The sequence below is a fragment of the Dendronephthya gigantea genome, unplaced genomic scaffold (genome assembly GCF_004324835.1).
Source record: "Dendronephthya gigantea isolate DGI-Jeju-01 unplaced genomic scaffold, DenGig_1.0 000376F, whole genome shotgun sequence".
Taxonomy (NCBI): Eukaryota; Metazoa; Cnidaria; class Anthozoa; order Malacalcyonacea; family Nephtheidae; genus Dendronephthya; species Dendronephthya gigantea.
The window spans coordinates 1-71,003 of record NW_021163386.1 but is presented as its reverse complement, the minus strand read 5'-3'; the positions used below and the strand labels follow the sequence as shown (position 1 = coordinate 71,003).

Here is a 71,003-nt window from a genome sequence, read left to right as displayed (position 1 = left end):
TAGATAAAAATATTGATCCCAATGTATACTAGAAATATTTGGAGGTTTTTAGGCGAGATTTTTGGAAGGCTTTGCGTATTTTCGCTTCTCTAAAATTCAACTTTAAAAAGTACAAGTTCGGCAATAAATATCTTGGCTTATAGGAAAGCTTTTGAAATGAACTAAATTTATACAAATAGGTAAATGTTTTTTCTTTGAGATAACACAATTTCTGGTTGATTTGATAAAATACTTCCAGATAAAATCGAAATTATCTGTGTGCGCCGTTTACGAGCAGACAGCAATGAGTTTAGTGGTCTCATATTTATTAAAATGGGTGAAGTATTCGCACAGTAATCACAAGTTTAAATCAGCTTACCACTTTGAAATATCCTCTGATCGGACGTCTAACTGAGAGGATCCCTCAGAGTCCGTGCCGCATCCTGTCCTGTTTGAGAAGTTACGAGAACTTCGTCTTGGGTATTGGTTACTCCTTACTCTGTTGGAAGTTCCATTCTGTTGTATGAGGACAACACTTGTAGTTGGTGTGGTGAAAGGATGCAGATTGTCCGTTGGATGTTGTGCTTTTGTATTAGAGACGGACCACATTAGATATCAGCGCAAAATTGACACATTCATGGGAATCGAACCCAATCTCCTAAAAAGGAGTATCCAAAATGTGTTCTTTGTGTGGCCAGGAAAAAGCGAGAGCTACAGGGCAACTCGCAAACCGACTGGCAGACAATACGAACGTACAACACAAAACACACAACCGACGACACAACATCCAACAACCCACAACCCACTAACTCTGTAGCTGAAACGACAAAAAATATGGTGAGTTGTTCCTAGAAAAGCAAGCATTCACAATTAGCTTGAAGGCAATTGTGGCTAGGGTTTAACTGACGGCATGGGTTTGGGGTGGCTTCTTAGGGTTGGATACTGAAACTAAACTACGATCGTCTTTGTCTGAAAAACACAAAAAAAAGTATTAGTAGCTCCCTAGAAAACGAAGAGCAAAACACAGTTAGACAAGCAGTGAGCCGTGTTTCCAGATACGGGGACAGAGATTCTTAGCTAACAGAGTGGCCACGGGGATCTACTTCTATTAAAAAAATAATTACACATACCTTGATCCTACCTAAAAGAAAGAACTCACTCACCTGAAGAAAACGGTTGCAGACGGCTCTGTTTTATAGCCTGTAGGCTCTTGCATAATTCAGCAAAATTAAGACAACTTGATTGGTTATTTCTGTGCACAGGTCAATTTGTCATTGGTCAATTTTTGTACTCCACGATTGGTTCAATAAAAACCAATCAGATTGGTTAATCTATATTCAAATTTTTATCCCGTTTCTGTGATATTTGCAAGGTGATTGCACAACAAATGTTCGATTTCACACGTTTTGGAGCATATTCCAAGCCAATGTATCACAGTATGTGTGTATTTGTTCGATTATTTCTCTGATGAAGTTCACAAAAAATTACAGTTCAATCATTATTAAAAGGCTTTATTTTCCCACTAGCTTCAGAACCCCATCGAGCAGGAAAGTCGGAATTTAAAAGGCAAGTAAATCTTTCAAACTGTTGTAGCATTTGAATTATGTGGTACATTAAACTACTGAACCTTTCAGAATATTGTCGAATTGGGCATGGCATGGAATAATAGACTAGTAAATATAAAAACTGACAAAATCGCAAATGTAGTAAATTTCAAGGCTAAATATCGCAAATTCCAGTGGAAATATGGCGTTTTACCGCCATGCATACATAGCTATTCACAGGTATGTTATTCACGCGTTTTATATATTCAATATTACACATCAAAGCGGCCTAATCCTTAGGATATTGCCCAAAATGCAAACGAAAACCGGTTGCAGTGGTTAATATCAAATATTCAGTACTATTTTGATATATTTAGCGTCAAAATCGAGCCTTTAGAAGATTTTTGCCGATTTTTTATATACATACCTGATGATATGAATTATCGCATCACCGGCAATAATATTTCATTATAATAAAAATATGGAAAACAAATTCGGGCAAAAAGCCGAAATTCTGACCTAGTTCCTATTCGAGTTTGTCTTAAGCACGTGCTTACCAACGATTATCGCTTAGCACTTTCATAAGTGTTGTTTAAATGCTATTTCTTCGATTCTTTTGCACATCCTAGCCCAAGAATAACTCAGAATTACAACAGATTGATAACATGTAAAATTTGGACATTTTGAAGACAACAGAGTACCAAAAAAGCGAAAAGATATGGAATTTCTAAAATATATCTTGCTATGGGTGAGTAATTTGAGATAACAAAGCAACCTATTATTTTTTACTTATAATACAAATGCAGGTTATAACTATATGCTGGTTGGAATATACTATTCAAATAATCGTTTCAACCGCTATCATTTAGTGGTATTCCGGGGTCTTTAGCCCAAATATTTCTGAGATATTTAATGTCTTGCTTCTGTGCAACATTATTGTAAGGAGTAATAGCCTATTTTGCTGTACAGTTCCATTTATCAATCATTTTACACTGGTGTTATATAAAATATAATTTTTTTATTCTTCTTTTCCTATTATGTAATTGCAGAACGAATATTCAATATATTAATGTACCACATAAAAACTCATTATGACAATCGCTATCGGACGTCTATTGCATCGGAGTTACGACTTGTGGTAAGCCAAATTCAATGTTATTTCTCGCGATTTTTCTATGATGTCTTACATTGTGGTTTTTTGAAGATTCTACAATGTTTCCTCAGTCTGCGAGCTGAGAACATCTAGGCCTTGTGCAAGAAAAAATTGGAAAAGTTAAATTCACTTCGTATGTTATTTGTTCTGAAAGAAAAAGGTTGGTTAATGATGATAGTGCAACGCATGTCAGGTATTCTGCTTTCAAAATTCCTTTTTAGCTCGCCTGCACTTTAGTGCAAGAGAGCTATTGCTATAGGCTTGGCGTTCACGTCCCCGTCCCTGTCCCCGTCCGCGTCCACACTACATGATAAGTAGAATGTTAAGATGCCACTTTTTTTTCCCATTATTTTCAAATTATCTACTTAAGGAGTCTATTTGTTGCGAAAGAACCATTTACCAGGGGGGAGTGAACATTATACAACAAAATATAATGATAAGGTCAATGTTAAAATGCTATATTTTTTGTATACTTTGGCTTTACATCAGAGGAATCATTATCAATATAAGTCATCAATATGCATTGTGACTATTTAGTGCCATTTGGTACACATTTATACAATAATAAAGAGAGTTTTGCTCAAAATTATCAAATGATAAGGTGAATGTTAAGCTAATTAACATAATGATAAGGTCAATGTTAAGATGTTATATTTTTTAAATATTATGGCTTTACATCAGAAGATTCATCATAAATAGAGCTCATCGATATGTCTTGTGACTATATGGTGACATTTAGTACACATTTACACAAAAATAATGGGAATTTTTTTCAAAATTATCAAATGATAAGGTGAATGTTAAGCTATTTAGCATAATGATAAGGTCAATGTTAAGATGTTATATTTTTTAAATATTATGGCTTTACATCAGAGGAATCATCATAAATATAAGTCATCGATATGCATTGTGACTATTCAGTGCCATTTGGTACACATTTATACAATAATAAAGAGAGCTTTGCTCAAAATTATCAAATGATAAGGCAAATGTTAAGCTTATTAGCATCATGATAAGGTCAATGTTAGAGTTATCCAGAGTTATCACGCTCATTACGATTTTCAGGGCTATTGTGTAGCCCTGTTTTTTTTAGTTCAAATTTGTAGCTGAAACATATTTAACGAAAGTATTTGTACAACCCTAAGCCATATGAGAAACTTTCAAATATTTTCACCTGTATGCTACCATTTGTTTGTATTGTACATGTACAATTATAAATTATGAGATTGTGTTTATAAATGATTATGTATATAAAACATAGTCCAATGTTAAAGTTTAAAGAATATTGTCAGATAATTCGCAATTACAAGCTTTAGCACATAAGTATTTATAAGTAGAAAGCCGATATGCTTGGAATACAAAGGCAAATGGCAACGCATGTGACATATATTTGCATATTTTTGTAGATACACATGCAAATATATTATTAAAGCCAGTTAAATTGTAGACAGGGCCCTTTGAACTACCTATAAGATTTATGTACATACCTTTTCGTTGTTTGATGCATAATCCTTTTTTGTGATAGATTTTCATAAAGCTAGGCGCACACACGACGATTTTAGTCGGCTGATTCCTGTCTAGATTGTCTAGATGGATGTTTTCATCAAAATGTGGCGACTGGCACTCTATACTTGGTCATAATCACTGAGCTATAATTTTATAGGTCAGTGGTCATAATATTAGACCAAGTAGACTCGCGTGCACGCGCGAGGCGCGAGCGCCGCGAGAAGGAAAAAATGTCTGGGCAAGGGCTTCCTATATGTCTAAACCTGAATAGACCAACTACCGTAAAATCGTTGTGTGTGCGCCCGGCTTAAAGCAGGGACTTTTGCCTGGTCCGTTAACATACCTGTTGATATCACGTGCGCGGATTGCGAGAAACGGAAGAAATATTGGTCACAAATAAAACTAATGTAATTCCGAGGCCAGTTTTGGCCAGTAATTCTGAGGTCACAACTAATATCTGAAGTTTGTGCTTAATATTACCTTCCAACGCGGATTTTAGCCTTGTAATTTGTAATAAAAAGATCGGTAATTTGTGCTTCATACAGATACCTTTCATACAGAGTTTAGCCTTATTCTAGACAAACAGTGCCGGCGAGCGTTAGGTGATTTCAGCACCTCTCTGGTTGCTTTACCGGTAGCTAATGTCAATTGGGGCCATGCTCTGTTCAGCCACCTGTTACCTCTACTTTTTGGTAATAATGTGATTAAATTCAAAAAATTCAAATTCAATACATCCTCATTTTTGTTTTAGTTCTGCAGAAGATAAGACAACCGGGATTGTCTCACTGCTTTAAAACGAGGCAATGAATGTTATTCTTGTGTGCTTACAACAGGTAAACTTTTCCATCATAATATATCATCTGGTATTAAGTTTCGATTGAAGTACAACTTTCTTGATTTTCTAGAAATTGGAATGGGAGGTGTTGTATGTTGTTCTGAGAAACTTTCCAGAGGCACTGCAAGATAAAAACTTGATACATTCTTGAAAGCACTACTTACGTTTAATATGTACAGTGTTATCTAAAATGGTAAGGGAAGTAAAGTTGTGCACTTTTCACACCAAAATCATGAACTAAAAATTTTACTTTGCATTCAGGTTTGAAATTATGATTTTCTTCCTGGATTATTTCGTGTTCCTCATGATATGCGCCGACCTCATTTGTACGCTAGAATTTTTCCAGTACGGTTCTTATCCTTCAGTTTTTTGCATCTATCATAATATCTTACCATAACTATACCAAAACCATACTATACCATAACCATACCACAACATATCATATAATCATATCGTATAATCATATCATACCATAACTAACCATAACCAAATCATACCATACGATAACCATATAATTCCAAAATTATATCACACCATACCATACCATGACCAAATCATACCATACGATAACCATATCATACCATAATTATATCACACCATACCATACCATAACGAATTTATACCATAAGTGTATCATACCATACTAATAATTTAATTGGATATTTTATTGTAACATGTGAAGGTATTAACAGAGCTGTGTACGTACCACATTTTCATTGGTCAAGATGAACAAGTAAGAACCTGCTTGACTTTATTTTCAGCCGTTGTCTGTTCTCGCTTAAACGTTGTTGTATATTTCGTCTAGTTTTGTCTGATGCGTACTTTGCAGATTAGTTTGGTTGCTCATTCCGCGACGTTATGCGTATCCTGTCTCACCATATGTATGTTAGAAATGCCTTGCCAGTTATGGCAAGGTAAGGCTACTTAAGATAGTCTGGAATTTGAGACTTTTTTATGTCCATTAGCACTTTGTAAAGAATGAAGTTGATTTAAGTAATTGCAGCGTTTTATAAGTTTATTGCTTTGGAGATATTTGAAATCGTGCCTTGATAATGCACTCAGTGAATTTACAGAAATGTATTTCAACAAACTCCAGCCTAAATGTAACGTCTCTTGTTATGCGAGATACTCCTTCACAAATACAAGGTTTTTTGAGCAATAATTTCTAAATTTTCGTTCCTTAGACTGCTCCCAACATATCTGGAAAAGTTTACTAAACTTTCGCCAACGCCTCAAGTTGTCATACCACTGTTAGAATTTCTCTCTGGTATGGTTCTTAAAGTTTCGTAAATTAAGAAATCTTTTGCGAAATATCAATGTACCCCCTAAAGAGAGGATTCTGATTGAGCAATTCTGCCGCTAACCATAGTTGATCGCCTTTTTGTACAATCAGCTGTGTTAAAAATCTCGTATTTCTGTTTACCAGATGATGGAGATTTGGATAAACAGGAAATCGCATACATAAAAGGTATATGTATAGCTTTCGGTTGCCAGTCATGATATCAGGATTGAAACCGCACATCAAAATGGGCCTCTTGTAAATATAATCAATAAAAATATACCTGGAACGTGTAGTAGGTGAAGCCACGAATGGAAATTGAGGAATACTAAAATGGTGGCTAGGAATATTTTTGTATACCTCTTCTCAGCTGTACGCAGTTCATTGAACAGCTAGTGATTTGCATCGGTTATCAAGCCAATCAGATTACGGCTAGTTCATTTATAATACCCAGCCTCCTCTTTTGACGTGATTTGCTAGCCTGATTTCGTATTATATATTGGGTCAATTTGTTTATTTTCCAGGCTTGGTCTTGAAGCTAGAGGAAGAATTGCATACTGTAACATCTTCATCCTCCAAATAATTACACATCCCGGCAGGTGCAGTATACAATTTATTTGAAAACATTGTTGAAACAAGCATTATATGACTGCAGCCTCGTTAGAAATGCCTTAACTTTTGCAGTCTTTTGTCTTTTTGTCACCCAGTTACATTTTCGAACTTCTGGTCAAAGTACGAAATCACTCGAGAAAGTGATTTCATTTTCCGTTGCAAGTGAGTTTATGAAGTGGTTTCCGAGCTTGTTTCAACATTTCATTTGTTAAATTTGGATGTGCAAAGAATTTTAGGCGATTATCGAGTTGGAGCAAGCTCTGCATGATTCAATATGCCAGTATTGCAGCAACCTATTGTTAAAACTGGGAAATGAAATGCATACATTATTTAAGCAAATCTTCTTCATGTAGATCAAATTGGTGGTGCAATACAAAGACAGTTCGCGGACGCCTTGAAAGTACGTATACAGTAGTCTTTGACATGATAGAAGACTTAGTGGTAGAAATTTGGGGAAAGGGCTCGTATGTTGATATTTTTTGACGTTTATTGCTGTAATAGCTTTCTTGTAGCTCCACTTATCTACATGTCTTCAAGCAGTCGTTAACCTGGTTTCCTTTGTGTCGTAATTGTTGTAAACAATCATTTTCGTAAACAATCATTTCACGGATAAAATCTAGTCCAATCTTTCCACATTATTGCATCCCAGGTAGTTTTTCAGAACAGCGATGCATTAGGGTCGAGCGAAAGGAAAGATGTGCAACAAGCTGGCACATTTACGGTGCAATCATCTCAACCTGTGTGTATTAAAGTAAACTCTGCATGGCAGGTAGTTAATGAAAAATGAGACAATTCATGTATTGCTGTAGCCAAATTAAGTTCTTGTGTTTTTAGGTTCATGTTCAACAGCAAGCGAATGACGGTTGGAAGAGGAAGCAACTGGATGTTTGGTCAACCAGCAAAGCAGCTGGTGGCGACAAAGGTGATCATTACGTCCACCATAACATTAAGCTACAAGATGATCTTTTGTATAGTCATTTTTTAATAACGGTGATTGATTTAGGAAACCTATAAGGGCTTACCAGTGGAACTTCAAAATCTACATGTCATTAAGAAACATCAGATGTTTGTTGGAATCCTCAAAAGTTCTAATCTTCGTACAAAAACAGGTAGAAATTTTTTTAGTATACATTTTGAAAGGAGAGTCTCTAACCCCTCATCGTTTCTGGATTACTACTACTTTGAAGCGGTGTACATGCAATAATACCACTACACTATCAGTGGCAATTCTAAGGGCGTCCCCTTTTCCACAGGAACAACGTGAACTACTTGACAAAAATGGGGATTGCAATAGGTAAGTTAAAAAAATTAAATCGTAGGAAAATGTCTGGTTTCATATTACCTTTTAATATAAAATTTGTGTAGGTTCGTCCCGATGAATTGTTCGTCTCTTGTATAAATACAGCTAATGTGATTTTTATACAGATTAATCTTACTGGACCTTTTGATGGTGCTTCCTTAGATCGAAATTCTAAATCGGTTAGGGTTTTGTGTGTTGTTAAAACTGATATAGGAACGATATTCATATCCTAGTCCGTTACGTTAATTCACAATGATTATCCTTTGTTTTGTAAGAGTTTTGGTCTATGGAACCGACTTGAGACACAAAAAATATTTTTTGTGAGCCACGACGAAAAAACGAATTTACAGAGGTTAGTTCTATTGCCATCCAGCGAAATCTTAAGACTAGACTTTTTAACAAATGAATATATAGTTAAACAGTTTCATCTGTACGTTTTTACGAGGACGAAAAACGGATCATTTTGATCAGGAGGTTATGTTCAACTAAATAACTCGCAATGAACAAGCTGATTGAGGTTTTCAAAGGATTTATGGTCTGTTTTAGGCAATGGAAGGATTTTATGAAAACGTTTGCAACCCAGAGAACAAGGGTGCTGTTTCTTGTTGTTTGCTAAAGAAAGGTATGGTGTCTACTGTATTTTTTCGACGTATTAATACCAAAGTCTTTAAACACATACATTTAAGACGGCTTGTCAAGTTTAAAACCTTGTATAGTAATAAGCTTGTTGGCGAATCTGCTAAAAACCTGTCAGATTTGGTGGAAATAAGTAATAATTTCATGTCCAGTGTCCGCGAATATAATCCTTGATTCAAATCTTTTAGTATAAGCAATTAGGTCAGGGTTAGGGTGAGGTTTAGAATTAAAAGTTAGGAATAATTTCGTGCATCCTGGACATGAAACAAGCTATGGACATGAAACTATGATCGAAACATACAAGTCAAACACATCCTGATAACAGACCGTCAAAAAAATTGATACGAGCCTCGGATGTTTTACAAGAAACTCCTGTGTTTTTCACGTTTAGGTAAGCAAAACCGGGAAACGAAGATTTAACTGTTGAAATTGACGTTTTCTATTGTTTTATGTTTGAGACCGAACGTATGTGTGCCAGGATCAGGTGACCAGCTGTGCATTCACCCCCAGGTTCTTGAACAAGAAACAAACACGGCCAAGGCAAGTGTAAATGACTTCATTGACCGTTGGTAAGTAGGTTTGTAGCTCAAACTCTACATACCATGTACCCATTTTCTTACACGGTCGATACACTGAACAATTTACTATCTACTGTATAGGTGCACAGGTTGTATAACCACCCTCGCAATATTTTGCCCTTAAAATAAGGTAGTAATCCCCACAGTTCATGAAAGTTCTCTTGACTATTTTCAGAGGCATTTGTGCTGTACAAAGGTGTTATCATGCAAAGACGTGTCATTACTATAATTTGCTGCAACAAGGTACTACGACTAAGAGATGTTTATATTGGGCTATTCGGCCATTGCCATTGGCGTATACAGTATCGTCAGATATTGTTTGGTATTCACTATATTAAATATACACACTAAATTTAGGCTCAACTCAACATATATATGCATGAGCGATATACTTATGCTGATCGGATTCATATCTCTACAATTACGTGTAACTGCAGGAAATTTAATCGGAACTTATTTCATCCTACAGCGATATACCAGTGGAACTTCAAAATCCACATGTCATCAAGAAACATCAGATGTTTGTTTGAATCCTCAAAACAGTACCCGACTCCGCAGTTTTAAATTCTTCGTACGAAAACAAGTAGAAATTTTGTAATATATTTTGAAAGGAGAGTCTCTAACCCCTCTTCTTTTCTGGATTACCACTATTTTAAGCGTGTACATGCTATAATACCACTACACTATCAGTGGCAATTCTAAGGGCGTCCCCTTTTCCACAGGAACAACGTGAACTACTTGACAAGCCTGGGTATTGCAATGGGTAAGTTACAGAAAAATAAAATCGGAGAAAAATGTCTGGTTTCATATTATCTTTTATTATAAAATTTTTAATATCTTGAAGTTAATTCTTAAAGAAAATTGTACTACGAGGATGGTTGCTTTCGGATTTTGCGGGAGAATTTAGATAGTTCGATCCTGTGATTTCATGAGTCAAATTTCGCCAGTGTAATATAGTACAAATCAACATAGAAATTCGTATCGTCAATATCGTCAATTAAAGAAACAATAGGGTGAAATGTCAGTATTTTCAAACAGCTTTTGGAAATCAACAGGCAAGAAAACACGTGCTTTATATGTAATAATATAGTGCCTTTATCTATTTCACTTTTTAAGGGTCATAAGTAGCTTTCTTGTTTTTCAAAGCTTTTTTACGACAGTTGAAAAATTAGGTCACTATCCAGTGGATAACTTTATCCATGCACCTTTTGAACAACTGGCCCCAAGGCTGTAAACAGGATTTTTGCCAGGGGGGCACTGTGTGTGTTGAGGAACAGGTGCCCCCCATATAAGGCTTATGTCATCACTGATATAGTGCAAAATTACATGGTTTCTTCCAAAAATATATATAATACAGGTGCTCTATAATAGTGCTATTAGTTTTTATAAAGCTTTTGTAGATTTCAATGAATGTAGGTGACAAATGAAGAAATCCTATATTAGATGTCAACCATATTATAGTCCAAAAGGGTTGCTGGGGCAAACAAACCTCATGATCTGCTGCCAGCATTGTTTTATTTTTTTATTTGCGCTGATGCAAACGCCGTTCAGCAGCCTTCAAGAGTTTTACTAAACAGATTATTGCAATGGACATTTCTATAGGCATATCGTCGATGCCATTCTCTAAATTTTAAAATTCACAATGAAACATGTTGATATCCACATATTAACTCTAAGGGCCTAACTCTAAGGGCCTAACTCCACGGGCGCCTTTTCTCGGCGAAATGCGAAATATTTCGTCTGTTTCTTTTGAATTTTGACCGCTTGAATCAATTAATTATGCATCATTGCTCACAATTCAAAAGAAGCAGGAGAAATATTTCGCATTTCGCTTGAAAATTTAGCCCGTGGAATTAAGGCCGAAGAGAAAAGGGGTGGGTAAAGAAAAATTTGAAGGTACCCAAGGGTGGGTTAAGAAAAAATGGAATAGTGGTTGGGGTGGGTAAAATTTTTTTAGCATAGATAAAATTTATATTATTCTTAAAATACTGAGACTACATGAAATACTGTACAATAATACAATGTACTGTTTTAGGATACTGTCTGTCAGTCATTCAACATCAATGTTATAAACAAGAGCATCCTCAACTGAGGAAAAACTTGCACATTCCACTTGCTCAGCCACTTGTGCTTCATGCCTTTCTTGCACAATCCTTTTTTTCTTTTTTAGTTTTGTTCTGGTTTCTTTATCTCTCCTGGCCCGTCTTCTCTTTTCAGTCTTTCGAACATCAGCTGCATCAAACCTCTTCTCAAGTTGATGCATTACATGCTGAACATCATGCATGATCTTTTCAATTCCATTCATCATTTCCTCAATTTGGAAAATTGATTCACAAATAAATTTAATTTCATCACCAGCCCATGAATTTTCCTCCATATGTTCATTATAGAGTTCCTTTTTCCTTGACAACAGTTGATCTTTCAAGGACTTTAATGAACTTATAGTTCCATTAAAATGCTCAACCGCACGTTGGCTTTTGGAGACATCATCTACCTTAACATCTGAAGGGAAGTCATTGTATCTTTTCCAAAAATGGGAATTAACAATTGGGAATCAACAATTGGGAATTAACCCTTCCTGAAATCCACTTACTACATTGAGCCTTTCCTCGTTTAACACAAGTCGGCTTGGTCGTCGTTGGTGTTGTATTCATATTTATATCATTCGTGCCTCCAACGATGTCAATCGATGGCTTTTCAAGACTAGAAAGAGCTTTCTTGAATTTCAACAAATGACCAAGCCAACAATATCAAACATTTGTTGTTTCTCTTCAGCATCCATGGTCTTGATCAACTCCACATCGTCAAAGCCAGTGTCTTTAAAACGCTGCAGATATTCCTCAGTAAATTTCAATGAAGACATAAAATTTTCGAACGTTAAATTCTCAGCCATCTCGAATATTCACTAGATTCTCCTTCAAAACAACAACGTGCCATGTGATTTACAGGAATTCGAGGGACAACTGGGGATTAGACATGATATTCATTATAATTCCCATGAATTCCGATGATGTAAGATCGGGTCAATTTCAGTGCATGGTCAATTTCAGTGGTCAATAATATAATAAATCTCTTCTTGCCAACTTGCTATTATAATACTCAACATAAACGTGCTTCTCGACCAGTTAATACCAGTGTGTGTAATTTCCACGGCTTTCGATTTGGTGGAACATTGACAGGTATACTCGTCAATACCACTTTTTTGTGATATTGTATATAAGCAAACTCGGTGGGGTTGGTTAGGAAAAAACCTGAAAGATTGTTGGGTGGGTCAGGGAAAATTTATTGATGTTGAATGGGTGGGTAAAAATTTTTTTTGGACTTTGGGAGTTTCTCTTCGGTCCCACCCCCGGCCATTAATAATGACCGGTCCCTTAAGACAAACAATTTATGCATACAATTTCAAAAATTACTTACCCTTTCATGATATGAAGAGAACACAAATACATATCCACTACATTTTTAACATATTTCCCATTGCTGGAAGCCATCTTGTTCCAATCGCGTGTTCCAGTTCGAGTTGATAAACATAAAACAAATGATTCGCGCGGCCTTTGCTCTACAATGGAGATTACAAGAACATCATTTTCATACAATTGAAACTATGATTGTATATAAATCACAGAGGGTCTATACTGTAGTGTACTAGTGTACAGTATGTATTTTGTGATATCTATAACACAAGAATATACAGAAAAAAATACAGGTTGTTTTCTTTCATATACACATAACACCCTTGTAAGAAAGCTCCATTTTAATGAGATTTATCGAACTAGGATATGTGCGAATTTGTTAGTTTATCATATTCCACAACAATTTCAAAGATTTACTTGCCTTTTAAATTCTGATTTTCCTGTTGGACGGGATAGTGAAGCGAAAAACATTTGATGAGAATATTCGAAGTGTATACAGCAAACAACAGCTGAACATCACGTGTTTTATGTAGAACGAAGTTTGGCTGTGAATAGCCATTTATAAATCTTCAATCTCTTTACACCTAGGTTGAAAGAAAGCTCGATTTTAATAAGATTTATCGGACTAGGATATCATGGCCGTAAAACGCCATATTGCCACTGGATTTAAATTTACTATATTTGCGAATTTGTCAGTTTATCATATTCTACAACAGTTCCAAAGATTTACTTGCCTTTTCAATTCCGATTTTCGTGTTGGACGGGATAGTAAAGCGAATTGAAGAAATACGATCATACTGTCATACATTTGATGAGAATATTCGAAGTGTATAGAGCAAACAACAGCTGAAATCATGTGTTTTATGTAGAACGAAGTTTGGCTGTGAATAGCCATTTATAAATCTTCAATCCCGTTTACACCTAGGTTGAAAGAAAGCTCCATTTTAATGAGATTTAACTAGGATATCATGGCAGTAAAACGCCATATTGCCACTGGATTTAGATTTACTATATTTGCGAATTTGTCAGTTTATAATATTCTACAACAATTTCAAAGATTTACTTGCCTTTTAAATTCTGATTTTTCCTGTTGGACGGGATAGTGAAGCGAAGAAGTACGATCAAGTGTATAGAGCAAACAACAGCTGAACATCACGTGTTTTATGTAGAACGAAATTTGGCTGGGAATAGCCATTTATAAATCTTCAATCCCCTTTACACCTACGTTGAAAGAAAGCTCCATTTTAATAAGATTTATCGAACTAGGATATCATGGCCGTAAAACGCCATATTGCCACTGGATTTAAATTTACTATATTTGCGAATTTCGGTCAGTTTATCATATTCTACAACAGTTCCAAAGATTTACTTGCCTTTTCAATTCCGATTTTCCTTTTGGACGGGATAGTTGACCCATTCAAGAGAGATGTAAGAGTATTATTTAATTTTGACTTATCCGCCGTTTAAGCTAAACGGCATTGATACAACCGGGCCCGGGACTATAAGTAAATGTGTGGAGCTGTATTATTATTATAAATGCAGACTGTCTTAGAGCGTTTTGAGATCGTTTAGATTGTTGTACGAGAGTTGTTTCATGAAATTGTTGTAAATTGAAAATAGAAGTAAAACCAGCGTGTGCAGGTTAATTTACTGAAGGAAGCTTGCCAAGAATTTAGTGAAAATATTTGACAAACTTTAAACAGTTTTCATTATTGGCTGAATACCAACTGTATATTTACGGTCTACACAAAGGTCTCGGAGATGTCAATTTCAAAACAAAAAGTCAATTTCGTTTAAACTATGTACTTAAAGCACGGTTTTTACCCTGGGTGACACATTGGACGAGACGAGGCAGCTCGTCGTGAAGAGAAGCGTGGCGTCATAGAATTTCACGTCGTTGGGAACTGGCTGCGAGGACAGCTCTCTCAAAAGAATATTATGTGGTTGATTGGCTTGACAAAAAGTATTTTCATATCAACTAACGCGAATGCCAAAGAAATATGACGAGATTGGTTTTGATCAGTAAGTGAACCAGTAAATTTTAGCTGCAAACTATTGGCACGGTCAAAATGGATGCGCTGTGCTTTAAATTGCTGTGCATCAAATTGGACGCAGGCACCAATTTTAGCTGTCCCGTGCTAATAAATTGACTACATCATTCTATAAAGAGCTTCTTGCTAATTTAGATGTTTTGGTTGTTGAATGTATGCAAATATCATCGTAGATAAATTGTACTGATAATTTGCTCACTTTAACTTAATCTAATGATCTGCCATCTGAGCCACTTTGTTTAGCAACAAGAGAACGAGACACATTTTTACGGCACCCATGTATAAAAACTATCGCACAAGGTAAATTTCATTCAGTCTCGAACAACGGGTTTTCACTTGTGTTAAACATTACAGACATTAAAATAATCTCCGGTTTTCTTAAACACCGTTTAAAAAATTGAAATCTGGATTATAATCACGCATTCATAAATGGAAAAAATTGCGATTAGCTAGTATTTTTGTCCAATTGGCTTCTAATATCCGCTTGCATTAAAATATGTTTGCTAATTTGCATGCTAGCCCGGACAAATAATTATGATCTTATTAACTCTCCTTCTTTCGGCGTTCTGTGAATATAAATTGTTTTTAAATGCAAGCGTAAATTGAATATACTAACCAAAGCCAAAGCGTAAATTGAATATGTTAACACATTGATTTTTTTAACATAACACTCGATCTTTTTAATTTTAAAATGTCGTGCCAGTGGTAGGCATGATATCTCTTGAAGAAGGATTCGATTGGATTTTATAACTTATTGTATTACTTATATATAATAAATGTAATATTACACTAACTCCGGTAAACTCGAACCCCCGCGGTAACTCGAACAATTTTCCTTTGCCCTTGGGGGTTCGAGTTAGCGAAGAAATTCTGTATTTTAAAAGCTCACTCAAATTTTATGAGTGGGAGTCATAACATTTCCATGGCGGTATTTCCACTGGAATAAGAGCTTAATTTTCAGTGTTTTTCGTTAAATCTTTGTATCAACTAAGAAATAACTTTCTCTTTGATCGGTGATGACAAAATTTGTATGTCACACTCAATGAGTGAGTGTAACACGGCCTACAGGCGATAGTGTGGATACGGAAGAATTACTGATAATCGTTTGACATTTATCTGTTTTGAGAGCGTAATGTCCAAAATTTTTGTATTCGGTGTAATTAGACAGAAATTCTAGTTTCTACAGGGATCGTTTATGAAAAGTATGGGTTATGGTTGTCGCAGATAAACTACCTGAGGTAGAAATTTTAGCAACATCTAGTCAAGAATTGTGTGACAGGCAGGAGATGATTGCATTTTCTCATTGCTTTTCTGCAGTTGTCAGCATTAAAATTGGATCTTGCCAGTCACGCAAAACCTTTGAATACGTACAATCCAGAAAGTCAGTTTATACAAGACCTTCGAGAGAAAAATGAGTGTACTTTCTGACGGTTTTGAAATACTATCTTTATTTGTGTTTAGAATCTTAATAATCACGACTGCCGTAGAACATTCTAAATCTACTGAATTAATTGAAACGTATAGATCGTGCATGATGTAACCCAACCACTGTCAGTTGTTAGACCATATATAGAATGCATATCTCTTGCTGTCCTGGTCCACCTAAAATAACGTGATATAGCTATGACGCCTGTCTATGGAGATTTATTTCATTCCAAACCGTTCACAATTGGTAAATTACGACCTTTTCCAAAACAGTAAATTGATTGCGGCTTGAAAACCTAAAATTTCTCATCAACACATAACAAACTTTAAATTCACTTCATAAAATTTGAATGATTTAGTCAGGATTTGAATTTTAAACGTTTTCCTCTTTTTTTCAGAAATCTTTGGTATGAAGGGAGTTGTATCGTCAGCTGAAGGATTACACACCAAACTACGTCAAGCTGCTCAACGGATTAATGGATTAACAAAAGAACGCAAACAGTTGATTAAAATGGGAAATAAGCTGAGAGCTGAATTGTTGAAATATAAAGGTATTTGAAGGAATATTTTGGTATATCTATTAAAATGGCATTAATATATAGACGTTAGTCGAAATAAATTACTGTAAGAATGAATTGAATACATTTTTCGTATAGTCATGACGCGTAGCTTCTGTTGTTCGCAAAAGACTAACTGCATGCATGTGCAAAGAGAACCCGCGATGATTACGTCACTACCACATGTAGGGTAGTGACACGTGACCGGGCCCCAGAACACTGCGGCAAAACGTCTGGGCACACGCCGGTCGGTTATAAGCATATTGGGAAATTTTCAATTGGAATTGTTGAAACAAAACATGCATGTTCATTGATAAAATATAAGTTAAACTTGTACTTCAAAATGTACCAAAAACAAGTGGACTAAACATTCGTTTAATGTGTCCTGGCATTTAAATATGAAATAAAATTGTAATGCAGATTAAAAATACAAAACAATCGCACCGTAACCATTTTCTTCACCTGGGCGGCATATATTTAGGCGTATGGCAAATTTCACGTTGATATTACAATGGAATAAGATTCAGTTTTGTGCGTTTTAGACAAGAAACAAAATTATCATCATCAAAGTATTTATACCAATTCATTTATTCAACGCGGGACATAAGAAGCAAGTGATTTCGAAATTATCAGTAACGACGAAGAATTTTTGATACTACGCACGTGCCCCCCCCCAAAAGAAAAGAATCCTAGGGCCCAAAAGTGCCGGGGTTTTGGTGAAAAATGCCTTTTTGGAAATGGTAATTCTGTAAATACAACTTTAAAATCGAAGGTGGCCTTTTTTGTTTCCAATGTACGCCCAGGGCCTACAGGTACGCCCACTTACCCGTTCCTAATCTTTGTGTAGACCATGATGAATATAAACCACACTACAGTCACTACTTACTAGTCGTGTCTTTGGTGCTTTGGCAATAAAACCGTCCCTATACATATTTTTAATTGCCCTTTCTATTAGTTAGAGCCCGCCCCCCAATCTCGGTATTCTCCCTACGCCATTGAGAATGGAAATTTCGGTTATTTACGGAAGAAAGATCGCTTTGAAACACTATAAATATGCCAAAAGCTTTGAAATAAAAGTCAAACGGTAAAATACGCGCAAGACTTAATTCTTCCACGCGGCGAATCCGGCTTGATTTTGTTAAATCAATTTGGACATATTTTTGACCGTTTATTAGCTTTTATTCAATTTTCTGTTTCTTTGTGCGTGAGGACAGTTTTCGGACAACGACACATACGGTGCGTTTTAATATGTGCACCCAGGTATATGTGAATGTACGCTTTCTGAGCATACTCGATCGAAGCTAAACGACACTGCATGCATACATATTCTGTGACTTGATCAAAATTATATTCGAATGTACGCAAGCAAAACGACACACTGACACAGCTCGCTTTTTTTGTTTACTCGATCCGTGTTGTGAACGCCTTTTAAGGCGTATTAAAGGTTACGTCTGCGGAACGAAAGAAGTATCTAAGCGATAAGCATTTGTGTTTTAACCGTGCCGATCATTGTGCTTCTGATTGCCGAAGCCGATTTTTTTGTACCAAATGTAAGCGTAGACATCATACCTTGATTTGTGACCTCCCGGGTGATACGAAGCCTCCTGCTGCGCCCTTTAATGAAATGCTACTTAGTCTTATAGTTCTGTCGTTTGTCCTGTCGTAGTTGTTAATATAAATAGTGTTAAATGTCGCGCCGTAATCGACACGGAGGCGGGAAGTTTCTACGCCTCGTCTGCATTGCTCCACAAAATAAAAGCGAAACCCAAAAAACGAGAAATGCGTCATATAGAAATGATTATTATTGAAAAAATTTCCAGGTAGTTTAGAGCAACTTTTGTGAAGGCTGAGCAACTAGCATCAATGTTCACGTTTTGACAATGGAATAGCAATGCGACACCCCTTAATTGTTCGTGAAATCATTTTTCCAAAACGGTGAAATCTAGACACAAATTGGTACGTGATAGGGGGGGGGTTGCTCTCGTTGAAAGAAGAATTTACGCCGATCCGACATCTTTTGTCCAAAACGGAAGTACTAATTTCACAAACCTGTCTGGGGTGTTTTTTTGGCGAACATACATTAAAATGATGGAATGGTATGGATGAAAAAAAAGTCAGTCACCCTCTACGGCATTGCATACCCAGGTAATCTGAGTGAAAAAATCAACGAATAAGAAGCCATATCCTTTGCTTCACTGAAGACTGGCTTATCATATCCTTCATATCATATAACTGCGGCATTTGAAAAATTTTAGTTAGTTCATTATTTCAATGTAAAAATGCATTTGTTTTTTCGTCAAAATCAATTAGAATTTTTATTTTTGCCCGTTTTACATTAAAAAATGTTGAGTTTAGAACTACTCAGTTTGTGCAGGCGCCTTTTGACGTATTTGAAGCCATGACTAACCAGCTGATCTGAGATCATGACATCATAAAGCGTCTTATAAATTTCACATATATTGCAACTCAACAAACTATAAAACTTTCATCAGAAGTGAATTCAATCCGACAAAATTGGATCGTATGAACAGGTTGACTTCCAGGATTGGATTTTAAAATTTGATCAAAGCGTATGTACGCCTATGTATCTATTCTTACGTAATCTCCGACCACGCGGGACCAGCGTAGTTTTGCGTGACACACGTGGGGCGATCAATGCACAAAACAGCTTTACCAAATCAAAGAAAAATATTATATAGAAACCATAGGCAGCCCAATGGCGACTTGCGTGTTCAGGCAATGTAGGCATTATATAGTATATATATATCCTATATAGGATATATATATACTATATAATGTAGGCATTATATAGGATATATATATACTATATAATGCCTACATTGCCTGAACACGCGAGTCGCCATTGGGCTGCCTATGATAGAAACTAGAAATTTTTCTTCAATGAATGTATTTTAGCACAATATGAAGCTTAAATAGGCGGGCTAATCGCTGTATATACTATACTAGATGTACTGTCCGCCGCAAAACAATCGCAAACTGTCGAAATATATCAGCAAACTGTGCTGAAGTTGGCATGACCTTCGTGCACTCAATGTGTTATTAATATGCTGCAAATACCAATGTCTGCAAACGATTCAGACTCCGTGGTTTTACAGAAGGAAAAAGAATGGCGTGAAGCTTCTCAACTTAGAGTTCAGGCACTGGAAGAAACTATAGCTGAAAAAGATAGGGAGTTCAGACACTAGGAAAAGTTGAGATTTCGTAAGTTGAAGGACGATTTTGAGTATAACTTCAAACCTATATTAGAACGAGATCAAGAGTTAGAGAAATATGATACGGTGATTGGTAAAGTTAAGGAAGAGGAGCACGTTAAGACTGCTCAAGTTAGTGAATTGTGTGTGAAGATTGATGAATTCAACATCAAATTACAAAATGAACAGAAGTCCAAAGAGGAGCTACAGAAACACTACCAAAAGGTAAATTTTTTAATTTTTTTATTTTGATGAATCGATTCTGCATACAAAAATATTTAAATGAAAACAGGATAAAATTAATTGAGCTAGGAGTCTGTTAAAACCTTTAACAGGCTTTTTAATTTAAACCCCTAGTTGCAATGGCTTGGTGCAATATAGTTGAACATAGTGACATTGGTGTCTAATATTAAATTGTGAAGATGAAATTAATTACATTTGATAAAAGATAAATATATAAAAGCTAACTGTCTTATATTTACATGAAGAGAAGTTACAATTGTGTAATATACACTTAATGTATGCTCCCGAGGGAAATGGTGAATTTTGTTTTTCCAAGAGTCTGACTGAAGGGAAAACATAACTCACTATTTCCAAAGGTAGTGTACATTAAGTGTTTTGTTGTATAGGAACGAAAACATAAATGTTACACAACAATTTTATTTAAAAAAGAAACCCACTTTACTTTGTTATGACAAGAAGCAGGCAACAATTTTTCACTAATTGGGGCACTCCTTTCGTTGCCTTATGTAGTTAGTCCTCCGATAAGGTTTATGAAGTTTTGTTGAATTTCAATCGTTACATATAGTTGTGCTGTATACGTGTACATATGTGCAAGAATAAATTTATCCTGTGATATAGCTAGCAACAAAAGCAACCCTGTAATTGACTGAGAACAAACTGGGCAGCCATTAAGCATAATTAGAACTGTTCCAGAATAGCTGCAGCTGAGCTGCAAGCTTTCTCTTCTGCTTGTCTTTCTTCACTAGCTATATGTTTAATTCTGATATGTTCAACAAATGATATGGTTAATTATGTCTAGAGATTGCAAGAATATCAGAATCAATTTAAAGCTTTTCAAGAAGAGAAAGATAATGTAGCTAAAGAACGGGAGGAGCTTTCGTCTTATCGGAAAAATCTGGAGCTACAATTAAGGTAATCTAGTTCACCTCATGCAATCATTGTTTGTAACTGGAATACCATCAGAGCTCTTAAAGACATTTAAATTTTAGGTGATCATAATTAATGAACTCTAAAGGTAGGGTACACTGATGCTAATTAATGTAAACCATGTTTAAACAAACACCTTGTTTACATTTTCACTCACTACATTTCTAAAAATATCAAGAGCAGTCAGAATAGTTGACACTATTTTGGTTTGCTATAGTTCTAAATGAGAGCTGGAGTTTATGTTCCGAAAAGTAAAAAATGTGCTAAATTTCAGAAATTTTAAATCAAGTAGTCTACCCATATTGTTACAAGCAGAACTGATGTGAAGAAGTCACTGTAAACTACCTTTTAGTATCAGTAGAGATATATTACATGCAATGTATGCCAATGTGCAATTATGAACTTTGAGAACTTACTGAGGCTATAATTAATAATGAGTTACAGTGATTATGTTAATAAAGCATTTTTTAAAATATTGGTTAAAAATCAACATTTTGATTTTTTAGAGCAACAGAAAATGATTTGAGTTTCGTCATCCAGAAAATGTCAGTAATTTTGATGAAGCAATAAGAAAAAGAGAACAAGAATATCGATCAAAACTGGATGAAACAAGAAGTCTCTTATTGTCAAATGACCTTAAGGTAATAATTTATACTCATTACAACCATTACAGGCCTATCTGCATGCTTTCCATTTGCCAATATATACCTCAAATACAATATTACCACCATTTTATTACTGAAGCTCCCTTCTCCTTGGACCTTTTTTTCATCTCTCTCCAAAAAACCTCCTGTGCACTTTAAACACTACATGTTGTGGCTTTAAACTATTTCACCACATAGACCAGTTGTTTAAGGCCATTTTGTGGATGACTAATACTAAGAATATTACATGTTGTGCATTGTAAACATACAAGGTGTGTGTGTAACTGTTTTCCTCAGTTAAACTATCTTGCTACCAACAAGGTTTCGCTTTTTCCCTAACTTCTTGACGAATTTAGGAATTCGCTCTCTGAGCTAAATTTTACCTATGTAGTCTAGATGCTTAAACGAGTGCATTTGGTCAAACGAGACTACCGAGCCAAACGTATAAATTGCCCGTCATAAATTAGGCTTTTGGTTTAAAGTACATATCTAGAAAGTGCTTTGTGGGATGGTTTGTCGATCATTGTCACTTGTCTTTAATAATTGACAGGTTTTTTTAGATCTGAAGTTTAACAAAAGAACTGGAGTTAATGCGATGTGATAGTCGTCGATGTAAAGAGGAACTCGACAAGAGAGAACTGAGAACTCGGGAGCTGAAGAAGATGCTTGAAGAAAAAGATTGGATGCTTTCTGATTTGGAAAACACTCATAAGTATAAGGTCACAGATCTCGAAGCACAACTGGAAAATATGAGGAGAATGGGAGACAACTTACAGGAGGATTTTAAAAGGAAACATGCCGAATTGGATCGCTTTGCTCGGGAAAAAGAAGAAATGTTGGCCAACGCTAAACAAGTAAGTCGCTATTGCAAATGTAGTCTAAGGCTTAATAACCGAGCTAAAAACCTTACGAAACTGGTAACACAGTAAGTTTTTTCTCTGGTGATATAGTTTTCTTGAGTAATTTGCCTTGTTTCCATGAACTGGGCAAAACTGGTAACACAGTAAGTTTTTCTCTGGTGATATAGTTTTCTTGAGTAATTTGCCTTGTTTCCTTGACATTTATACTTATATATATATATATATATATATATATGTCCCAAATGTAAAATTTCCGTTTTTCAGAATATTTTGCAGAATTTGGCAAATTTTTGTGTTCCTAGAGATAGTTAAGACTTATCTGGTATACCTAGGCCAAGTTTGGTTTTTCATTAACAAAGTTATGTTACCGGGGGGGTGTTCCTTTCCACTGATATTGAGAGGGCTTGCGCGCGAAAATATGAAGCTGAAATTGAGATATTATTTACCTGTCTAAAAGTAGGAAAGCTTTTTAATAAATTGTCAAAGTTTCAGGAAAAGTAATGCAAACTGGGAGCAACGCGTGACCTCTAAAAGTGACAAATATTTTATTGCAAGCAGTGGATTAAATGCATGGTTGATTTTAGCGTGACCGATCTCATACAAGGTGGGCAAATGAATAAATTAAAACGAGAAACGAAACAAGAAGACGAAGCGATTTAATAACAAGATTTTTATTCGTGATGTTAATCCTCAACATTTCCACCATTTCTTTCTAAGCAAACTGCGGCTCGTGTGAGCACGGTAAACACTGAACGGCGAACCATTTGTCTGTCTTGCCTCAAATTATCCATTTCGTTCGAAATTCTTTCTTGCAAATCGCCTACACTACCACCGGCAAATCTAGGCGAATGGACAGACAAACGGTCCACTGTTCAGTGTTTAGCATGCTCAGACAAGCGTAGAATGAAATGGTGGACATGCTGAGGGTTAACATCTCGAATAAATCGCTTTGTTTTTGTGTTCAGTTTCTCGCTTTAATTTATTCATTTGCCCAGCCTTACATGAGATCGGTCACGCTAAAATCAACGGTGCATTTAATCCACTGCGCGCAATGAAATATTTGTCACCTTTAGGGGTCGCGCGTTGCTACCAGTATGTATTATTTTTCCTGAAACTTTATTAAAAAGCTTTCCTACTCTTATACAGCTAAATAATATCTCAATTTCAGCTTCACATTTTCACGCGCAAGCCCTCTCAATATCAGTGGAAAGGAACCCCCCCCCGGTAACATAATTTTGTTAATGAAAAACCAAACTTTGCCTAGATATACCAGATAAGTCTTAACTATCTTTTTTGATACACCCTGTATATATAGCCTGAAAACTTAATAGAACTGGGCACTGGTAACAATTTTATCCGTGCCGTGCCGATAAATTTAGTCTATAGTGTAAATGGCGCTGGTATTCGAGTGCTACATTCCTGCATGGATTTTAGAAAGCTGTGTCGATTATTGATGATCAACGCTCTTTCTCTTTCCAGGTTCGTCAGAAGCAACTAAACATTGATCAACTTTACTATCAGTTGACAACAGAGAATCGTCGGGCCAGCGAAGAAATGAATGTTTTGAAGCAGCAGAACTCTGATATCAAGCTGCCGGTAACCCAAGCAAGACAACAGGCTGACCAATTTTACAAAACGGGTTTGAAGAGAAATATTGATGCCGTATCATTATAATAAACCATGCAGGTAAGCTCGATGATATTGTTAAATAACTAGATCGCAGATGCAAAATGGAAATAATAAAGACATTCTTTAGGTATATAACATTAAAACAAATTAAACGTGTAAATGTATCACAATCTGAAGCTTAACGGTGAACTCACTTTCAATTGTACTCTACCGTGTTGCTGGTTAATGCAAGATCGAACGAAATTTATATGTACTTTTAAAACCGCAAGCAGTTAAGAGAGGATTTGATTAGGTATCAGCCGGATGTCAGTAACATCCTGGGAGATTCACTGAGTAACAAAGCGAGCAGCTATAATGCTAAACCTAAGATATCAGTTGTGACAGCCTTATGCCTGTATTCTAAAAGCTCACTCGAACGGCCTTTAGTGGAGATCTCAATCTAAGTCATAACATTCCCAAGGCGGTATTTCCACTCGAATAAGAGCTTTATTTTCAGTGTTTTACCTTAGATCTTTTTATCGATTAAGAAATTACTGTCTCTTTGATCAGTGATAAAAAATTTGGTTGTCGCACTCGATGAGTGAGGGTGTAACACGGCCTACAGGCGAAGAATTACTGCATGATAATTGTTTGATATTTATCTGTTTTGAGAGCGTAATGTCCGAAATTTTTGTATTCGGTGTAATTAGACCGAAAGTCGAGTTCGTGCAGAGATTGTTTATGAAATATTGGTTAATGTTTGTCGCAGATAAACTACCGCAGGTATAGAAGTATTAGCAACATCTAGTCAAGAATTGTGTGACAGACAGGAGATGGTTGCTTTTTCTTATTGGAGTTGCTTTTCTGCAGTTGTCAGCATGCATTAAAATTGGATCTTGCCAGTCACGGAAAACCTTTGAATACGTACAATCCAGAAAGTCAGTTTATACAAGACCTTCGAGAGAAAGGTGAGTGTACTTTCTGACGCTTTTGAAATATTATCTTTATTCGTGTTTAGAATCTTAAGAACGTAGAACCTTCTAAATCTACTGAATTGAAATGTATATATAAATTGTGATGGAACCCAACCACTGTCGGTTGTTAGACCATATATAGAATGCCTATCCCTTGCTGTCTTGATCCACCTGAAATGGCGTGATATAGCTATGACGCTATAGTATAGCTATGACGCTATGGTAGCTACGACGTTAAAAAGTCTACGTAGATATATTTCATTCCAACTCGTTCACAATTGGTAAATTATGATCTTTTCCAAAACTGAAAATTGATTGCGGCGGGAAAACCTAAAATTTCTCATCAACACATAAGAGACCCTAAATTCATTTCATAAAATTCTGAACTACTTAGCCAAGATTTGAATTTTAAACGTTTTCCTTTTTTTTAAGAAGTCAAGCTGCTCAACGGATTAATGGATTAACAAAAGAACGCGAACAGTTGATTAAAATTGGGAAATAAGCTGACAGCTGAATTGTTGAAATATAAAGGTATTTTAAAGGATGTTTTGGTATCTACTGACTACTGTATTAAGATGGCATTATATAAAACACGTATTCCCTATAACCCCACAAGTGAACACATGGCTCATTAAGAGTAAAAGTACATATATGAATTGTACAAAAATTACAAGTACAAGTATATATATAAATCTCAACAGGTCTAACAACAGTCTCGTTCCTCGAGCACTATATCCATATTGCTGAACTATTTGCTTGCCTTACAGTAACACGAATTAAAGGACATTGAATAAGAGACACACTCTGTTGTGACTTTTAAATACAAGGAAATAAAATGGTGTCATATACTTACAATGTCTGGTTCGTCAACAAAAACTAGCTGGTTCGGATGCAAGCAATCTATGACAATATATTCCTCGTGTTGGGATAATATTACACTGCACGTTGGACTACCGAAACGGCAAGGCTTCACATTATCCCTGTTTAAAAACGTCTGAAACGTTTTCATAACGTCTGAAACGTTTTCACTCTCCATACTTTCCAAATTTAATTTGGTGCGAAAAATTAGATAGCATACATGGCTGCTGCTCCCGGATTGACTGATAGTTCTGGTGTTACGAAGAACTTCACTGCTCCCGGATTGACTGATAGTTCTGGTGTTACGAAGAACTTCACTTCAAAGTTGGTTATAAATTGCACACCTCAGGTATCAAAGCAGAAATTGTTGACTTCCCAACATGCACGAAACTGATACTAAAGAAAATTTAAAAACACATATCTTTTAACTTGGCTTGGCTTATACCTCAAATGTATTTGTGTCCATCCTCAAATACCCTCGTTAGCTTTCTTCGTCTTCGAGCCTCATTTCTTGGACGAGGGCGTGATAAGCGCCTCTTTCGTTTCTTCTGGCAATCCAACTCTTTTGCCACATATTACGTTTCCTGTCTTTGCGTGCCTTTCTTCTTTTCGCCACAACGTAACGGCAACCAAGATAGCAGCAGCAGCAGCAAGTTTCTTAGCTTCCTCGTCAGCCATTTAAACCCATTGATTTAAATCTCATTTTGGGAATTTGTTTATGGTTGAAACACCATTACGTTTCTTTACGCAGGCCACCTACCTCCCCCCTAAGCCCGTCAAAAAAATATCGGGTTGTCTGAACAGTCCACCAAAAATCGGGCCGTACGTAGTTTTGGTTTACATACAACTTTCAATTAATACAAAGAAATTTACCATACAAATTAGTGAAATTACAATAATAAACTACAAAATACTTATTAGAATTACAATTTGGAGAATACTATAAAAAAGACTACAAACTCTAATTCCCTTTTTTAAGCAAAGCTTTTTTTTACTGAAGCCTAGTTTCCATAAGGTTGTTATCTGTCGCTACGTGTCTTTCGGAGTCTTTGGAGTAATCTTGAAAGACCGATAACGACAAAGAAAAACCGAAAACGACAGTGTCGCACATCGTCACTATACCAAAAACAAAAAGGAGGCCCTTAGCAAGGAGTTTCTTCTTCAACTAAATTTGTTTATGCTCATATAAGTTTTTTCTACTTAGTAAAATATTCCATACTTTTTTGTTATAAATTTTAGATTCTTCTGTATGTCACCGGACCGCTTTGACAGAATTTTGTCGTTTCTTGTCGTTATACGTCTTTGAGATAGGGGTTTTTTCTATCCCAACGACACTGTCGTTTTCGGTTTTTCTGTATCGGTATATTGGTCTTTCAAGGTTACACCAAACGACAGGTAGCGAAAGATAACGACCTCACTATCGAAACTAGGCTTTAAGGCGGATTTCCAGACGGTGCAAAATGTCGTGCGATCGACTTTTTGCGATCGCTTTTCTTTGAAATATAAACAACAAGTTGCCTACTCAGGCGATCACGGATCACTCGGGCTACAGTTATCTCGTAGTGACATGGCATGTTCGTGACACCCGCGCGAGAAACGATCCTAGGACGATTTCGATTGGTTCGAAGAATTCGTGCCGCCCACGCGTGATTTTTGTAAACTCGCGACGCAAAAGAAAAAACCGAGCCCATTTTATAACTCCGTCTACCTACGGCAACCTCGCTACCTACGGTAGCCCGAGTAATAAGGCGGAACTAATCCATTAGATGAGCTTGACTTAACACATTCGAAAGAGAGCGATGAAAGTCTGGGCTGAAAATTTGCATTTTATCTTTTGTCTCATAAAACGTCTCATCCAGTTGGGCAAAATATAATCGACCAAAAATATCGGGAAAAAAATTTGTTTGAAAAAAAAATTGTTTGTACAAGAGACAAGTCGTCGTAAGGCTCAACAAGAACATTTGACAACATTTTACGCGTTTTAAACTGATTGCAGCCACTAGGACTTTACATTTAGTAAATCAGTTTACAGTTGTCACTCTTCAGAGCATCATGCACTTCAAAATTTAGCACCTTCAGGTATTAAATCATTGACACTAGCTTACATCTAGTTTAGTAAGTTTACAGCTGTCACTCTTCAGAGCATCACTTAAATATTTAGCACCCTCAGCTGTTAGACCATTGCGACTTACATTTAATTTAGTAAGTTTACATTTGTCACTTTTCAGAGCATCACTTAAATATTTAGCACCTTCGGCTGTTAAAGCGTTGTCACTTACATCTCATTTAGTAAGTTTACAGTTGTCACTCTTCAGAGCATCACTTAAATATTCAGAACCTTGAGCTGTTAGTCCATTGCCGCTTACATCTAGTTTATTATGTTTACAGCTACCTCTCTTCAGAGCATCACTTAAATATTTTGCACCTTGAGCTGTTAAATTATTGCCACTTACATGCAGTTTATTACCACTGCCTCTTACATTTAGCTAAATTAGCTTGGTAAGTTTACAGGTGCCACTCTTTAGAGCATCACTTAAATATTTTGCACATTGAGCTGTTAAACCACTGCCTCTTACATTTAGCTTGGTAAATTTACAGGTGCCACTCTTCAGAGCATCACATAAATCGTTAGCAGCTTCAGCTGTTTAACGATTGCCACTCAAATATAGTTTAGTAAGTTCACGGTCGTTACTCTCATGATTTTCGTTCTTCAAAAACTTAACCAATTCACGGATAGCAATGTTCGTCAGAGTACAACCATTGATCTTATAAGCTGTTTCAAGTTATTGATGTGGCGTAAAAATTATTATAGTTCTTTATTATAGTTCAATTAAGAACTCACTAATTCAGTTGCTCGTCTGAACTCTCTCTGAAGGCCTCCAAACGTCGGATATATACAAATATACCGCTACATCATTTTTGGCAGTTCCGCTTTTGTTCTTTCTTGGCAGAACCTTGGAAAATGAGCCTAGGTATCAGATTAGAACGGATATGCGGGTCATCTAGCAGAGTTTTGTGTAATCCGACCCAAAATCGTCACAAAATCTTTTTTACGACGTAAATGCACGAGCAATGGCTTGATTGACAGCTCGAGATGCCCGCTGACCATACCATTGTTGACCATTTAATCCATAAAAATACACGATTATGAGTTAAATAAATTTGTTCCTGACTCAGAAAAAGTTTATGAAACTATTGTGGTAGTAATGGAATAAACAATTATATATGACTCAGAGATTATATACAGTCACGAATTTATATAGAGATTTGAACACGGGCTAAATTAACTTTGGAGTTCCGAATTGCCACATATTCCTCGTTTCGTTTATTTCTTAAAAAAATTATAATGATTAGAACCACTTTATAACCAACCTTAAATTCTCTTTTGTTTACCACCTCATCTAGGAATTGTTTTTTCAATTCCACCTGAAATGCGAGGGAAAACAAAAAAATGTTTTTGAACTTTGGAGAAGATGTCTAGAGATAATAATGGATTTTTACGATTGTTGGAGTAATAATAACTGATTATTGACCGACGGATATGTGTTTTACGACCAACCAATCAGAGTAGAGGATCTTGAAAAGCCATATTATTAATAAATCAAACTTGAGTAACCAGAAATCCAAGCGTATTTCTATTCGGATGAAAGATATTCAAAAGATACTCGTTTCCCAATTTACTTTTGAGAATATTAAAACAGCATTAGCTAGGTGGTTAATTGAAACCACCTTTGAATCAAAAGCCAGTGGATATGGTAGTCCAGTTATGACGACAGTACGACCGTTGATATCACTAAAATCGACACCTTCGCTGACCTAAACGTCAAGAAACACACGAGTTTCTTGTAAAACATCCGAGGCTCGTATCAATTCTTTTTGAGATCTGTTATCAGGATGTTTTTGTGTTTTCTAAACCTCATGAACACCATAACTCTTACCCATATATATATATATATATATATATATATAATATAATAATATATATATATATATATATATATATATATATATATATATATATCCAAATAATTGACTGTAACAAAAAGATCACAGAACTTGACAATGGTTGGAGAGCGCTCAATACCATTACTGGCAGAGCGATAATATATATTTATTGAAAGACTAGCTTAGCTACTCGGAGTTTCACGCTATAAAGCGATCATCAGGCTAATGGCAGGTCTGGTTGCTATTCTCTATATTTACATCGTGATATAAGGTGTCGAATTACGTGTCTACATTTCGTAAGAGTTTCAGAGCGTTTGTTCAGCGATGTTCTAGTGTTTGTCTTTCATGATATGGAGTTTCTCCTCAAGGCAGAGGTTGCATCTTCTTGAACGGCTTTGTAGGCTGGGACAGTTTTCAGTAGGGACATGAAATCGAAAAATCTTTCTTAGCTTCCTTCAGCTTCCATATGTGTTTCGACAGTTCCGTCTCCTTGGCATACTTCTTATTCGCGAAAGATTTGCGTGATTTCGGTAGCGTGTTTGAAAACGTCCGCAGTGACTCCGATGTACCTGGCTGGTGGATCGTTGTTGCGCGTGGACACTTCGGCTTGGTAGACTACGTTTGATGTGAGGCATTTACCTTCAGCTGGGCATTTTTCCGGTAGTCTGCAGTTGCATTGTCGTTGTTTGCTTGTGTCGTTTGTGTTTGCGTTTGTCTGTTTTGTTGTTTGTTCAGTATTTTCTTGTTGTGTTGTTTATGAATGAGCGCATGTTGTCAAGACAGCCGTAGCTGATTCGTACGTTATGTCGATTGAAAATTTTATGGAGTTGATTGGAAGGTGGGAAGTGTTTGTCTAACAGATGTAGGAATTGTTGTCCGATGTCGTTTTTACGTTTTTCGAATAAGGGGGGTTATACCAGATTATATGGCGATGCCGTTTACGTTTTTGCGTTGTGTTGCTGCTGTCGATGTCTACGTGTTGGTTGGTTGCTCGTACGTAAGTGTTGCGTCGTAGTTGCTTTGTCTCAGTGCGTTGTTGTACAATTGAGACGCAGCGTCAAAAGTTGTTTTGTCGCATGATAATTTGTTGATTCGCTTGTTGATGGATGATGGAAGTTGTCGTGTGATAGCGGGTGGGTGATTGGAAAGGCGGTTGATGTATAGTGGGTCGTCGTTGGGTTTTCTGTAGGGTTTGTATGTTCCGTTAGCCAAGTCAAGTGTGACGTCAAGAAAATTTACCCGCTTCAAGTTGGCCGTGGCGGTGATTTCAGCCCGAAATTCGAGAAAGTTTTAGTCAACTGTTTTCTGGCTTTGTCACATAATCTGCCTGATGTAGTGCGTATAACGGCGAGGCCGTCATCGCGTACAGTCCGACGTTCTCCAGTTGCCCTTCAAGTTTATTCAAGATGAATAGACCGACGAGTTCGCAGATTTCGGCCCCATCAAAACTTCCCATCGTGACATCAAAAGCGTTTGCGGCATTCGACTTTGTCCACGTTTGGTTGTTGTTGAATAATAGTGATTGTCTGGCGTGCTTGATTATTTTGATGTCCTGATCACTAATTTTGGAAAACTGTTTAGCCCATTCAATTGCTTTGTCGAGTAGTTGCTCAGTAATTGATGGGTAGAATTCACATATGTCAAAGTTCAGGAAAGTGTGTTTGTCCTTGTTTTTGATATCCTTGAACCACGCGATCGTGTCATCGGTGTTGCGCCATTGGTTGCTGTTTGTCTGCTTGCGGATGTTGTTGTTAATACTGTCGAGGATTGTCTTACTAACCTTTCCGAGGTTGCTCTTGGCAGGATTAATAAGACGGCATTGCGGGTTATTTTCGAAGTTTTCTTTGTGGTCCTTAAGTGAGATAAACGCTGGTGTTTGGGCCATAGGTTCGATGCGATTATCGATTTCGAGTTTGGAGGCAATGGTTTTCAGTTCGTTATTGATGTCCTTCGCGGTGTTGACGTTGGCTATCTTGTATGCCTTGGTCACATTCAAGTTCTGTGATCTTTTTGTTACAGTCAATTATTTGGATATTATCGCTCCTTATATTAGTCGAGCGCTCTACTTGGATTGGTTCTAATACAGAAGACATGCAACAGATTCGGTTTAACTATTCTCTTAAAAATATCGGACTTCCCTCACACGATGAATACCAACGGGACCTTATTAATAAAACGGAATCAGCCATCCATAGAATGCGCTGGAAAGCGCACTTCTTCCTACAAAACGATGAAGAACAGCAAACGACCAGAAAAGAAACGTACGGCCTGAGATCGAAGCGAACACCACCACAAGTTCCTGAGATGAAATCATTCGAAGATGATGTCGCGAAAATGTTAGAGAATATCAAATTCCGCAGATATAATGACGATTTCATCAAGAAGCTAGAAGACGACAAACAAAGAATCCGCACATCTCCCAATGTTTTCATCCCAGCCGACAAGACACGCAACATGTACGAGATGAGCGCGACCGCCTACACCAAAATACTATCAGAAAATGTGACCAAGGCATACAAGATAGCCAACGTCAACACCGCGAAGGACATCAATAACGAACTGAAAACCATTGCCTCCAAACTCGAAATCGATAATCGCATCGAACCTATGGCCCAAACACCAGCGTTTATCTCACTTAAGGACCACAAAGAAAACTTCGAAAATAACCCGCAATGCCGTCTTATTAATCCTGCCAAGAGCAACCTCGGAAAGGTTAGTAAGACAATCCTCGACAGTATTAACAACAACATCCGCAAGCAGACAAACAGCAACCAATGGCGCAACACCGATGACACGATCGCGTGGTTCAAGGATATCAAAAACAAGGACAAACACACTTTCCTGAACTTTGACATATGTGAATTCTACCCATCAATTACTGAGCAACTACTCGACAAAGCAATTGAATGGGCTAAACAGTTTTCCAAAATTAGTGATCAGGACATCAAAATAATCAAGCACGCCAGACAATCACTATTATTCAACAACAACCAAACGTGGACAAAGTCGAATGCCGCAAACGCTTTTGATGTCACGATGGGAAGTTTTGATGGGGCCGAAATCTGCGAACTCGTCGGTCTATTCATCTTGAATAAACTTGAAGGGCAACTGGAGAACGTCGGACTGTACCGCGATGACGGCCTCGCCGTTATACGCACTACATCAGGCAGATTATGTGACAAAGCCAGAAAACAGTTGACTAAAACTTCTCGAATTTCGGGCTGAAAATCACCGCCACGGCCAACTTGAAGCGGGTAAATTTTCTTGACGTCACACTTGACTTGGCTAACGGAACATACAAACCCTACAGAAAACCCAACGACGACCCACTATACATCAACCGCCTTTCCAATCACCCACCCGCTATCACACGACAACTTCCATCATCCATCAACAAGCGAATCAACAAATTATCATGCGACAAAACAACTTTTGACGCTGCGTCTCAATTGTACATGCAACAACGCACTGAGACAAAGCAACTACGACGCAACACTTACGTACGAGCAACCAACCAACAACGTAGACATCGACAGCAGCAACACAACGCAAAAACGTAAACGGCATCGCCATATAATCTGGTATAACCCCCCTTATTCGAAAAACGTAAAAACGAACATCGGACAACAATTCCTACATCTGTTAGACAAACACTTCCCACCTTCCAATCAACTCCATAAAATTTTCAATCGACATAACGTACGAATCAGCTACGGCTGTCTTGACAACATGCGCTCATTCATAAACAAACACAACAAGAAAATACTGAACAAACACACAAAACAGACAAACGCAAACACAAACGACACAAGCAAACAACGACAATGCAACTGCAGACTACCGGAAAAATGCCCAGCTGAAGGTAAATGCCTCACATCAAACGTAGTCTACCAAGCCGAAGTGTCCACGCGCAACAACGATCCACCAGCCAGGTACATCGGAGTCACTGCGGACGTTTTCAAAACACGCTACCGAATCACGCAAAATCTTTCGCGAATAAGAAGTATGCCAAGGAGACGGAACTGTCGAAACACATATGGAAGCTGAAGGAAGCTAAGAAAGATTTTTCGATTTCATGGTCCCTACTGAAAACTGTCCCAGCCTACAAAGCCGGTTCAAGAAGATGCAACCTCTGCCTTGAGGAGAAACTCCATATCATGAAAGACAAAACTAGAACACTGCTGAACAAACGCTCTGAACTCTTTACGAAATGTAGACACGTAATTCGACACCTTATATCACGATGTAAATATAGAGAATAGCAACCAGACCTGCCATTAGCCTGATGATCGCTTTATAGCGTGAAACTCCGAGTAGCTAAGCTAGTCTTTCAATAAATATATATATATATATATATATATATATATATATATATATATATATATATATATATATATATTTATGATTTTATTAATTTATCTAATTATGAGTATGAGTAAAAATGCCCTAGTCAACAATGAAGCTTTTCGTACTTGCACTTTACAAGCATGGCGTGACATGTTCGGTCAAGAACCATTAAAATAGAAGAAAGTCATAATATAATGTTTGCAAAATGCTGTTTTCATTTACAGAAATCCGGCGTGAGAAAATTCAAAGCATTCAAAGGTTTAATACTGATAATTGTATGGTCCAGCCTGACGCACAACCTCGTACCCAGGGTCTTTACTCGTGGGGGGGAGTAAAGACCCTGGTCGGGGCTGGTCACGTGTCCCGCAGATTCTGCGGGGTAAATTTAATTTTGCCTAAGGGATGGGAGGCAGAGGCGAGCGTTGTCACGTTGGAAAGTTTTAAAACATTCACGAATTTTTTGTTGAGATCGTTAAATAGAATGAAATACATATTCGGCCAAAATATGAACTCAAATATATCAAAAAACCTACTGCTATTTGCAATCAAACGCGCCGCGCGCCGAATTTTTATCGTTGTTTACTCGCAGTCAACGTGACGTTTACCCATACTCAACGTTACGTTCACCCCTACTCAACGTTACGTTCACCTATTGCCAACGTTATGCGTGTTTCGTGAATAAATACTACAGCAGACGAACATTTTACAGTATACGAAGTGTTGTTCTTCCTCGAACCACAGGATACGTCATTGTCAGCTGACTTTTGTCTTGAGTATTAAATATTGGAAGACGTTTGATTTTTGTTCACGGTGGTAATGTGCTAAACTGATTTACCGCGATCAACTTCGACTGTGAAATATTTTTTGTCGTCCCTTGAATTCTTTCCTTGAAATGGTGCAAATTAAAAATAAATAGAGCAACGATTTTATATAGTTTACTTTAGCGGTGACGTGCGTGTTCCTCGCGCATGTCTTTTAAAAAACAACCGAGAGGCGTGGCAAATGCATTTTGCGTTCATGCCTCTGCGTTCATACGTTTCTTTATCAAAATGGTGAACTACCAATTTAAAATTGAGTACAGTCCGGGAAAGTTTGTTATTTGTTTTCGTAATATCGATACAAGCTCGTACACATTTTATAATCTCGTTGATGACATCAAGAAACGCTGTCCTGGGTTTGCACATCTCACACCACAAACGATCCGTATTAGATTCCTTGACGACGACGGCGACTATATTAACCTGACAGAAGACGATCCTCAAAACGTAGATGAAATGCTGCAACAGGCTAAATTTGTTGAGGAAAGGAACGTAAGAAAAATCCAGCTTCGTGTATCTGAGCTGGATTCACCTTGCCCAATTGTAAACCGATCGCCAGCGGACAAGAAACGCAAAATAGACACTGAACACGGGAAAGGTGCCGTTGCGTTAAAGCCTCGTTCCTTAAATTTCACGTCCAAAACATCGCAATCCGATACAAGAAAAAGTAACGCGTGTACTAGTGACGACAATTCGCCGTTGAGCGCCCTTGAGACATACGTGTATAATGCACAAAAGAAAAGTTGATGTTGAAAAATCCAAGTTGGAACAAATGCAACTTGAAAGACACGAGACTCTACAAAGACTTGAAGCTGCAAAGGTTGCTGCTGGCGATGCTGATGCGAAGACTTGCGGCAACTGCCATCTTCGTTTGGGACATTCACAAAAAAAGTGTACGTTAGAAAAATGTACAGACGTATTCTGTTGCGGCCAGGAGAAGCGTCATCCAGGGCAATTCAACAAACGCCGTCTTGATCAGGAGATTTCGAGGCAGGAAAAAGTTGTTTTGGAGGCCGAGGAAGAACTTAAAAGGCGAACGTCATCGGTCCAGATCGTGCAAAAATCTAAAACAAAACAAATTGAAAATAACCTCATTGATAACCACAAAGCTGATTATACTAACGAGCGGGGAAACCTTGACTGGAACTTAATTCGAAAACATACATTACTTATTGAAAACTATTGCAAAAAGCATATGAATGGCAAAATACCTGGAAAGCAATCTTTGTCGAACATTTTGAGGAAAGCCACCCAAGATTATAAGGAAAGCAATTACGGCAAAGCATTTGGGCGCTCCAAAAAGCGTAAAGGAAATCCAGCCAAAAAAACGTTAGAAGAACATGGCATTGATTTTCCTGGTGCGCCTCAAATATCATCAGATTCAGAGGATGAAGATTATTACGATCGCTTACCAGAGGTTGTAAGTAAGCAATCAACAGACTTGACGTCAAGAGCCATGCCACGAAATGTCGAGGAAGAAGAGAGTCAGTTGGAATTAGCCTTACAGGCTAGCTTGCAAACAAAGAATTATGTTGTCGATGCAGATAGTTATCCTCAACGTAGCGCCATAAATCCAGCTGCAATGCCAATGGCAATGCCGATGTTCTCGTATGATTATCCTAGACCTAACTATAACAACTGCTATTCTGCATCCTTAGTGCCACCTTACTATAACTAAACTATAGTCAACATGGACAGTCTGGTGTTTATCAATTTAATGCCGGCGCAAGCACTATCACTAGTTCACAAGCCATATCAGTAAATGACGCTGATGAGATTGATACAGCTATAACATGCGTTTCAAATGATGCCAGCCCTGTATTTGAGGATACCACTACTACGGAAGCCGAATCTGTAGCAATGGCTTTACTGAATCTCAACAGAAAGGAATGAAGAATCTATCCAGCATGTATATGTAAGTTTTATAAACATGCAGCTTGTATTGTTTCAAATTGTAACAATTGAACTGAACCGAAACTGTTATTGTTCAATTGTAACCTTTTATTGTTCAATTGTAACAATTGAACTGAACTGAGAATTTTACTGTTCTATTGTAACCTTACCTTGGCTTGTTTTAGGCTCAGCCTAGTTTGTTTTGTTTTCATAGCTCTAACAGACACTTGTTAGACGTCCTACTTGCCATTTCACGTCATGGGACGTAAACAATACAGAGCCAGAGGCGGGCGAGTCCCAATTGACAGTCACCTCGAAAGCATAAATTAATTAAGGCAAATTTGCAATAATTTTAGGCTGAATTTTTCGTTTGATTTTTTTTCAATGTGACTGATCAAGGGAATCCTCTCCGTCTTTAGTTTTCGAAGGAATATTAAATGAACACATTTAGTTTTTCATATTTATTTAACTGATAACAATGTCAATTGTTGTAACATGCATTATTAGCCCTTATGAGGTTTTTTACATTACTTATTACTTATAACTTACAAAGGCATGTATGGCCGGTTTGCCGAGTACTCTTGTCCCAAAAATTGGCGGTTGCCATTGTCATTGCTTGTCAAATTTTCGGGAAATATTATGTAAGCCAATGGTCCCCAAATTTTGTGACTAAGTGTTTGAGGTGCTCTCCAATGCCCGTTCTTTATATATATTGCTAAAATTTTCACATGAATATTGCATCGGTGGTTTGGACTTTCCCACGCAAGTATGAAGAACGCGTAGTTGGAAAACAACGACAACAAATTTCGAGTTTATATTAATGTATGTTTTCGTTTACAAACAATCATAGGAGAGAATATATGTCTAAAACAAACGTTTATTGTATAACGTTTGCTTCTATCTCTGGGCTCTTATACAAATAAATAATCAGTGTTTTTGTAGAATCCATGCATATCATTTGAACTTATGAAGTTAATTGCTTCATATACTGCCAACTTGATGTCATAGTGGACTACAGGAAGAAGGTCAAAATTCAAGGCATTTTTAACTTTCGAGAAAGCATGTTCCACAGGATTAAGATCAGGCGAATATATCGGTGTGTAGAGTAATTCTATACCCCATTTCATGAAAAATGTCCTCCAAGATTTCCCCACCTTCATAATGATGACAACTCAAATTATCCATGATCACCGTGTCGCCACACTCAAGCAACGGTTGTTGTGTTGTCGGCGATGTATACTGACAAACCTCGTCAAAGAAATTTAAGAATTCAACAGTATTTGTGGGTCCATCTAATATGTTAAAATAAGCCACTCCATCGTACAACGACGTTAACGCATTCAATGTGTAATTCGGACTAGGGCACTTACGAGTTATTTCCACACAACGTTCCCCAACAGGGGCATGTCCGTAAAGCCTAGTTCCTACTTCAGGAATACGAACACCTGCTTCGTCGAAAAACTTAAGGGTATATGGGTTTTTGCTGCTTACATAATTCATAAATAATTGTGTGTAAAGCATGTTTTCGGGTGTAAACCTTTCTTTGGCTAAATGGGTTATCTTTTTCCTTGAATATTGTTTACCAGATGGCATCTTGTTTTTTATAGCCCGACTGATTGTGCTCAGTGAAATGTCTTCCTGCAGATCCATAGCTTCTAACTCCTCACAAATTTCAAGTAGAGTGACTGATCCTCTTCGAATTTTTAAAGCTTCGATCATTTCTAGATCTTCATTTGTTAACTTTTGACGATTACGGTTTGCCCCACCTTTCGGCATCGCAGACTCCATAAAGTCTTCGCAAAAATTTTTCCATATTTTTCGAACAGTACTTCTAGAAATACGAAATTTGGTCGCTATTGTATGGTGGCCGATCTCCGCCATAGCGAAATTTCCATTTATTTTTATATTTTCTAAAATAAATCAATTTAAAATTTAAATGTTGACTAAATAGGAAAAGCAATAAAAAACAAATGTAAAATAAGGAAAAATCAAAACAAAATGCACTTCAAAAAATAATGAAAAAGAAATGAAAATCAAATTATCTACGGCCGAGAACCGCCATAGCCCGCAATACTTAGAGGACTTATCATAGGGACTTAGTCATACTTCATATAGGCATAAGCCACGATTCAGCTTTTTGAGATTCAAACATGGCGAAGAAAAATGACACTTGGGAGACTTTCAGAGAAAAAATGAAGGACAAGCGGTGTAAAAAAGCACAAACTGCCGTAAATAATAAAGGGTTGAGTGCAGGGGACCAAATTGTACGTAATGGGGAACTTGTTGTTCAAAGACTAAGTTCTGAAGTATCGGGAAAAGCTCAAAAATACAGTCGGATTGGGGCACGTGAGTTTGTCCCATTTAACGAAGAAGAAGTCAGTATTCGTGCAATCAAAGCGGCATGCGAAAGACATTACAAGTCCCTATCGGGAGAAGGATTGATCTGTGATGTGTTAGCCGGCGACCAAGGGCCTTCTTGTCTATCGATGGAACATGTTCCTGACTTAAAAGTAGTACATGTAAGGTTCATCAAGCCACAAAAAATGAATGCTCGGCCGTCTACTTCGTCTGTGAGTCGTATATCCCAAGATATCATGGGAGGCGAAAACCCTGCATTCAGCTTCATGAGCGACTGCATTCAATTTAGAGAGAGTCCTGATAAAAGGAAGATTAAAAGTGAAAGATGTTCATCAAGCCCTGCAAAACGACCTGCCCCCAAAAGCTTAACCATATCTGAAATGGTCAAACTTGGAAAGCTAATAAAGCCTGATGTCGCTGATACAACCACCAGAATGATAATTGATGTGTTCAGCTTTGAATTTAGCAGTTTATCATGGTCTGTACTCCCACAAGTTGTGGAATTTACTGTTGAAAATTCTGTACTGGGAGAAGGTAATGTATAAATGTGTTTAAATTGTGTATGGCAATAGTTGCAGTATTTTATATCTTGAAAGCCTAACGAACAATAGATTTTATTTATTTACAAGGATACATTTATTTATTCAAGGTGGTTTCCGCAAAGCGTACAAAGCTAGAAGCAACACAGCTGGTTTTGTAGGCAAAGATTGGGTCATAAAGAGGTACTTAGAAAAAACTGTCAGCGAGGTAACAAATGATCTTGGCCAATCTATGGAGGAGCAAACTAAGAAAGTGATTCAGATGCACCATCTTTCCAAAAATTTTGCTGATCAGCTATCAAAAACTGTGAAGCAGAAGAACATTTGTGACACGTTTGGTCCTGTCATGCAGTTTCAAATTGTTCACTTTGGCAAGATACAAGGCACAGGTGAATGTGTAACAATTGAGCCACACATTAAGGGTAAGTTTGTTAAATATGTAAACAATACTGGAGAACTATGTGTTCCTACTAGCCATTTGCTGGGCCAAAAAGCTGAGTGCTTGGTCCACTTTTCATATGAGAAGTCCAATTGCCAGTTAATGGTTCTTGATCTGCAAGGAAGCGGTCATCAGCTGTTTGACCCTGAAGTAGCTTCAGAAAAGCTTGTTGGTGAAGAAAAGGAATTTATGTTTTGTGCTGGAAACCTAAGTACAGAAGCAATCAAAACATTTGTTTCAAACCACAAGTGCAACAAATTTTGCCAGTTAGTTGGACTGAATTCAATAGCATAGGAGACATGTAGTGGTCAAGACTACCCTACTCTTATTGGTGCATTAATATCAACAATTAACCAACAGAGTTAAAGTTTTTTATATTCGTTTAGTGACGTTGATAGTTACTTGGAAAGGATTTGTTAGTCTGGAAATAGTTGAAACTTGAAAGATCAGTATTGACATTTTGTTGTTTTAATGTTTAGTTACTCTATAGAATAAAGAGAATTAATTTATTAAAAGATTCTCTCCTTTTTAATTGATAGCAATTTTATGTTTGAAAAGTACAGTGTATTCTTTTTTGGTTCTTCTAATTGGTTCATTACAAGCATAAATCTTATGATAAATTCAAAAGCAACCTTTGAAAGGCAATAACAATATTATGCACTACAGCTTGTGAATTGTGGCCCTAGGTGTTTAAATATGATATGATTATGAGCCAAAATAGTCATTTCAGATTGGGAAATTTGTTTTTGTAGAATAACTCAAAAAACCTGAAACATTGTCATAATGCCACAAAATTGAATATTCTAAACAGTCATGTTGCTATTTTTAATAATTTTGACATCAACCTATAAACAGCTCTCAAAAAATTATACAGTTTGCAGTTGCATATGTTCACATAGGAAAAGAAAGGCAGTCTCACAATCTGATGGCTTTAAATTTGATGGTTCAGGAAGCAATTTCTCACACTGTGCCCTAAAACCAGAGTCTAGATAGTCATCATGTACTTCCAATACTCCTGACAGTTCTGCCACTTCTCTAATTTGATTATCATTGATTTTACAAAGCATGAATGAAAAAGATAAATCAAATGTGGTTTGAACCTATTAACCCTTTAAACATTCTAAAGTTTTTTCTACTTGTGCTTAATTAATAAAAAACATAAGCATAGCATACCATTGCAAGGGAGTTTGCCTTTCCAAAAAATTTAACTATTTCTTAATTTTCATGTTTCCCAACATGTTAGCAATGCATACATGAACAAATGATAATTTATCAGAAGAGTGAAAACATTTTAGAATAAGGATAATTTTTAACAACTAGATATGTGCACAAGTAGGGTGAAACTTGTAAAGGAATAGTTACTTGCATAGTGTACATACCACATTCTCTAAGACCATAATTTGTGGGAAATCATATATGTGGTTTTGGAATTCCATCTGGCAATACCGTATCCCTCTGTTTCCTATTCTGTGGCTGTTCCATAGATGAACAAAACTGTCAATTTCCTTCTGAATCAAAGGGACCATTATGTATGCCAATAGACACCTACAAAATTATACCAAATTGTTAATACAGATACCAGTTTTGCATGGTTAAGATATAAATGTACAATGAATCTACCTGTGTGTTTCATTTTGAGGATCATAATGCCCTTGATCTTTAAGCCATAACAGTGGTGCTTTATAATACTTCTCCAACCTTTCATGTAGTTCTTTCCACCACCGTTCTATCTGTAATGCATCAAGAAAAATATTTAATTTTCTGACAAGACTTCATCAGTTGTGGTGGTACACTTATATAAAAGGCCTACTTTATATTATTCCTACATAAAAGCTTTTTTACCTGATTTGATGTTGATGGACCAAAAAGTACAGTTTCACCAGCCTCCATATCGCCATGTTGCTGGCGTAAGTATGCATGCATTGTGGCCATGGTACCAGTCTATGGTGGCCGATCTCCGCCATAGCGAAATTTCCATTTATTTTTATATTTTCTAAAATAAATCAATTTAAAATTTAAATGTTGACTAAATAGGAAAAGCAATAAAAAACAAATGTAAAATAAGGAAAAATCAAAACAAAATGCACTTCAAAAAATAATGAAAAAGAAATGAAAATCAAATTATCTACGGCCGAGAACCGCCATAGCCCGCAATACTTAGAGGACTTATCATAGGCACTTAGCTATACTTCATATAGGCTGAATAGGCATAAGCCATTCAAAATGGCGCGAATAAGAAACAATAGTTGGCAGGATGATTTGCAACTGAAGAAGGCTTTACAAAATTATATAAATAGCCGCTTAAAGCATAAAGAAATTCTTGACTTTATGCAAAGAGACTTCAGCCAGTATGCATGGAGTTCTAGGACGTTAGAACGGCGATTAAACCATTTTGAAATACGTTGTACCAACAGAAATATTTCAGTTGATCAAGTTCGAAATGCAGTTCAGGAAGAATTACAAGGTCCTGGTAAACTGCTCGGTTACCGAGCCATGCATCAAAAAATAAGACAGGTTCATGAACTTGCTGTACCAAGGGATCTAGTATATGATGTTATGTTTGAACTAGACCCAAAGGATTGGAATGCAGAGCTCCAGGTTTTAAAACGAAAAAGAAGAAGGGCAATTTCACGTCGCCCGGTCCCAATTTTGTGCACTCACTCGATGGTCACGATAAACTAATGGGCTTCCAGAATAGTACTTTCCCTATTGCAGTATATGGCTGCCTTGACACATGTAGCCGAAAAGTACTGTGGGTGAAAGTGTGGATGAGCAATAGTGACCCAAAGCTGATTGGCCGTTTTTATCTGGAATATCTTTACAATCAGCACACCATTGCAAGCATGTTAAGGGTAGATAAAGGGACAGAGACTGGTACCATGGCCACAATGCATGCATACTTACGCCAGCAACATGGCGATATGGAGGCTGGTGAAACTGTACTTTTTGGTCCATCAACATCAAATCAGGTAAAAAAGCTTTTATGTAGGAATAATATAAAGTAGGCCTTTTATATAAGTGTACCACCACAACTGATGAAGTCTTGTCAGAAAATTAAATATTTTCTTGATGCATTACAGATAGAACGGTGGTGGAAAGAACTACATGAAAGGTTGGAGAAGTATTATAAAGCACCACTGTTATGGCTTAAAGATCAAGGGCATTATGATCCTCAAAATGAAACACACAGGTAGATTCATTGTACATTTATATCTTAACCATGCAAAACTGGTATCTGTATTAACAATTTGGTATAATTTGTAGGTGTCTATTGGCATACATAATGGTCCCTTTGATTCAGAAGGAAATTGACAGTTTTGTTCATCTATGGAACAGCCACAGAATAAGGAAACAGAGGGATACGGTATTGCCAGATGGAATTCCAAACCACATATATGATTTCCCAACAAATTATGGTCTTAGAGAATGTGGTATGTACACTATGCAAGTAACTATTCCTTTACAAGTTTCACCCTACTTGTGCACATATCTAGTTGTTAAAAATTATCCTTATTCTAAAATGTTTTCACTCTTCTGATAAATTATCATTTGTTCATGTATGCATTGCTAACATGTTGGGAAACATGAAAATTAAATAAGAAATAGTTAAATTTTTTGGAAAGGCAAACTCCCTTGCAATGGTATGCTATGCTTATGTTTTTTATTAATTAAGCACAAGTAGAAAAAACTTTAGAATGTTTAAAGGGTTAATAGGTTCAAACCACATTTGATTTATCTTTTTCATGCTTTGTAGGTTGGAAAATCAATGATAATCAAATTAGAGAAGTGGCAGAACTGTCAGGAGTATTGGAAGTACATGATGACTATCTAGACTCTGGTTTTAGGGCACAGTGTGAGAAATTGCTTCCTGAACCATCAAATTTAAAGCCATCAGATTGTGAGACTGCCTTTCTTTTCCTATGTGAACATATGCAACTGCAAACTGTATAATTTTTTGAGAGCTGTTTATAGGTTGATGTCAAAATTATTAAAAATAGCAACATGACTGTTTAGAATATTCAATTTTGTGGCATTATGACAATGTTTCAGGTTTTTTGAGTTATTCTACAAAACAAATTTCCCAATCTGAAATGACTATTTTTGGCTCATAATCATATCATATTTAAACACCTAGGGCCACAATTCACAAGCTGTAGTGCATAATATTGTTATTGCCTTTCAAAGGTTGCTTTTGAATTTATCATAAGATTTATGCTTGTAATGAACCAATTAGAAGAACCAAAAAAGAATACACTGTACTTTTCAAACATAAAATTGCTATCAATTAAAAAGGAGAGAATCTTTTAATAAATTAATTCTCTTTATTCTATAGAGTAACTAAACATTAAAACAACAAAATGTCAATACTGATCTTTCAAGTTTCAACTATTTCCAGACTAACAAATCCTTTCCAAGTAACTATCAACGTCACTAAACGAATATAAAAAACTTTAACTCTGTTGGTTAATTGTTGATATTAATGCACCAATAAGAGTAGGGTAGTCTTGACCACTACATGTCTCCTATGCTATTGAATTCAGTCCAACTAACTGGCAAAATTTGTTGCACTTGTGGTTTGAAACAAATGTTTTGATTGCTTCTGTACTTAGGTTTCCAGCACAAAACATAAATTCCTTTTCTTCACCAACAAGCTTTTCTGAAGCTACTTCAGGGTCAAACAGCTGATGACCGCTTCCTTGCAGATCAAGAACCATTAACTGGCAATTGGACTTCTCATATGAAAAGTGGACCAAGCACTCAGCTTTTTGGCCCAGCAAATGGCTAGTAGGAACACATAGTTCTCCAGTATTGTTTACATATTTAACAAACTTACCCTTAATGTGTGGCTCAATTGTTACACATTCACCTGTGCCTTGTATCTTGCCAAAGTGAACAATTTGAAACTGCATGACAGGACCAAACGTGTCACAAATGTTCTTCTGCTTCACAGTTTTTGATAGCTGATCAGCAAAATTTTTGGAAAGATGGTGCATCTGAATCACTTTCTTAGTTTGCTCCTCCATAGATTGGCCAAGATCATTTGTTACCTCGCCTGACAGTTTTTTCTAAGTACCTCTTTATGACCCAATCTTTGCCTACAAAACCAGCTGTGTTGCTTCTAGCTTTGTACGCTTTGCGGAAACCACCTTGAATAAATAAATGTATCCTTGTAAATAAATAAAATCTATTGTTCGTTAGGCTTTCAAGATATAAAATACTGCAACTATTGCCATACACAATTTAAACACATTTATACATTACCTTCTCCCAGTACAGAATTTTCAACAGTAAATTCCACAACTTGTGGGAGTACAGACCATGATAAACTGCTAAATTCAAAGCTGAACACATCAATTATCATTCTGGTGGTTGTATCAGCGACATCAGGCTTTATTAGCTTTCCAAGTTTGACCATTTCAGATATGGTTAAGCTTTTGGGGGCAGGTCGTTTTGCAGGGCTTGATGAACATCTTTCACTTTTAATCTTCCTTTTATCAGGACTCTCTCTAAATTGAATGCAGTCGCTCATGAAGCTGAATGCAGGGTTTTCGCCTCCCATGATATCTTGGGATATACGACTCACAGACGAAGTAGACGGCCGAGCATTCATTTTTTGTGGCTTGATGAACCTTACATGTACTACTTTTAAGTCAGGAACATGTTCCATCGATAGACAAGAAGGCCCTTGGTCGCCGGCTAACACATCACAGATCAATCCTTCTCCCGATAGGGACTTGTAATGTCTTTCGCATGCCGCTTTGATTGCACGAATACTGACTTCTTCTTCGTTAAATGGGACAAACTCACGTGCCCCAATCCGACTGTATTTTTGAGCTTTTCCCGATACTTCAGAACTTAGTCTTTGAACAACAAGTTCCCCATTACGTACAATTTGGTCCCCTGCACTCAACCCTTTATTATTTACGGCAGTTTGTGCTTTTTTACACCGCTTGTCCTTCATTTTTTCTCTGAAAGTCTCCCAAGTGTCATTTTTCTTCGCCATGTTTGAATCTCAAAAAGCTGAATCGTGGCTTATGCCTATATGAAGTATGACTAAGTCCCTATGATAAGTCCTCTAAGTATTGCGGGCTATGGCGGTTCTCGGCCGTAGATAATTTGATTTTCATTTCTTTTTCATTATTTTTTGAAGTGCATTTTGTTTTGATTTTTCCTTATTTTACATTTGTTTTTTATTGCTTTTCCTATTTAGTCAACATTTAAATTTTAAATTGATTTATTTTAGAAAATATAAAAATAAATGGAAATTTCGCTATGGCGGAGATCGGCCACCATACCAGTCTCTGTCCCTTTATCTACCCTTAACATGCTTGCAATGGTGTGCTGATTGTAAAGATATTCCAGATAAAAACGGCCAATCAGCTTTGGGTCACTATTGCTCATCCACACTTTCACCCACAGTACTTTTCGGCTACATGTGTCAAGGCAGCCATATACTGCAATAGGGAAAGTACTATTCTGGAAGCCCATTAGTTTATCGTGACCATCGAGTGAGTGCACAAAATTGGGACCGGGCGACGTGAAATTGCCCTTCTTCTTTTTCGTTTTAAAACCTGGAGCTCTGCATTCCAATCCTTTTGGGTCTAGTTCAAACATAACATCATATACTAGATCCCTTGGTACAGCAAGTTCATGAACCTGTCTTATTTTTTGATGCATGGCTCGGTAACCGAGCAGTTTACCAGGACCTTGTAATTCTTCCTGAACTGCATTTCGAACCTTGATCAACTGAAATATTTCTGTTGGTACAACGTATTTCAAAATGGTTTAATCGCCGTTCTAACGTCCTAGAACTCCATGCATACTGGCTGAAGTCTCTTTGCATAAAGTCAAGAATTTCTTTATGCTTTAAGCGGCTATTTATATAATTTTGTAAAGCCTTCTTCAGTTGCAAATCATCCTGCCAACTATTGTTTCTTATTCGCGCCATTTTGAATGGCTTATGCCTATTCAGCCTATATGAAGTATAGCTAAGTGCCTATGATAAGTCCTCTAAGTATTGCGGGCTATGGCGGTTCTCGGCCGTAGATAATTTGATTTTCATTTCTTTTTCATTATTTTTTGAAGTGCATTTTGTTTTGATTTTTCCTTATTTTACATTTGTTTTTTATTGCTTTTCCTATTTAGTCAACATTTAAATTTTAAATTGATTTATTTTAGAAAATATAAAAATAAATGGAAATTTCGCTATGGCGGAGATCGGCCACCATAGTATTGCCTCGTACGTTCCAGGGAAATATCTCGTTGCGATATTCCCCCCATTTAAAACGATTTCATCGATAATGCCCTTCCTTAAGTCTGTGCTTAACGCTTTTCCACTTTCGTACGTCCTACCACGCTTACTAAGCGGCATGTTAAAATTAACTTAAGGTATAAACAATGTTTTTGTCCAGACTTTTGTGTAATTGTAATATTGTATCTGTGGATTTCGTAGTGATGATTTGAGTGACGTTTTTAGATATTAAAAATTTTTCAACTGTCAACTCATTAGAACTGGCCAATCAAAACATACGCGTTTTATTGTTGGCTAATTTTATTCAGTAAACACTGTGCTGGCGAGTGGCGAAGTGTGCAGTAAATGTAAAAAAAAAGTAATATACAGCATTTCTTACGTTGATAACAACCCGTGAATCGTTACGTTGGCAATAGGTGAACGTAACGTTAAGTAGGGGTGAACGTAACGTTGAGTATGGGTAAACGTCACGTTGACTGCGAGTAAACAACGGTAAAAATTCGGCGCGCGGCGCGTTTGATTGCAAATAGCAGTAAATGACGCCTGGACTTTGAACATATGCAGTATCGTGTTACCGTTACACTCAATATGGAGTATCGTGTTACATCAGTTACACTCATTTCAATCGAGTCGATGGCTAGTACTAACACGCCGAAAAAACTCTACGAGAAAAGAACTAAATCAACTGGTGGTATTTCTCGATGTAGATTGTGTAACTCCGTTACAAACACGAAATACAGCAAAAATTTGTATCGTGCCCAAAATAGGGCAATTCTGCATGACGCTGAAAGTTTTTATGGGGAAAAGTTGCCTCAAAACGACAGCCTTCCGCACTTGATATGCGCGCCATGTGAACGAAGGCTAAACAACGCCGTTAAATTTAAAAAGATCGTTGAGGAAACCCAGCGCGTATTACGGGGAGACGTCCGTGAAAAACGCTGTATCGATATTTCACCGTCGATTCAAAAACCACCGACCAAAGTCCGTTCAACCTCTTCAACCGAGAGTTCACGTCGACGCAGCTTAGACTTCACTACTGCCACTGGCGAAAAAACTCTACACGAGAAACCAGATAGTCATGTAGGAGTTAGGCCTTTGCTTGTAAGTACCACTTTTGTACCATATTGCTGCTTTACTATAGTGAATTGAAACACATTTTTACCATTCTGAATATTTTGCGCAGTATTATTAAATGATTCATTCATGCATGCCGAAATGTCGCCTATGATCACTATTTTCAGATAGTATCATATTTCTTAATCGTAAACATAGACAATATTTTATTACAATGCCTATTAAAACGCTACAATTCATTCTATACAAGGCGTGTAATGCTAGCTAGGTTTTTAGTGGTTATATATCATCATCTGACCAGCCCAAAATAAAGACCCATACAGATTTGGGTTTATCTGCCTCATGTTGATCAATTTTGATATTAAGGATAATCAAATCTTGGTTGAAGCACATAAAGAGCTGATTGAAGTTGCCAGAAGAAGCGATGCTTCTGTTCTGAGGGAAAGAAGCTTTGATGGCCTTTCAGCAGAGGATTGGATGTCAAAGGTGCTTGATGAGTTAGTCTCTAGATGTCCATTTGCACACCAAATTCTGTCAACTTTGGTTGAAAGCACCATTTATCCCGAAAAGAAATTACCTGCGGTCTGCCTAATTTATGGGATAATAATGTTCCTAAGATGCCATGAACTCAGCAGAATTCAAAGGATCAACTCGGTATTGTTGATAGAAGGCCAAGCACCTGTAAATGTAAGCTATTCTTTTATAGTTCATATAATCTTCCCAAATTTTTAGTAACCTTTATGGCCTGCCATTTTCATTGCAAACTTCATTCTTTATACACCAGTATGCTAGAATCAGCATGAATACAGTACTTAGATTGCTGTTGTTACCATAATCAGCATGGTATTGTGTTATTGTCCCTATCAAGTGGGGAACCCCCCCCCCCCCCTTGACAGAATTTCAAGCTGCTAGCAGGCTAAATACTCACACATATACATATAACAATTTTAGCTCATTGCTCATCTGCATAAGTATGGTATATGCCTCGAACCGAAAATGAAGTATCAAATACTGGATGACATTGGCACACAATTTTTTACCCATGCAGCAAAATTGGTACAGTCTGGCCACAAATTTGTCTACGTCCTGGACAACATTGATTGGGAGGAAAAGGCACATGACATGAGACAGGATGTCCAAAACAAGAGCGTACATGCAGTGGCAACAAGCATTGTATTCAACCGTGTTTCAGACAGAGGATTACCCGACTCTGGACCTCAGCAAAGCCTGAAGGATTGCAATGTCCATCAGTTGGTGGATATCAATCCACCAGAGTTGGAGGCAATTCGAAGCCGGTATAGAATACTTGTTGCCAAAATTTTGTTTCAATACTTCCCTGCTTTTTCAATGTTTGAACATTTCATACCGAAGAGCACTGAATGTATGTATAAACAGGAGATGTCAACAAAGTCTGATGTTCTGACAATGCCAATTTTATTAAAAGATGAAAAGAAGTACTCAGACTGCGTAGATGTCCTAGACCAACTAGAAAAGTGGACTCATGATATCTACTCAGCTGCTGGAATTTGTGTATCAGAACCTGAATCTTCAAGTGATGACCCTCCTACAATCGGAAGCAGGTCAAGACCAGACCAACCTACATCCCATGTCCCACCTACTGCCTCTGATGCTGATCCATTGCGTGGTGTGAAAATACCATGCTTTGGTGATCAACTTTCTCGCGTGCGATTTGCTGGAGCCAAGGATTTAAGGTCTGGTTGTCATACGGCCAAGCAGAGACTGGATCATCTGTATCCATTTTGCATTGTAGATTGGCATACAAAGCGAAGTTTTTTAAAGGTATGTGTAGATATAGTAGAAAAATTGGAAACACGAAAAACTGACCAGTAATTTGCACAACAAAAGCTGTAATATGAGGAGTTTGGGAACAAAGTTACAATTAGTAATCAATGATATTAAACCAAAAGTATTTCAATCTTGTTATTGTTGTGGAAAAGATGGGAACACTTGTATATATCACTTGCAGTATTATCCAATTGCTGATTTACAGTGGTGTAAATTGTGGGTGTAAAAAGACACATTATTATGCCTCAAAATGATTGTTGTGAATTGTATAATTAACCCTATGCTAATTGTTCCATGACTCCCTTTACTTGTTCCCTACATCCAATGTCTTGTTACTGGTATATTAGGTCACTATCAGGATTTTGCCATGTGTCATATATTATCTTTGTTTAGACGGTTTTCAAAAAACTGTATAAAAACTCAGGAAGGGAGGGGGCACGCTGAGATTCTTCCGAGAAAAACTGAATCGGAGGAATGTTACTGTTGATGTGAAACACTATGAGGACTGTGAGCAGCTGTTCTTCAGTGTTGGTAAGTGCTTTGTGATTGAAGCCCTTTTGGAATTTTTCCAAATGGATGATACAAAGCACAAACCAACAGCAAACAGTCCTCATAGTGTTTATGTCTTCAAAGAAGATTACCAGAAAACCTACATCAATGAAGTTCTGGACAAGTTCCTGGATGAGTTTATATTCCACCCGAAAGATACAGATGTTTTAGATGGTGTTTGGAGCTACTCTGTTTCATTGGTAAAGTGCTTCATGGTGTTAGCAGACTTCAAGGATGCTGTATCTAATGGAAATGGTGAATATATTGCAACATTGAGGAAACAGTTATTGGTCCATTTCTTTGCCACACCCGGATTCAATGAATTTGCAATCGAAATGTTGATAAACATACTACAGTGTGAAGTGTTGCTGTCTGAAGCAGAGGCCCATCAGTGCAAATGGGCTGCAACAGTGAACTGGAAAGGAGGAGCTGGTAAGAACATTAAGATTGACTTGTTTCAGGAGAACCAAAATGCAGAAATGAAGAAGTTGGTTAGATCAATGGGTGCAAACAAAACAGAAAAGGCAATAACGAGAGCGAGTCAGGCAGCAGGTGGCATATCAAAGATTGTAGCAGCTTTTGAAGAACAGGTACAGATGCCTTTTAGATCATCCTCCCACTCGCACAAGTCTTCAATCAATGATGAAAAACTGATTGGTAATGACCTGAGAAGTTTACGGCCTTTCAGAAATGAGAATGGGAGAACATTTGAGACATTTCCGGGGATTTCACCTGATCCAAACCATGCCTTTGACACAAATAAGTTCAAAGAGTGGATTAATCGTCACAAGCGTAATATATTAATGCACTATACTGTTGCTGAATGCGAGAATGACTCTGAGGATGAGGAATTATAGTACTGTAGAAAATAGGAAACTAGCTAATATAGATTTAGATATAAATGAAACAAGATACATACATGGGATACACCCTACTGATTCTGATTGCTAGAACAATTTTAATAGATTAGACTTTAACAGTTGCAACACACTAGGGTATTACAGTCATGCACTGTTGAAAATAGTGAAAAAGAAATCAGTAATAGTTGAATCAAGTCAGACAATAAAGTCTAACTTGAAAAGTGACTATTAATTACATCTTGATTTACAGTCAATTTCACATAACTTTTTCCAGGTATTTCTAAAGTCAATTCCAAAGTTCATGAATTCATTGCAAACTTGTGAAGTACAACACATTGGCATTGGCTTTTTATCAACTTAACTTCACACCAAATGTTGTATAACAACTGCCTGAGATAGCAACCATACAAACTCTTCATACTTCAGGCCATCTATTTTAGGCAGTTGTTATACCATATTTGATGAGAGGTACCTAAATAATTTGGTGTATATATTTACTATATAAAATTATTATATATGTTGTTGAAATGCAAGCATTGGCTTATATTGTAAAATACAGTTTCCTAATACAAAGATTTGAACAGTTGGAGTTGTTCCACCGTTTCACATACCCCACAGCATATGTCTAATGGCCTACTGAATGATACTGACAATATCTTTCAGTTCACTGACTTTAATAGTAAAATGTCTAACAAAATTCATGCATACTGTCCTGCATTCATACTCTGTTCTTTCCAGTGTGACATCAGGAAACATTGCACAGTCTTTACTGAAGTGACTTTCCCTAAAAAAAATTGGTTTCAAAAAAAGTGTTGAACCTTTCCAAATAGCATAGATTCCTGTAAGAGCTCAGTCAGGTCACATTAATTTGGTTGCACTATAAAGGTTGCATTATAAATTCATAAAAAATGCCACTGAAACATTTGTTCAAGTTTTAACAAAACACTATACTTACCAAGTTATAAGTTCATTATACGAGTTTTATCAACTGCAATTGCAACGACGCTCTGTTGATTATTAAGAGCAATTCATGTCCAAACGTGTCAATGTTTGTCGATGGACAAAAACGATGTGATATTGTGATAGCGACCAACGTCACGTATCTTTTTCATTACACAAAGGTCCGAAGAATAGTTGTTCGGCTCCTTCACGTTAATAAATTGTAGCTTAATTGCGCATTGAATCATCGAGAAATTCAATGGTCTGCCGCAGCAACACTTCTTGATCTGCAGTTTAGCAATAAATCGCTATGCATGTTGTCAGACTTTGACGAACAGCAACACTGGCAAGATGGAAACTTGAGACTTTCCATAATACTACTAGCCCATATATAATACACACATAGCATCTAGCATTCAAGGCAAATAATTTCTTTTGGATTGAAAATGATATCGGTATACAATTCACGCAATTTCCAAGCAAGTAAAAACTTAACCACAATGTACAAAATGTTACAATTTAATGAGTCTTTTTAATCAAGCATGGCGAAAGGAAAAACTTTCCAAGCTATGTGGAAACATGTAATTTGATACTTTGATCTCACCCCCTAAGGCCATACCCTAAGGCAACGAATTTTCCAAGAGCCACGTGACCAGCCCCGACCAGGGTCTTTACTCCCCCCCACGAGTAAAGACCCTGGGTACGAGGTTGCCTGACGCAGAGCCTGATTATTCTATTTATCCCATTATGCTTTTCGAGCGTAGACCACGAGGGATATTTGAATACTAAGCGAAACAACCTATAACGCTATAAATGCATATCAAAGAAATATTGTTTTTTTATGGCGAATATGGATTTCTATCTTGTTATTTACTTTATATATTACCGATAAAGATATGGACGTTTAGGATGTGAAAAAATATACACTATATCGGCGCAAATTTGTGGTATCTAATAAGGTGAGTTGATGTTTCATGATGTCATATGCCAACATGCTGATCGAGTGTGTTATTATATATATACAACGTATAAGCCTTTATTTGTTAGCCTTCGTTAGCCTTTATTCGACCCTATTATAGATCAAGAATTGCATTTAGGTCTTTTTTCATCGTTCAATGATTTGCGCTATGATTTTCCATGTTATTATCTGTTTATATAGTTAAATAGTTGGCTATAGTAGGGATAGCTAAACAATACCTTAGAATTCCTCAGCAATTATGGCCTGGCTAGAATACCTCAGAGGAGCAAAATAGAATAGTCCAATGTTGTGATATATATATACGAAGGAGCAGCATATGGCAGTGTTTCTAATGTCTTTGTTTGAAATGTAGGATATTATAAAGAGTTGAGTTATATTTTCAGATTGATACTAAATCGAGAGGGGTTAATGTAACAGTGCTTCTCCACAGCAGGGTTGGGACTGTTCCAAAGGGTATAAATTGTGCATCAGAGTCTGCCTATATCATTAAAATTATCACAAAGCTCTCTTTTTTGCCTTCAGATACATTTATCCATCCATATCTTGTTAGGGACAGTTTTTGGATTTAACACAATTTGATTTCATTGGATAAGACCTCTATCTATATATTGTTTGAATCAATTACATGCATTTACATGGTGAATTGATTGGAATTTACACTATCATAGGGAGGTAGAAAAGCAGTGTAGAATGGGTTTAAGGATGGGCATATTTGATAATAGTCTTAAAGTAGTTTTCTTAAAGATGCCGGTATAGCAGGGGATAGCTAAAGAATAGCTTAAAATTCCCCACAGTAGCTAAATTATTATTTACTAGTATTTTTTGTTTGATGTACTCAATTCCTAACACGATTGCAAAGTTTTATTTTAAGTGTGAACTTAGGATTTACTTCACTCCAATTTTTAAATTATTTACTCTCAACTTTATCTGATGATGTCTCATCTGATTTTAAGGACCACAAAAATCCTTTTGCAATAATTGATCTGTACTGCAATAATTGATATTTAAAAACATGTCAAATAAGCACTGGACAAATACAAACCTTCAAAGCCTAGGTGCAATATTATATATGATCATTTCTCTATATTTCTATATTATCATGTAGGACCTATAATTCTCATGTATTAATGTCTGCTGTGTTTTCTATATTATGACTCATGAATATTTTAGTAAATTTACATTACATTCATACATGTAACAAAATATCATGTCAGAGTTTCTAGGGTTTCTTGAGAATTAACTTATCTTATAATAAGAAAATATTTTCTTGGAAATATATCTTATATTAAGAAAAATTTCTTAAGAAAATTTTTCTCATTATAAACATTCTATAAGAAATTTTGGACCAATTTCAAGAAAATTTTCTTAAACTGAGAAATTATTTGCGTGCAACTTTTCTTATTTTAAGAAAATTTTCTTAAGAAAAAAGTAAAATTTTCTTATAATTCTCTCAAAAAAATTTGAACTCATTAAAATGAGTTTTTTTTTCTTGAAATATGAAAATGACTTTTTGCTGTTTACTTATACTAGAGGATTTTAATTAGAATCAAGGATTATATTTGTTGACTCTGGACATGAAATTAATACTTGTTTCCACCAAATCTGACACATTTTCAGCAGATTAACTTACAGCTTTTAAACCTGACAAGCTGTCTTAAATGTCTGTGTTTAAAGACTTTGGTGTTAATACAATGGAAAAATGCAGTAGACCCCATACTTTTCCTCGGCAAATGGCAAGAAACACAGGACCTTTGTTCTCTAGATTGTGAAATTTTTCAGAAAATTTTTCCATTGCCTAAGACCATAAAAACCTCAATATGCCTGTTCATTAACAATTATTTAGATGAACATAACCTTCAGATCAAATGACCTGTTTTTCGAATAACTCAAACCAGTTAACTATGATCATTGCATGTTGCATGAGAATTGCATTTAAGTTTGGTTTGTTGATAAATAAAATCTATGAAATTCTGCAGAATGGATTTCTATTTAGACATTCCTTTCAGACTGCCATAATTCGAATTCACTGGTAATTAGTACTAAAGGCCATGTTACACGGTGCAATTTTTCTTGCAACTTGCAATGCAATTGCACTGCTAAGATATTTAAATTATTAGTCTTGCAGAAGAAAAGTGCGTGAAGTGTATGAACACAAAAGTTTTGTTATTCCCAAATTTACATACATCTTTCAAAAGTAGAATTGCACTGCAAGTTGCAAGAAAAATTGCGCAGTGTAACAGGGCCTTAACATTGTGGTTACAGCGATTTGCAAGTCGCTTCATTATGAACAAAACCCCAACAAAGAAATGTTCACGTAGAACAAGATACCAAACATTAATTCTTGTGGTAGTTTTTTGAGTGTCTAGTTATTGAAAAGACGCAACAATTGGGTTGTACCATAGGAAGCCCAGACAAATGAGTTGAAGTTAATAAAAATCCGTAAAACACTTGAGATATGTGTTAAAATTATTTAAATTATGTAATATGCTACAAAACTACTGTTAGAACCATGTATGTAGCGTGCTCCAGAGGCGCTGCCATTTGACTATGCAACTAGTGACGTAACTTACTATATTATTAGGAAGGATGGAAACTCTCGCCTCAATTTTCAACATGTTCACAAATTAAAACACAAATCACTATAGTAAAACGGTACGTCGACTGCTAAATGCCTACCCTAGGTTTAAGTTGAATAATCAAACTATACTTTCATCACAAAAATAATACTGAATTCAAAAGAAAGCGCTGGAAAAACGTACACAAACTTTGTAAATTTGCCGAAATTTACGTGAATTCATGCGGGATGTAAGTACCTACCCAAAATGGCGGCGGCAGAAGAATCTGATTGGTCGAGAAAGGTAAACAAAGTATGATAAACCAATCTGATTGGTCGAGAAAGGTAAGCAAAGAATGATCGACCAATCAGATTCTTTTGCCGCCGCCATTTTGGGTAGGTACTTACATCCCGCATGAATTCACGTAAATTTCGGCAAATTTACAAAGTTTGTGTACGTTTTTCCAGCGCTTTCTTTTGCATTCAGCATTATTTTTATTATGAAAGTATAGTTTGATTATTCAACTTAAAACTACGGTAGGCATTTAGCAGTCGACGTGCCGTTTTACTATAGTAATTTGTGTTTTAATTCGTCAACATGTTAAAAAATGAGGCGAGAGTTTCCATCCTTCCCAATAATATAGTAAGTTACGTCACTAGTTGCATAGTCAAATGGCAGCGCCACTGGAGCACGCTACATACATGGTTCTAACAGTAGTTTTGTAGCATATAACATACTTTGATTAATTTTAACACATATCTCAAGTGTTTTACGGAGTTTTATTAACTTCAACTCATTTGTCTGGGCTTCCTATGGTTGTACAATACAATATGTACAGCCGTATATACACTCCTGGTATATTAGCTATATATCGATCATCCCAATGATGCTTTAACATTATTTAAACCTCTGATTGTTCATTCCAGGGTTTCACTGAGGAAGAAAGACAACTTCAACAGAATATTCGCAAATTACAAAACCAACTCGAAGCTAAAGAACAGGAACATCGTCAAAGGGAATGGAGACTTGTGGACAAACTGTAGGAAAATGATGTCACAATACAGACGTAAGCTTTATGAAATTCCTCAGGGGGGGAGGGACGGGGGACAAGACCATGTATATTGAAATGGGTTCTTACCTAAATCATTCACATTCTGCATAATTTCTGATTTCTGTACCAATATATGTTCATTGGTGGATCTGGCGTAAGTCGAAATGCATTATTTATTTTGATTGTGAACCTCCAAAGGTTCATTACTCGTGTCTAGTGTCTACGAGTAGCTTTTTTTGAAAATATTTTTAATTCTCAATATGTCCAGTATCCAAATGTGAGCTGTTCTAGTTTATTTTCACAAACCTAAGTTCTGCCACAGGGCATGTCTATTTCAAAACTCAGAATATATCCGCTTTTGAACCGAGAAACCATATTTAACCTATAATACTGGGCTGTAGGAAGGCCTTATTATGACTTTCATGAATTCATCCGTTCAAGAATAGTGCTTTTGAACAAGTTGATGTTGAAATTCGACAACTTTTTAACAATTCGAGAGGAACGACTTTTTACAGGTGACAAGTGATTTTTTTTTATTACACAGGCTAAATCAATCAATCGCAAACTTAAAGAGCAAGATGGACTAACAGAACCAGGAATATTCCAGATTAACTGTAGCAAAGGATGTTGAACTGGAAACGTTGCATCAACAGGATGCCAATATGAGATCTGAACTCGCGCGGAGAAAAAATAATTTTGAGAGGTTCGAATAAACGTTGAATATAACTTTGTTTTCTCGATTGTCTTTAAATTCCGACCTATCGTAAAACGTTCCTCAATAATTGCAGGCTCACCGTATGAGGTGATTTTTCATGGGGCTTAAACATATCTGGTCAGATAAACCTGGCCATTATTTGAAGCCATTCAATCCATCCGTCTAAAACACCTCCTTCGCTGAGCTGAAGTGCAAATATGTGTTCATTAATATTGTACTACAGTATAAATAAGGATTGATAACAAACGATTTTTTAAGGTAAAGAAAAAGTGAAAAAGTTTGATCGAAAATCTTAAAAAAAACATACCCGCAATTTACGAATCCTATTTTGTGTTGATATTACTAGTCGTGTATCGTATTGAAGATTTCTATTAAAGATGTAAATTCAGGTCTTGATCCAACTTTTTTCTTTAGGAGGCAGAAAGAGTTGTCTTTATCTTTGGAAAGAGAGTCGTCGTTGGAACGTTCTAGGGCTGAGCTAGAGTTAGATTGGCAGCGCAGATATGAATAGGAAGAAAGAACTGGGTACATATGATAAACAAGGAGAACTAGTTAAGAATTTAACACAAGGCAAAGAAGAGGTGAATATATATATGAATATGTAAAAAATAAAATTTTACACCCCTTTCCATTGCCTCTACCCTACCCTTTTTCAATTTGGAATCCCGTTAAAGTTTCAGCCCTACAAGGTCCATATGAAGTGATATAATGTTACTAAACTGATCATCAGGGACTTCAACGTCAACATTAAGGTTGATAGAACTCTTCTGTATTTTTTCACATCAGGCGTTATCGTTGGTGTAACAACAGAAACGTGAACTGCTTCACAAGGATAGTGTTATCCATATTTTGAAGACACAAAGAGATGAATCAGTTTCTATCCTCAAGCTTCATGGACTAACCGTGCCTTCCCAAATATCAGGTGAGTTTTACACCTTGATTGTAGGTAGATTGTAAACGCTTAGCGTTCGGTTTTTATACGGCGTATATGGGGCCCTAGCTCTTCCAGCTGGGCAGATTAACACAAATAGAGGAAATGATGTAAATTGAACAAAATTTTGTACAAGGTGTGACGGGGTGTAAAATCCTCGAGAAATTTTAAAAATGATTTAAAACATTGGTGCCAAATGAGACATCTTTTGAGATTGTTCTTCTATACCACAACTATGTATATAGAGTCTCTTTATGTAAATTCGTAATTCAACTAATGATTGTATGCAGTGGTAACAGGAAACTCATCGATTCCAAATTCAGTCTCCGTTATTCGCCGTAATAAAGTTGTTGAAAATAGATTGCAAGTCGAATCATGCTCCTCTCGTAGTGGCTATACTTAAAAGCCAATTGATGTGCTTAACGAGGTAACTGTCGCAAGATGTATAAACTTTAGATGCGGACGGAAATATCAAACGAAAATATCTTAGTATTTTCGAAACCTTACTGATTATATTACTCGAAGTTTAACGCGCATGTAATTTTCACTGAAACAAGACGCCTGTTCTGGCGTTAACTCCGGCGTGCCGTGCACGTGCCAGTCTTCAATATAAAGCTTCTGAACATAAACAATACAGTTCATATAAATCATATTCATTTAAATGCCTTGCGAACCTAAATGTTGTTCGATCGCAAAATTCAGAAGCACATCGTACTTTAAAAAGTATAGAAGTTCAATTGTTCAAAAATGTAAATAAACGGCATGATACATTCGCTTTGTCTTACACTTAACACTTTGCCTTTGGAATTCGCGCTTGTATAGTTATATTAATTAAATCTTCAATCCTGTGCAAACTATGACGAGTCAAAGCGCCCATACACGACCACATCATCTTGTTAAACGGCGAAATAGCAGCGATATTACTAAAATAGGACCAGAATCTACATGTATTAAATATATTCTTACCCCAATTCAATCTAAACTTAATCGAAAAGCATGAAAAGAACGGTTTATTTGTTCCTCTTGGAGGAATTGCTGTATCATGCGAGCGAAATCGAATCGCGCATCGGAAAATTAGCCAAAGCTGTGCACCACAACTCTTGGGAGACAAGACTGGGACATAGATAAATGCAATCACATACACATTTTAAACACTAGTATATTTCGCACCATTTCAGACTTGCCACGACGAAAAAAAAAAAAAAAAGAAACAAAAACAAAACAAAACCGAGGCGAATTTTCAACTCCGTCGCTGACGCCGGAGTAATAACGCGATTTTTCTTCATTGCCGAAACACTTGACACATTCCAAAATTATTTTCAGTTTGTACTGATGTAATTGAGGACCTACCCTGCGCTCGCGAATCTGAAACCTTTTTATAATATAAGTATGATATAACGAGCAATTTGATTGGCTACCGCGCGTGCATTGTGAGGCCATAACAGTGAACTCTAAAAAGACTGGAACGATAACTTGGCCGCCATCTTTGAAGCCAGCACTGATGGCCGCCATGAAGGCCAAGAGTTGAAATTACACCACCAAAACAACGCCGGTTTTTATACACAAATCCTTCTCATCTGATCATGAATAAAAGCTTAAAACAAGCATTGACACTTAGATTTTACTAAAAAACAAGTTTTATGAACGTGAAAGGTGCAAACCTATTTTTTTTGCGAGTTGAAGGCGAAGTTTTTTTTCGGCCCGTTCAAATTCTTTTATTTTAAGTACAAAGCTGGTACCTCGCCGGTTTTTACAGTAAGATGATGCGGATTACTTAGGTCTATCCAAAAAGGGTAAATTCGTTGTTTAAAGTTGAAGTGGTCAAATAAAAATTGCACTTTTCTCGCAATTTTTTTGCCAAAAAATACGATTTTTACGGAATTTTCACTCTCCCCAGTTCTTTTGAAGGCTTGATTTGCTCGCTCGGCTGCCGCCTTAATCAGCAAATTATATTCAAATCGGCTTCATCCAATGACTAGTCTTTATTGTTGAGTTATCGTTCCAGTCTTATTAGAGTTCACTGGGCCATAATGCACGCTTCTGGCTTTTGAAGTTTTTGTTGCTAAGCAACATCTTTAATAACATGTAAGAAGAATTTCATTATTGATCAAATAAATAAATTTTGTTGTTGCCCTATAATTCTTCTTATATTATAAAAGAATTAAAAAAGCTTGTCGCGTGCCTTTATGGTGTAATAATGCACTCGGGGAAATGTTGAAAAATACTCGAGAAGCTTGTAAAACACTCGGCTACGCCTCGTGTTTTACAAGCTTCTCTCGTATTCTCCCAACATTCCCCCATCGTGCATTATTACACCATAAAGGCACGCGACTCGTTTTTTAATTCTTAAACATCGATACCTCTCCCATTGCTTCGCAAGATTTTATCATTTCTCTAGATTTTATCAGTCATGCATGTTTCACCAGTCGAAGATGTTGGCACACCAGCAGCGAATATGAATAATAAAGAACTTCCAGTTCAGAACGAAAATTTGCGTCTGTTATTCATCAAATGAGAGAGGACATGGAGGATTTGAGAAGCTTGTAAAACACTCGGGAAGCTTGTAAAACACTCGAGAAGCTTGTAAAACACTCGGCTACGCCTCGTGTTTTACAAGCTTCTCTCGTATTCTCCCAACATTCCCCCATCGTGCATTATTACACCATAAAGGCACGCGACTCGTTTTTTAATTCTTAAACATCGATACCTCTCCCATTGCTTCGCAAGATTTTATCATTTCTCTAGATTTTATCAGTCATGCATGTTTCACCAGTCGAAGATGTTGGCACACCAGCAGCGAATATGAATAATAAAGAACTTCCAGTTCAGAACGAAAATTTGCGTCTGTTATTCATCAAATGAGAGAGGACATGGAGGATTTGACGAAACAGTTGACGCAACGTACCACTGGATCGATTACTAATGCAAGAGATGGCGTACCCATTACGGAAGGTAATTAAATGATAATAAAGCGGGAAAATATTTCATAACAAAACAATTTCGAAAATATAAAGCCAGATTGTTTTCTATGCATGGATGAATTTAATTTTTTCTTAAAACCTTATGTTTAATATAGGTTACTCTACTGTAGCCTGGGTTTGACCCCCGGGGCTTATTAGGCAATCCCCGTTCTACTGTACATATATAGCTTCTGTATTTTGAAAGACATTTTTTAGAATGACTAATCGTTATAGTGATCGTAACAAAGATCAGTGTGAATGGAATTAATCTGGTATTTCTTTACTAAACATTTCAGAATATGTGACAAGTCTGAAAAAGAAATTTGAGAAGTGAAGGCGAGAAACCGCGAACTGACCCAATCCATGGCTAATACAAATGCTAAAACTGAAAATACTGAGCCAACTTACGTTTTAGATTGAAGTAAGGATAATGTTCATGTAAGAGGTCTGGTGGCACAGCTGAACAGCACAATCGGTAAGTGGTAGATAACAAAGTTCAACCATACAACAGCAGTTCAAGAAGTTACAAAGCTTAAACATAGCATCATTAAATTGAAACATTACCTCATCCCCCGCATACCCAGCAGTTTTCATTGTGTTATCTGAATAGTTATAGTTGAACGTTGAATTAGTTTTCTGTGTCTAATGTCAAATTTTAACCTACAATGTCCTGAATAATTTCTGCGGATTTTCGCTCCGCACGCGGGTAGTATAAAAAACAACCCCTACATACATTGCCTCGATATGCTGATTTATTACACCGAGTTACATAACTGTTCACTATCTTTACTGCAAATATTTCCGTTAAGTCAAATATTTGACTTTCAAGTTACGTAATTTTGTGGGTCATTAAAAAAACACTATAGCATGTTGATTAGCCCTGAGAATTTACCCGAGTGAAAATTTGAAAAAAATGCCTGTATTTTTTTGCAAGACACAACTGGAGTATCAAGGATTAAGATTTTTGTAAGAGCTGATATTCCAATCGCATTGTACTATTGACCATGGTAACTTAAATTGTGGGAATCGCACGAAAGGCATTCTGTATTAACCGACTAGAATTTCAGATAAGGTATATAATATAATTGCCTATTTCACAATATATATTCTTGCACGTCTTTAGGTAGTTTACGCCAGGGCGTCTATAAGATAGGGCGGCGAAACGCACGGATGGCGTGTTGAAACATGTGTGATGCGATTTTAGGACTGGGACGGGGCGGTCGGCCTAAAGCTGGGAAATTTAGAAAATAACTCTCTTGTTCATTAACATCGATTCCACGTGCAAATAGTCGCATAATGTTTTGAACCTTTTTCACAATTTTCTCTGGAAAACGACAACCATAAAACGGAACCATGTTTACAAACTTGTCTTGGTAACCAGCGGACTTGGACGAGTATAAAAAACACGAAGAAACCCTTTCAAGAACAGCAATTATCTTATTTACATTGAAATTAACAGTATTTCCAACTGGAAATGACGAATTTGTGTCATCTGTTTCCAGATCAGTGTCATCCAAACTAATAATCATCTCAAGTTCTTCGTCTTCTAAGTAACCCGCCGCCATTTTGAAAACAGTTTTTCGAATCTTTATGGGGGGTCCGCACATCACACATGTTTCAACACGCCATCCGTGCGTTTCGCCGCCCTATCTTATAGGCGCCCTGTTTACGCCGAGAAATTAAACTTACCTCAATTGGGAAAATGTAAAGCAATTATCGTTCATCTTCAATGTTTACTTCATCATTCTTCAGAAGAGGTGAGTCTTCTTCTCTAAATGGCTATAGACTTCTGTTTTAATGCACTTGTATTTTTATCCGTCATCGCTGAGAATGTTTGTGATGTATGTTCTCGCATTTTTATTGTGTGTATTTATTAACATATGTCGTGCCGATAAATTTAGTCTATAGTGTAAATGGGGCTGGTTTTCGAGTGCTACATTCCTGGATTTTAGAAACCTGTGTCGAGCATTGATGATCAACGCACTTTCTTTTTTCAGGTTCGTCAGAAGCAACTAAACATATCAACTTCACTATCAGTTGACAACAGGGAATCGTCAGGCCAACGAAGAAATGAATGCTTTGAAGCAGCAGAACTCTGGTCTCAAGCTGCAGGTAACCCAAAAAAGACGCCAGGCTGACGAATTTTACAAAACGGGTTTGGAGAGAAATATTGATGCTGTATCATTAGGAAACCAGGTTAGTTCAATGATATTGTTAAATAACTAGATCGCAGATGCAAAATGGATATAATAAAGACATTCTTTAGGTATATAACATTAAAACAAATTAAACGTGTAAATGTATCACAGTCTGAAGCTTAACGGTGAACCCACTTTCAATTGTACATTACCGTGTTGTTGGTTAATGCAAGATCGAACGAAATTTATATGTGCTTTTAAAACCGCAAGCAGTTAAGAGAGGATTTGATTAGTTATCAGCCGGAGGGCAGGAATGTCAGTAACATCCTGGGTGATTCACTGAGCAACAAAGCGAGCAGCTATAATGCTGAACCTAAGATATCACTTGTGACAGCCATATGCTGGACCGGAAACTATCGAAATAATAAAAAGTTAATCAGTGTATAATAAACATAATATGACACCAACTCCGGTTAACTCGAACCCCCGGTAACTCGAACAATTTTCCTTTTCCTTAGGGAGTTCGAGTTAGCGAGGAACTATTGTATTTTAAACGCGCACTCGAACTTGTTGAATGGGAGTCATAACATTTCCATGGCGGTATTTCCACTCGAATAAGAGCTTAATTTTCAGTGTTTTTCGTTACATCTTTGTATCGATTAAGAAATAACTTTCTCTGTGATCGTTGATGACAAAATTTGTATGTCACACTCAATGAGTGTGAGTGTAACACAGCCTACAGGCGATAGTGTGGATACGGAAGAATTACTGATAATCGTTTGATATTTATCTGTTTTGAGAGCGTAATGTCCGAAATTTTTGTATTCGGTGTTTATAGAAAGAAATTTGAGTTTCTGCAGAGATCGTTTATGAAAGTATGGGTTAATGTTTGTCGCAGATAAACTACCCGAGGTAGAAATATTAGCAACATCTAGTCAAGAATTGTGTGACAGGCAGGAGATGATTTTCTGCAGTTGTCAGCATTAAAATTGGATCTTGCCAGTCACGGAAAACCTTTGAATACGTACAATCCAGAAAGTCAGTTTATACAAGACCTTCGAGAGAAAGGTGAGTGTACTGTCTGACGCTTTTGAAATACTATCTTTATTTGTGTTTAGAATCTTAAAAATCACGACTGCCGTAGAACATTCTAAATCTACTGAATTAATTCAAACGTATAGATTGTGATGTAACCCAACCACTGTCAGTTGTTAGACCATATATAGAATGCATATCCCTTGTTGTTCTGATCCACTTAAAATAGCGTGATATAGCTATGACGCCTGTCTATGGAGTTATATTTCATTCAAACCCGTTCACAATTTGTAAGTTACGACCTTTTCCAAAACAGTAAATTGATTGCGGCTGGAAAACCTCTCATCAACATTTCTCATCAACACATAACAAACCCTAAATTCACTTCATAAAATTCTGAATGATTTAGTCAGGATTTGAATTTTAAACGTTTTCCTTTTTTTTCAGAAGTCCCTGGTATGAAGGGAGTAGTATCGTCATCTAAAGGATTACACACCAAACTACGTCAAGCTGCTCAAAGGAAAAATGGAGTAACAAAAGAACGCGAACAGTTGATTAAAATGGGAAATAAGCTGAGAGCTGAATTGTTGAAATATAAAGGTATTTGAAGGGATATTTTGGAATATCTATTAAGATGGCATTAATATATATACGTTAGTCGAAATAAATTACTGTAAGAATGAATTGAATACATTTTTCCTATAATCATGATGCGTAGCTTCTGTTGTTCGCAAAAGACTAACTGCATGTGCAAAGAAATCCCGCGATGATTACGTCACTACCGCATGTAGGGTAGTGACACGTGACCGGGCTCCAGAACACCGCGGAATAACGTCTGGGCAAACGCCGGTCGGTTATAAGCATATGGCGAAAAACTTCAATTGGAACTTTTGAAAGAAAACATGCAAGTTATATTAATTGATAAGATATAAGTTAAACTTGTACTTGAAAATGTACCGAAAACGGGTGGACTAAACATTCGTTTAATTCGTCCTTGCATTGAAATATGAAATAAAATTGTTTTGCAGAGCGTCTTTAAACCATTTTTGATAAATTGTTAAGAACAAAAGTTTAAACCTATATAATAGAAGTTGAGAAAAACTACAATTATTGAGAACACGAAAATTTCTTGTTTCTCTGCAGCGTGGCGGCTTTGGTATAATGAGAGATGCTGAAATAAGTAATCTCGTGGTAAAATCGATTATATTTAGTGTACCGCTGCCACCGTTTTGATTTTAGAATGTTATTCTATCGTTATATATTAGGAGGGAAAAAATCGCCTTCAATTGAGGCACGTCAATCGTCCAAAGATCCGCAGAATGTGGCGCAAACATCCCGATCCCAACTACGGGGTTTGGAACAGTTGCAATATGAACTAACAAGCAAAGAACTGCAGTATGCACAGAGAAAACTAGCGAGGAATAATGATCAGCATTCGCTATCTCCTCGGAAAAAGAATTCCGCGTCGGCCCAAAAACTTCAAAAACACTCTTCAAACACGGAACTCGCAGAAAAAGCAGGCCTACCGGAATCGTCTACTGTTCGTGACGAAATCGTCTCGCCATGGCAACCTTCGTTCTCATCAGACGACCGCGCGTCGTTACAAGATGTCTGGAAACTACTAGGCGAGGACAGTCCTGGATTAACCCATCGCGGGGACGAAGTCAGCAAGTCTCAGCTTCGGGAAAGTTCCTCAACTACGGAGAGTTTCACAGTCAAAGGTCAGCCTAGTCACGTGCATCTCAAGCCAGAGTGTTCCAAGGCTGCGCTGTCTGTCAAGGCAGCTGGGAAATGGACACTCTCCCAGGTAAAAGCGAAGATAAGAAATTATAATATATAAGACGAAGATGTTCGCGAGGGATTGTAGATATTTTTATTTACCTATAATATTTGTTTTTAGCAAGACCGATCATTCATGGCAGTAGGAGGCTGTGTTGGGAATGCCTTTAGAGGCTATGTTTAACCCTCACTTCCAATCTGTCCTTAATTATTCAATTTTCTTACTTACTATTGATTCCCATGCAGTATTAATTTATACCCATGACGTTTGCATGCATTATAATAATCATTCTATTTCCGCATGATTTCCAACACCCCCCCCCTATTATAATATAAAAAGTATTAGAATAAAAAAAGTTGTGCCTCGTTCAGTGTTCACCGTCCCAATAAATGTTAACTTGATTGAATTCTAATTTTAATGCAACTGTTCGAAATATATGTTAAAATCTAAAGCACTAAGTTCTATACTGTCTTTCGTGTGCGACCAGATCTAATGATCTTGATCTAATGACCTGTATCTTCAATTGGCTACTGGAACTTAGCTAGACTCCTTAATTGGTGCGGTCACGTTCTCTGTAGGCTTTTCTCCCACGCCGTCCATCTAGCTTCTAACTCACGAAGCAGTTTGGCATCCCAGGGGACCTTGGCGTCACAATACTCGCGGTAGAGGAACTTTCCTTGCAGAATAATGGGCGAAATCAACCCGAGAGGATCATAAACTTTCGCGATCCTTCCGAGGACTCCTCGCTTCGTCGGACTTGCTGGGTCAGCAGGAAACTAGATTTTGTATGGCTTGAGCATGTATGGCTTAGGCGGCCAAAGGAGTGGAAATTCTGTCCCAAACAGCTTGGACCTCACACTATTTTAGGAAGACTAGGCGTAAATTATAAGACTAGGTTACCCAAAGGGTAGTAATGCTGCCTTCAATGGCAAAACACAGTTGTCACAGAAATAAGACAAAAAATTGTACTTATCATTATGTTAAGCAGATTTATATAGACGCCAAAGACGTATCCTTGCATGGAGATAGAACGTCATTTTTAAGTTGACATTTGACGACCGTAAGGTCTGTCTAAATCTGCCTAATACCAAACTAAGGGGTAAAGGTACGTTTACAGTTTGCCGCATAATCTTGAAAAACAACAATACAGTTATATTTAGTGTTTCTCGTAAATATATTATATATGGTTAAATAGTAAGACATTGGAGAACATTCTTTCATAGAAAAAAATATTACACTAAAGACGTTTCTGTGGTTTTAAAATGTCAGAACGAAGATAACAGAACAAGATAACGAACAGTACATGCAATTTACAGTGGTAAGAATGGCTGAGTGTTTTTCGGCTACAAAGTCATGCACAATCTAATGTTGACCGTCAAAGAGCATAGTTTATATAAGCATGCTGTATATATGTTCTAAGTAGAAAGCTTCTCTATGGAGACAACATTTCTTTTGTTGTTAAAAAGTACTTTCGCCTCAACAGTTAACAGAATTTCCATGAGGAAATCGTCGTCAATTCCCTCAAACTCGGAATCGCAAGTGTTTTGTTCTTTGTATATGTTGAATAGTTGCTGTAGCTTGTCGTCAAACAGCAACAGGGTGGTCGTGGATGTGCCATCCTGAAATAGCACATTCGCGAGGAATCTTTCCTTGCATTTCTTCTTTAATTGTGTTAAACCGCATTCGCTGCATTTAATAATTGGTTTATTCGCTAACGCAGCAACCTTCACGTGGCATTTTTTGCAGGACAAAAACCTCTTGAGGGATACAACACCTTCCGCCGGACATTCAACCGACTTTAAGGATCTGTGCCCAGTGACGTCGTCTTGTCTTTCAATTTTTGCGACTGTGCTCTCGATTTTGGATTTCTTGTTCAGAGTTAAATACTTTTCATTTTCATACTCCCTAACGACAGTGTTCGAGAGTTTGTAAAAAGAACCAGACTCAACTTTATTAATATCTTGCTCCCACAAGACGAGTCTAATTGACGCAGTATTATCGGTAAAAACCGCTTCTTGCTTCCGCAGGGTCTTTCCGTTCTTGAGAATGGTTTCTTCAAAACCCTGAAAAGTTACTCTACCAGTGAGAGTAACTAACGTGAGGTTGGTGGTGGCTTGGACGTCTTTAACATTCACAGCAGCAAGACCAGTTGCACTTTCACTCGATTTCGACGGAAACTGTATGTCGAAGTTAATTTCATCTTCACGTGGTTCATCCAACTTTGTTCTTTTATTAATGAATATTTCGTCTTCATTCGTGAAAGTGTTTCTTTTCACTTGATATTTTGATAACTTTAGTGGCGAAGACGACTCGGACTTTGATTTGCATTTTGAGTGCTTCTCAGGCGAGAAACATACTGTTCGGTAAGATCCTTGGCTTGTTTGTAGCGTTAAATCAAAGTATAAATTATTACGCTGACTGCTTTTTAACGGGCTTAAGTTGTGTATATAAGCCAAAATTGGAGTATCTGAAATGAAAACACAAGTAACGTTTAGCACTAAATAATACAATGCGAGTGACAGTGAAAATTTTTGTTTTGAGCAAACCACGGTTGCAGTGCATATCGCAATTTTGGTCATTGAATTCAAATTGTGAGGTTGTTGTGAAAATTCATTAGTCTTTCACATATTTCTTATAGCTTTTATAGGTAGCGTAACAATTATCTTAACTTATTTCTGTTACAAGAATGCACTTAGTACCTCCATCAAGGTGAACAACTGGCTTCTGGTTGGATTTGTTGGATTCGTTTTTTGTTTTATCTAAAAACGATGAAGATTCGCATGAATTTTTACAGTTTAATACATATTAACGGTATCTAGATTTACTTGAGTACATAAATGAATATTAAATACATGGTGTACGCACAAACTTAACTAATTCAATTTGAACAGCATGCATGTAAAGCTTTGCCGCTATCCAAAAAGAGTAATGATACACTGAAACTCAAGAAACGCTCAGATTAAACTGAACTCCAGTCAATAAGTATAAGTGAACTCAGTTTAGAATACGGGCTTTAAGCCTTTTAACGGTGCTACAAATGTTGCGCGAAAATATTGGTCATACCTTGATTTTCGGCCAAAGATATGACATCCTTCATTTCTTTATCAGTTTCAAGAAGGTATTCTAAAGAGGTTTACAAGTACTTAAGAAAATGTCATTATGCTTAAAGTGATATGCAAAATGTTGATCTTACTTTCGTCCAAGTTAAAATCGTTCATAAGATTGTCACCCTCATGATCCCCTGAAAAATATGCAGAATATAGTAACCTTTCACTGAACAATTACACTGTAGCTTATTGAGTATTCTAGTAAACATCATGTATATGCTTACCTTTATTTTGAGAGCATTCCATAATTCTAAAATAGAAATAACGTGTACGCGTTAGGTTGATCATAAAACAGAGAGAAAAAAGCAGGCATCACTGAAAGCAAGACTTGAAGATGTGACAAATTAGTTAGTAATAACTATGATAGTTTGTGAACTTCAAAACCCATTGTCACAATCCAATTTAAAAACTGGAACGTTATGGCCCTATTCACGCCATAAAGAAGACAATTATAATCTTATTTTATCACACATGCGCACTTATCGTTTTCTTAGCAATTTCATTCAGGCGCTTTTCTTCCATTACCCTAAATTTTAGTGTTTGTGAATCCTTAATAGCACTAAGTCTTTTAAAGCTGGTAGGTTCAATAACTAATGAGGATATATTACGAACCCTACTTATAGCTACATACGATATTCCAAGTGCAGACTCTTTCGGACCAATATCAACCCAAGCTTTTTTTAACGTCATCCCCTGACTTTTGTGTATAGTAAGAGCCCATGCAAGAGTTAAAGGTATT

At 36.8% G+C, this 71,003-nt stretch overlaps 6 protein-coding genes, 5 long non-coding RNA genes and 1 pseudogene across 14 annotated transcripts; 10 read left to right on the top strand and 2 right to left on the bottom strand.

Annotated features, from left to right (window-relative positions):
* Nucleotides 1-2,797: 2,797 nt before the first annotated feature.
* On the top strand, nt 2,798-5,126 carry LOC114542663. The gene is made up of 3 exons (XR_003689717.1): nt 2,798-2,836; nt 4,934-5,015; nt 5,088-5,126. It is a non-coding gene; the product is annotated as an uncharacterized LOC114542663 (long non-coding RNA).
* Nucleotides 5,127-5,717: 591 nt separating this feature from the next.
* On the top strand, nt 5,718-6,240 carry LOC114542678. The gene is made up of 3 exons (XR_003689724.1): nt 5,718-5,750; nt 5,823-5,931; nt 6,202-6,240. It is a non-coding gene; the product is annotated as an uncharacterized LOC114542678 (long non-coding RNA).
* A 4-nt stretch (nt 6,241-6,244) lies between these two features.
* Nucleotides 6,245-8,000, top strand: LOC114542677. Its single transcript, XR_003689723.1, has 6 exons — nt 6,245-6,284; nt 6,444-6,485; nt 6,821-6,895; nt 7,262-7,308; nt 7,743-7,830; nt 7,912-8,000. It is a non-coding gene; the product is annotated as an uncharacterized LOC114542677 (long non-coding RNA).
* Nucleotides 8,001-8,537: 537 nt separating this feature from the next.
* Nucleotides 8,538-10,061, top strand: LOC114542676. The gene is made up of 5 exons (XM_028562168.1): nt 8,538-8,560; nt 8,755-8,830; nt 9,303-9,384; nt 9,598-9,665; nt 9,892-10,061. Exons 2-5 carry the CDS (start codon nt 8,758-8,760, stop codon nt 9,984-9,986), a joined length of 318 nt encoding a protein of 105 aa, XP_028417969.1. The 5' UTR covers nt 8,538-8,560; nt 8,755-8,757; the 3' UTR covers nt 9,987-10,061.
* An 11,718-nt stretch (nt 10,062-21,779) lies between these two features.
* LOC114542672 lies at nt 21,780-27,092 on the top strand. The gene is made up of 6 exons (XR_003689719.1): nt 21,780-21,891; nt 22,455-22,748; nt 24,234-24,440; nt 25,233-25,330; nt 25,769-25,867; nt 26,104-27,092. It is a non-coding gene; the product is annotated as an uncharacterized LOC114542672 (long non-coding RNA).
* A 12,109-nt stretch (nt 27,093-39,201) lies between these two features.
* LOC114542667 (alpha-protein kinase 1-like) lies at nt 39,202-41,195 on the top strand. Its single transcript, XM_028562163.1, has 2 exons — nt 39,202-40,089; nt 40,205-41,195. Exons 1-2 carry the CDS (start codon nt 39,348-39,350, stop codon nt 40,825-40,827), a joined length of 1,365 nt encoding a protein of 454 aa, XP_028417964.1. The 5' UTR covers nt 39,202-39,347; the 3' UTR covers nt 40,828-41,195.
* A 1,418-nt stretch (nt 41,196-42,613) lies between these two features.
* Nucleotides 42,614-45,030, top strand: LOC114542668 (annotated as a pseudogene).
* A 540-nt stretch (nt 45,031-45,570) lies between these two features.
* On the bottom strand, nt 45,571-46,618 carry LOC114542662. The gene is made up of 2 exons (XM_028562161.1): nt 45,796-46,618; nt 45,571-45,680 (listed from the first exon to the last, which is right to left on the bottom strand). The coding sequence occupies exons 1-2, from the start codon at nt 46,535-46,537 to the stop codon at nt 45,571-45,573; spliced, it is 852 nt and encodes a 283-aa protein (XP_028417962.1). The 5' UTR covers nt 46,538-46,618.
* A 1,800-nt stretch (nt 46,619-48,418) lies between these two features.
* Nucleotides 48,419-51,109, top strand: LOC114542661. The gene is made up of 4 exons (XM_028562160.1): nt 48,419-48,886; nt 49,226-49,546; nt 49,811-50,659; nt 51,059-51,109. Exons 1-4 carry the CDS (start codon nt 48,419-48,421, stop codon nt 51,107-51,109), a joined length of 1,689 nt encoding a protein of 562 aa, XP_028417961.1.
* A 2,675-nt stretch (nt 51,110-53,784) lies between these two features.
* Nucleotides 53,785-61,857, top strand: LOC114542670. Its single transcript, XR_003689718.1, has 6 exons — nt 53,785-53,972; nt 57,474-57,613; nt 58,143-58,301; nt 58,728-58,894; nt 59,100-59,235; nt 61,643-61,857. It is a non-coding gene; the product is annotated as an uncharacterized LOC114542670 (long non-coding RNA).
* Nucleotides 61,858-61,865: 8 nt separating this feature from the next.
* On the top strand, nt 61,866-68,163 carry LOC114542669 (coiled-coil domain-containing protein 57-like). Of its 4 annotated transcripts, none has more exons than XM_028562166.1 (7): nt 61,866-62,196; nt 62,501-62,679; nt 64,242-64,400; nt 65,317-65,410; nt 65,825-65,977; nt 66,643-67,184; nt 67,736-68,163. In XM_028562166.1, the coding sequence occupies exons 3-7, from the start codon at nt 64,275-64,277 to the stop codon at nt 67,766-67,768; spliced, it is 948 nt and encodes a 315-aa protein (XP_028417967.1). In that variant the 5' UTR covers nt 61,866-62,196; nt 62,501-62,679; nt 64,242-64,274; the 3' UTR covers nt 67,769-68,163. The 4 variants fall into 4 exon arrangements, with proteins under 4 accessions (XP_028417967.1, XP_028417966.1, XP_028417965.1 ...); XM_028562165.1 differs by having other exon boundaries at nt 62,501-63,276; XM_028562164.1 differs by having other exon boundaries at nt 64,202-64,400; nt 67,736-68,093.
* A 374-nt stretch (nt 68,164-68,537) lies between these two features.
* LOC114542666 lies at nt 68,538-70,506 on the bottom strand. The gene is made up of 5 exons (XM_028562162.1): nt 70,489-70,506; nt 70,351-70,398; nt 70,221-70,280; nt 69,857-69,916; nt 68,538-69,624 (listed from the first exon to the last, which is right to left on the bottom strand). Exons 2-5 carry the CDS (start codon nt 70,373-70,375, stop codon nt 68,573-68,575), a joined length of 1,197 nt encoding a protein of 398 aa, XP_028417963.1. The 5' UTR covers nt 70,376-70,398; nt 70,489-70,506; the 3' UTR covers nt 68,538-68,572.
* Between the last annotated feature and the right edge of the window lie 497 nt (nt 70,507-71,003).

Bases quoted from the DNA above. Each gene is read 5' to 3' on its own strand.
- LOC114542662 (XM_028562161.1), bottom strand. From the start codon at position 46,537: ATGGCGAAGAAAAATGACACTTGGGAGACTTTCAGAGAAAAAATGAAG. The intron at 45,681-45,795 runs GTAATGTATAAA...TATTTATTCAAG, and splicing joins AAATTCTGTACTGGGAGAAG to GTGGTTTCCGCAAAGCGTAC.
- LOC114542669 (XM_028562166.1), top strand. From the start codon at position 64,275: ATGAATGCTTTGAAGCAGCAGAACTCTGGTCTCAAGCTGCAGGTAACC. The intron at 65,411-65,824 runs GTGAGTGTACTG...CTTTTTTTTCAG, and splicing joins ACAAGACCTTCGAGAGAAAG to AAGTCCCTGGTATGAAGGGA. The intron at 67,185-67,735 runs GTAAAAGCGAAG...CGTTCTCTGTAG, and splicing joins GGAAATGGACACTCTCCCAG to GCTTTTCTCCCACGCCGTCC.
- LOC114542667 (XM_028562163.1), top strand. From the start codon at position 39,348: ATGGCGAAGAAAAATGACACTTGGGAGACTTTCAGAGAAAAAATGAAG. The intron at 40,090-40,204 runs GTAATGTATAAA...TATTTATTCAAG, and splicing joins AAATTCTGTACTGGGAGAAG to GTGGTTTCCGCAAAGCGTAC.
- LOC114542676 (XM_028562168.1), top strand. From the start codon at position 8,758: ATGGAAGGATTTTATGAAAACGTTTGCAACCCAGAGAACAAGGGTGCT. The intron at 9,385-9,597 runs GCAAGTGTAAAT...GACTATTTTCAG, and splicing joins AAGAAACAAACACGGCCAAG to AGGCATTTGTGCTGTACAAA. The intron at 9,666-9,891 runs GTACTACGACTA...TTCATCCTACAG, and splicing joins CTATAATTTGCTGCAACAAG to CGATATACCAGTGGAACTTC.
- LOC114542661 (XM_028562160.1), top strand. From the start codon at position 48,419: ATGGCTAGTACTAACACGCCGAAAAAACTCTACGAGAAAAGAACTAAA. The intron at 48,887-49,225 runs GTAAGTACCACT...TTTGATATTAAG, and splicing joins TAGGAGTTAGGCCTTTGCTT to GATAATCAAATCTTGGTTGA. The intron at 50,660-51,058 runs GTATGTGTAGAT...ATCTTTGTTTAG, and splicing joins CAAAGCGAAGTTTTTTAAAG to ACGGTTTTCAAAAAACTGTA.
- LOC114542666 (XM_028562162.1), bottom strand. From the start codon at position 70,375: ATGAACGATTTTAACTTGGACGAAA. The intron at 70,281-70,350 runs GTAAGATCAACA...AAACCTCTTTAG, and splicing joins CGATTTTAACTTGGACGAAA to AATACCTTCTTGAAACTGAT. The intron at 69,917-70,220 runs GTATGACCAATA...CATCGTTTTTAG, and splicing joins ATCTTTGGCCGAAAATCAAG to ATAAAACAAAAAACGAATCC.